Source organism: Haemaphysalis longicornis, unplaced genomic scaffold, assembly GCF_048455015.1.
Source record: "Haemaphysalis longicornis isolate Haplotype H1 unplaced genomic scaffold, Haemaphysalis longicornis Haplotype H1 scaffold_10, whole genome shotgun sequence".
Lineage (NCBI taxonomy): Eukaryota > Metazoa > Arthropoda > Arachnida > Ixodida > Ixodidae > Haemaphysalis > Haemaphysalis longicornis.
The window spans coordinates 124,996,106-125,067,744 of NW_027526204.1; the positions used below are offsets into that span (position 1 = coordinate 124,996,106).

The window sequence follows — 71,639 nt, forward strand, 5'->3', positions numbered from 1 at the left end:
TATCTCGATTCAACCATGTCTCCGTTAGCACAACTATGTCCGAATCGCTATCATCAAGAAATGAACAAAACGTGTCACGTTTGGGTAACAGGCTTCGAATGTTTGTGTATGCGACTGAGAGCGAAAAGGCTGCGTGGGGCGCAAGAGGCGGCGCTTGCGAGTTTAAGCTTGCAACTAGCTATCTGGTAGATTGTGCAACGTTGTCATTAACGGCATTATACACATATACCTTCTTATCTAAGTGAAGCTTGTCAAGGAACAACTTGAACGGTTTGTCAAATGTTTTGGCAAAAGCGACCAGCTTTCTTCTAGCCACACGTGTTGATGGCGCAAAGTCTTCCCCAATCGAAAACGTTGTCCCCTTAAGTTTCTTGGCTGCGGACAAGATGCTCTGTTTGTCCTTGAATGAAGATAATTTTGCTATAATGGGCCGGTTCTTTTCACTGGAAAATTTGCCAAGGCGGTGTACACGTTCATACTGCACACCGGTAGTGGCAAGTTCGAGTTTTTCTGTGCAAAATTTGATGACCTTTTCTTCAGACGTGGCCCAATCCTCTTTTTCGTCGTCCTCTAAACCGAAAAATATCACGTTGGAACGCCTTAACCTGTTCTCTGCATCGTCGCATCTGTAAGTTATTTGTTTCAGCTGACTTGAGATATCATGCAAGGCATTTTGAGAAGGAACAGCTTCAGGGGAAGGGGAATCGGTTACGCCGGCTTCAAGAGCAGTGACTTGCGCTATAAGTTTCTTGATTTCACCATTAGTAGTAGCTTGTTCTGCCTTAATACCTTGAAGTTCAAGCAAAACAGACTTCAGTTCAGTTTGCAGTTTCTCAATTGCCTCCAAAGCCGAATCGAAGGCAACGCCCTCAGCCTTGCTCATCGGGCCGGGGTTCAATTCTACATCGCCCGCCAGCATGAGCAGCAAGTTGACAAGGGAAGAAGATAAGCACAATGAACAATTCAAAACATGTTTTTTAACGCAGGACAACTCCAATGGGCACGACACCGCTATAAGGCAGTAATTGCTAGTTTTGTAACACACGGCATGGTTCAAGTAACTAACCTGGAAGAAGAGCATTCGTGAGCAGCGCATGGTTGCAGCAGTGTCGTGCCCGATGGTGTTGACGGCTGGCTCCAATTTGTGCTTCGCTCCGCTTGCGTCACCGGTAAACGTGCCCAATCGGGGTTGCCAGGCGTTGGAAGCGGTTGCTTCCAGACACCGCGGGGATCCGAGCAGAACCGGAATAAGCGGTGGTGGGTCATCGAAGTGCAGCGGGAAAAAGCCAGTCAGCCAGGAATGGACGGTCCATAGCAGTGTGGCCTGGAAGAAGAGCATTCGTGAGCAGCGCATGGTTACAGCAGTGTCGTGCCCCCGGAGAGGAGTTTCAAGCTGGAGAGGAGAGGAGTTTTCAAGCTGGGAGGAGTTTCAAGCTGGGTGGTTCAGGCGGGCTTCGAAATTGCATTGCTGTCCTTTTCTGGCTGTCTATTCCGAAGGTGCATGGTGATCGACAGTGGCTATAGACATGTGTGCTGGCCCGGCGTCGTGACGTAGGACAACTTTTTCGCATGCTCCGAACGCGGCGACAGAACATTTTCAGCAGAGTTTCGCTTTCACAGAGCTCAGCTGTTGCACAATGCAACTACTTACACTTTCGGTTGCAAACGATTTAGGATAAGTTATTCTGGCTTGGTCGTGGGTAAATTCCGGATCCGTATTGCCCGTTCGCAGGACTTCAGGAAGGCGGTGAGCCCACGTGACAGCTGGGGTCCAAAGCGCTTAGAGGAACGTCGGCGCTACAGGCTGTTCATGGTCGAGAAGGGCTACATGACAGCCGAAGACGCCGAACGACTAAACGAGGAGGAGAGGCCCATGCGTGAGCTCGAGATCAAGCTCATGGCCCTCGAAGAGGCCAAGGAAGCTGGCGCCGAAGGAGACAAGGCGGAGAAGGATCCCGGGGCAGGGGGAGAGAAAGTTGAATCCAAGGGCGATTTTCCGGCACAGCCTAAAGAAAAGGTGGTCTAGACGGATGTGCAACAGAGCCATGGTACCTGGTGGGATGTCTTGCGCCGCAATAAATGAGAACAAAAAAACGGCGACTACAAGTTGGTCGCTACAGCATTCGTATGTAACACGTTTTTCTTCTGCAAGCGTTGCCAATTCTTCAATAACCTTAAAGGGAGTTACACTTAGAAGTACTTTTTCGCATTTCATAAATTGGCAAAAGTGTGGACAATTGTTTGATGTTGCAGAATTTATTACAGACTCAAAGGTTAATGGAATAGATGTCTTCGATCTTTTAACAAGTTGAAAAACTTAGCAAGGTGGCAATGTTTATGGCTACGGAGGTGGTTAGTGTTATTTTTTCGCTGTAGAGAGAGAGAAAGAGATACATACGTTTACTGTTGACCGATTTTTGCCAGATTTTTCGGACATTTTCACGGTAATCATGAGGAGGAATCCTTTCTTCGGAGTACCTCCTCAGAAAGGAAGAGGGCTTCTTTCTAGGAAGTCCTCCCCCTGAAACGTCAATAAACTTTTATTTGTCAAATGTTTTTCTGGTTTGTATCTCTCTACTTCCCGTAATTTCCCGCGCCCTGTGCGAGGTTTTGTACACCAGCGGTAGTACACGGCGGTGCCCGGGTGGGCCATTATATTAAGACAGCAATGGGTATAACACAAGTTTTTCTATATGTTAGTCGTCATATTATGCTACTTCATTGGGAAGTGTTACACACTCGGGAGCGCATGCCTGTGTCAGTACATGGGCTCCAACTGCAGGCGCGTCGTGGTAATTTGAAACGACTGGCACTCGTGTTTTACCCCAACTCTCGCTAAATAAACTGCACCAAGATGGTGCATTCGAGCGAGTGAGTCAGTGAGTGAGAGAGAGAGAAAACTTTATTTAGAACCAGAGGCGGTGAAAACAACCCAATTAAGGTCGTCTTCATTGAATGCTGAACACAGCTCTAGTGCGTTTTTGATGTACTGCACTAGAGCTATCTGCTCCTCGAAAGTGGAGGCGAGAGTCAGCCAGGTTGGGTCAATGGGATATGACAGCTGTAGAAGTATTGCGAAGCTTTAATGAGCCGTAAAGTAGGAGTGGTTCCCTAGTCCGGGAATCCAAGCGATGACCGGGCGACCAATGCCATAGACGCCAGACGTTTCTGGACGTCGAGGTGGTCGCTCGTAACCAGGTTCCCTCATAGCTCAGGGAGGGGAAGGGACAATAAAAGGGTGGGAGGTCGGGCTATGCGTACACTGTAACGAAATGTGCGCTAGTGTGCCAGGCTTAGAGAAAAAAGTGAAGTGTGTCGGAAATTGAGTGGGTAACATGTGATGTGAGCGAATTGGACGGACGAAGGTGTTTGTTAATGCTTTCGCACTAAAAATATTTGCACATTGCGTGTAGCTCGTATCACACCTCTGCGAATCCCTGGTTTGGGTGTGTCCATGCAGACATTTTCTGGATTAATCCCTAGAGGCGCCATTCATTGCTGGCGAAGTGTTAGGCGCAACAGCAAAAGCAGAGGAAAGGAAAATTCACCTAACTGCTCCCTTCGAAATTCTTCGCCTTTAAAATTTCTTCGCCTGTATTTCTCATTCAGCGCTAGCAGACTAGGCACAGAAAGGAAAACGTTACTCTCTTCTTCATGAAATCATCACGGCAACCGGAAGACTCCTGGGCTGGTCTGCACTATCATTTGACCTCCCCCGCCCCTACGGATAGATAGATATAGATAGATAGATAGATAGATAGATAGATAGATAGATAGATAGATAGATAGATAGATGGATAGATAGATGGATAGATGGATAGATAGATGGATAGATAGATAGATAGATAGATAGATAGATAGATAGATAGATAGATAGATAGATAGATGGATAGATAGATAGATGGATAGATTGGATAGATAGATAGATAGATAGAGAGAGAGAGAGAGAGAGAGAGAGAGAGAGAGAGAGAGAGAGAGAGAGAGAGAGAGAGAGAGAGAGAGAGAGAGAGAGAGAGAGAGAGAGCGCTTGCGGGAGTGTGCGCATGTGCGTGTGTGCCTGCGTGCGCGTGCGCGTGTCACAAATGATTGTTTTCCCATTCAAAAGAGTGAGTTACAAATGATTGTTTTTCCATTCAAAAGCACGCATTTTAACTAACTACACCACTGGCAAGTCTTGGCCAATCCCCCTCAATGGATATGCGTCCTTATCATAAATAAGAACAAGAAAAGGAAGAAGATGAAGAAGCACCGCTCTAAATTTCCTTTATACGGGGCCCTGTAGTTAAATAAGATCTTTCCTTAGACTGATGTTTAGCCAGTGTCATGTTTGGGCATGAGCGAAGAAACATTAATGCTTTCATCATCACGATCATAATAGCCATCATCATAATCATAATAAAAATAATAACCATCACCGCCATTATCGTAAGAAGAAGAAGATGAAGAAGAAGAAGAAGAAGAGAAGAAGAAGCCAAGATGGCCGCCCTGCTGGGCTGGACGTTAGCACTGCTCGCCGCCGTCTGCGTCTCCAGCAGCCGCGGGGCCGCTTTTCCTTGGCGCGGGCAGCAACTGTCCCGACAGAGGGCGGCACGCGATTACGGCCGCTGCTTGCCCGATCCTCAGGCCACAGACATCGGAGACCGCGCCAGCTGCCCTTTCGACGTCGTCCTTAACGTGGACCCCCAGCGCATACCGGTCGAGATTCCCATGGCTAGCTGCCGGTAAGCCGATCAATAATTCTCCATCCTAGAAGCAGGTGCTAATAGTCTATCGCGGAACAAAATAAAATGGAGCAAAATGGAGAGACGAGCTACTTAATGAACATCCATGAGCGAAACTTAAGCGCAAACTGACACAAGGACGAGAAAGGTGAACGCCAACGGCGCTCACTATCAACTGAAATTAAACACGGAGACCGTGCTACCTGGGAACCAGGGAAATTGCTGAAGCCACTAATATCCGGATTAGGAGGACCTAATGTATAAGTCACCCATCACTGAGCATCACAGATAAAGAAGTGTTACTTCTTAAGGAAAGGGGTTAGAAGAAGAAAGAACGAAAAAGAAGAGAAGGAAAGCGGGCGGTTGTCGTCATGTACGGCCGTACGCATGTGCGACGGTCACACCTGCCTGTTTGTTGGGTCTTGGTATGATATATATGTGCTTTCGATTTTATAAATCTTTCAGTTGATAGTAAGCGCCGTTGCCGTTTCTCTTTCTCGTCCTTGTGTCAGTTTGCGCTTAAGTTTCACTCATAAAATAAGATGGGTCACGTTTAGCCCATTACCATTATACTAGTGTATATATTTCATATTGTACCCCTGCGTAAGTCCCATAAGCCATCCAAGCAGCAGCTTTGTTAGGCTGGGCTACACCTGTTCACCCGTTATGTATGCAGTGGAGTGTTCGACGGAAGTCCGTCTGGTCTGGTTGTAAGTTCATAGCGATGTGGCGGTCACTGACCAAGTGAAATGAACATTTTTTACGTTTGGGATCCCAGACGGGATTCTTGAGCAGAATCTGGGGCATCAAAAATGGCTGTCCAAGAAAGAACGAAATGCTATTGCTAAAATGGCACCAGAAATAACAATCACGGCAGTATAATTGTCGAGGCTGGTCCCTGAGACACCTATATAAGGTAGCGTAGTAACTTCTCTTCTTAACAATAGTTCTTCTCTTAGCAATAATACGCACGCGCATTTACCCGCGCATTGCGATGATTGCAGGCCTGTCAGTCCTTTAGAAAAATGCAGACCTTTCTTTGAGCAGATTGAAATTCTCGGCAGGAGTTATAATACAGTGGCGAGGGAGCTCTTGGAAGCGTTTTATATAAAGCAGAAAGGGGACTAGTGCGTCAGCGATACATCTGTGCTTTTGCGTGCCAGCGAGTTTGAGTTTTTGAAAACGTCACTTTGGTCGTGTCCATCTGTTTGATGGTCTCCATTTAGTGTACCCTAGTGCGCATGCTCATAATGATACATGTGTAAATATGAGACGATGCCTAAATAAATGTTAGTTGCAAGTGAGCGCTTGTCCCGTCGTTCTTCGTTAGTGGCGTTGTCCAAGTTGCGCTCTATTTTTCAATCATAATGCACAAACTTGCCCAACAGCTATGTTTAAAGAACTCAGAGAGCTATTATATTGACCAGACTTCAATTTTTTCGCCTTCAATACCTTCGCTGCGCCTGTCCACAACTCGAACCTGGCATTCCTTGTGCGCGAATGATTTGATCTTGTCGCTCTCACCAGTCTTCGGTCCCCTCGCTTTTAGGGCCACCGCTCGGCATGTTGCAATTGATGTGCACTTTTCTCGTTGAACATCACAACTGCATTTAATCTTCCCCACAGTTTGAGTTAAAGCGCGTGTCAGGTTTAGTTTTAGTTCATGTGGACTGAACTGTCTTACACACAGTTCTTTCATAAAATTCTTTCTTCTTTTTTTTTATTCAGAATTGTTTCCACGGATGGTATCCGTGAGGGGGCAGAGATATATTTGGAATGCCTAACAATGTACGGTGGCTTAAGAAGGCCATGAAAACGCAATAGAAGCTTTGCAGATTGAAAAAAAAAACACACTTTTCGTCTCAATAACAAATTTTATCGCGAACTTTAAGCACTGTAGATAATAAGGGAAACAGGCGAAGGGATGGCGACTCAGCAGCTGCTTTCTCGTCTTTTCTCCGGGCACTTTCTCGGCCTCCGATAGCGAAAGCCGCTACCAAAAAACACGGCTGTGGGATTGTAGTGGTGCATGTAGTTTCGTTGGATCGGACCATGCACTGAAACGCTAACACGGAATTAAAACACCGATGTTAACACAGTTTTACCACACCTGGATTTTACACTATCAGTTAACACACATGAAGTTTACCCTATGCTTCAGTGTTCCTCTCCACTGCGTAGGTGCTGGCATTTGTTAATGCGAAGTACTAAAATGTTATCGTTTCTTGAGCGAAACAACGTCTTTAGGAGCAGCAGCGAAGTTGAGCGAGTTACCAAAAAATCTGCAGAAATTAAGAGAACTGCGCCTTAGCATTCTTATGCGTTCGTAGCATTCTTATGCCGCTCGTCTTGAGTTTGATCTCTTTACAGCGAAATATGGCTGTGATTAGCGCAAGACGTCGAGATATGTTGATCTTTTTAAGTTTTATTCTGTTTCTTTTCGGCAATGATGTAAATATATACCATTATAGCGATGAAGTGCCTTCAGTGAGCTAATTAGGCATTTTTTCTGAAGAAGCCAGGCGTACTACAGAGTTGGTTCATTTTTGCCATTTTTATTCGTATTTTCGACGTTGTCTTTCTTTCCGACTTTTTTTTTATTAGCTCTTCGGTTTTTGGGGGAGATGTATATATAAGATGAATATGCTTGATTTTGTGCAATAGTTTTCGTGAAAATTTTCTTTTCTATTTCTCTGATTCTTTGGTTTTTCAAAATTATGTTCGACCAATTATCTCTATTTACACTATTATCATGGTTACAGGAGTTAATTAAACCAAGTGTGGATTTTTGTGAAAATGCAGGGCGTCACACGCTTTCCTGGCTGTCGGATACTCGGCAAAAAAAATGCTGCGAATTAAAGCCTAGTTCTTTTAATTAAAACAAAACAGGTTGCTATTTTGTCACGATTGTTCCAGCAATGAGCAATTATATGCTATGGAAAAACATATCGTTAACGTGCGCTCCCATGTTCCGCAGCTGTCCCAAGTACGGGTGCGGACAGGACCAAACGTGCGTGACGCTTTCGTACATGCTGGAGGTGACGTACAACGTGAGCGGCGTACTCAAGCCCAAGAAGATCGAGGCCTCGTCCGGGTGCGTTTGTGCCATGCCGCAGCTTGTGGCGATCAGGCAGTCGTCGCTACCTGAAAGCAGCCGGAATCTCAAGGCTGACTACGGACCCGGCTACTACCTTGTGCAGTGAAGCCGACGCTGTTAACTCGGTGTCCAAGCCTGTTGCGCATGCGCAACGCTTCCCGCTATTTCGTCTATTAGAAGTTATGATATAAATCTTTGCTTTGGCACTACGTGTGGTTTCTGGTCTTGAATTGAGGATAAATTTACTCTTCTTGCGTATTGTGGGTCTTGCTTTTTCACCGCGGCACGAAAATTGCAACGCCAGCGAAAATTGCGTCTACCATATGCCTTAGGTGTCAAAACCATATGCGGGAAGGTCAAAACTATACTATATATTGTCACGTAGCAAGAGACAGCGCAACTGTCTTGAATGACAAGCGAGTTTATTGAAGCAAACTTGTGCTCCCCTAACAACTCAAACAATACACGGGGGGCGAACAGCAGTCAACAAAGGGACGTGCGCAGGCGAGTGTCGGCGAATCAAATGCCCCGGCGTGTGCTCGATGAACATTCGTCGTTCGGCGCGATTGTATCTCGAACCATCAAATTGCATGAGAACACTGGAGATCACAGAAGATTATTCTAGTTGAGTAACGACGAGGCAAAACACTCTCCCCATGAGATAATATAACTCGTGCGGAATATAAAGATGTGGTTTACACTTCTTTCATAGGAATCTGTAAAACACGAAAGTGAAATGTGCCTTCACAGCAGAATTTCAATGTTTATTGTGCCTCGATATGAACATGCACATCGCTATTTTATATTTCGTCGGTATGGCACCGTTAGACGCATCAATATTAGACACTGGATTACACGCGTTGTACCATGGCGTAAATTTTATTGAAACCCCAGGCGTTCGCAAACCGTGCGAAGGAAACCGAACGGGTCGTCAGCGAATCATTTGGAGAGGCCACAGTACAGTACCCCTGAAGAGGCTAAACAGGATTGTATGGGCTCCGGCACATCCCGGTATCTCTGGAAACGAGGCGGCGGACGCCAATGCTCGAGAATTGACCCACCGAGCGGGCGCTAAGAGCAGCGTTGCCGAACCTGAGCACATGCAGCGCTTGACCTCTTACGCAGAGATCACACAGCACTACAGGCTGTCGCGTCAGACACTCGCTCGCTCCCCCAAATCTCTACCCCGAAAGCACGAACGACATTTACGTGCTTCCAGACGAATACATTCCCCCATCCTATCCAGCTTCACCTTTTCAACCGCCAGAACTCCCCGCTTTGCCGATTTTGCGGAAAACCCGGAACGCTACGCCATATGGTCGGAGGGTGTGACCAATCCCCACTGATTCCTCCCAACCTGCAACTTTCCACTGTCGAGCTTTGTTGGGAGAGCGCCTTGGCGAGCACCAGCCTGGACGACCAGCTTCGGCTGGCTCAAAGGGCTGTCGATGCTGCCCGCGCTCAAGGCATCCCGGACTGAGGACGGCTCCATCAAGCTTCAGTACAATCCCCCCTGTTGATTTAAATAAACGTTTATTCTCTCTTTCTCTAAGGATGCTTTTCTTTGATGTGTCTTCATCTTTGAGGATTGCCTGAGGGAGTTGGAGACCATTCACGAAGCAAAACCTTTCGCAGCCCGAGACTCAGGGCGGGGAACCTAGACGAAAATATGAGAGAAGGTAGGTTGAAACAGCTCTTCGACCAGTACAAGCGTATTTCCGACATTTTCGAGTACTACAGAAGGGCTCCCCAGTCCATTACGAGGAGCTCCAACGCTCCACTTTTCCTTTAGTACGCACAGTCGGTTGCCGAATCCCGCTTGGTTATCTCATAAAGCAATACTTTAATGTATCTCTCATCGAAGACCAGGAAGGCATGAGGCGAATCCAAGGGGACGTCGCCATCCAAAGGGTTGACCCCTTCGTGGTTCTCTTCGCCATTCACGCCAAACACGCGGAGACAAGGACGACGACGTCAGGGTTCCTCTGTGTGCAGATGCTCGCCCAGCACAGCAGCGTCGTCCTTCTCTCCAGCTTGCACTGGAGCCGAGAGGCCGCTACCACCTACATTCGCAAGAAGTGCTTCAGCGAGGCGTACAGCTTCTGCCGGGACACCATCAATGCTGCCTTCCACCACCCCCCGTACAAGGTTGTTGCCGACTTGCGGAGCGTGGCTACCGACGTCCCAAAAGCGTTCGTGGTAAATTAACACGGCGAGGGAACGGGCAACGACACCGCGGTGAACAGCACCTCCCCCTCGCGGCCGTGGCTGGTCCTAGCCCGTACATCGATCTCGCCATGCCCAGGTTAAGCGGCCTGGACCCAAAGGCGTCCTCCACGACGTGATACTAGTGGCCCAGGACTCACCTGGAACGCCCTGACCAACAGGATGCAGAATGTGGTGTTTGTGTCATACTCTGCTCAGGCCAGCATCTCGGAATCAGCGTTCCTCGCAAGACTTAGCGACGAACCGTGGCCCGAATCTGGCTGATTCAGAAATTTCCAGCTGGGCCTTCTGCACAAGGAGGAGGAGCCTTTCTACGTGCAGAAGTCCAATGTCGTGGCTCGGATGGCGGGGGTCCGAACACGTGTAGCGGCGGCGCTCTTCTACGACAATATCGGAGGCTGGGCTGACAGCCGGTCAGCCGCTGTTTACGCAAAAAATCAGGAGTGCGTCTTTCCCACAACTAGTGGTGCTTCCCTGGATCTTGAGATGCAAGGCGCGCTGTATTCCATCAGTGTTACCTGGTCCGCACAGAGGGCCTTCCCCTCGAGGACAAAAACGTAACCAGGTGGCTTCAGCGGCTGCCAGTGCCGAGAGTGTCGGCGTCTTATGGGAGGCCAATTTTTGAAGGTTAAATTGAAGAGGAAGCCCTTCATAAGACCTAACGTTTGGTTGAAGAGATGCTCGAAGATAGGAGGCACGTTGACGCGACCCTGCTTTGAACAAAGTGATGCCAATCGGCAAGTCCAAGACGCACCGTCGATCTGAATGCGTAACTTCGGAATGTAGTGATGTCCTAAAAGTGACGTGCCTTTGTCGGTTACGTAGAAGATGATGGAGCAATAACATTGCGAAACTTAAACTGGAGCTTGGAAAGAGCCGATTAGGCCTATACGTTGCTTGGAGAATTTCGGCAAGTCGACGGCGGCTTTGGACAAGACGTGCTCTTTAATGAGGTGACGCTTGCAGTCTTTGTCAGTCATCAATGACACTGATGTTCCGGTATCAACCAAGAGTTGCATGGTAACACCGCTGACTACAGCTAGGACTACTACGTCTTTTTAGATGCGAAGTACCTTAGGACCGCGCAATGTCCGTCCGCGTCTGCGCGCATAGCATTTACAATAGCAAAAACTCACACATGCACCAGCAGGATTCAAGCCTGTGTCTAGCTGACCAGACAGAGTGAGTGCCAGTCGTCTTACCCATTGGGCTACGACCTTGACTTTGTACCAGACAGTCAAACGGATTACATCCTCGCCTGTAACGGTGCGGAGTACCTTAGGACCTCCCAATGTCCGTCCGCGTCCATCATGCGCACACCACCATCAAGCTAAATTCAAGTGAAATTCGATTTAAGCTGTGAGTTGCAATTTCATTTAGGGAAGAGTCAAGGTGCAACTCACAGCTCAAATGGAATGATGGTCGGGCCGCAATCAGCTGTCACTCGGGGCGCAACTTGGATGTCATTTGGAGTCCCCGTACTCCACACCTCGCCATCATCCACGGAGTGTAGATGCTGCCAATTTTTTATTGAAGCTGGCTGAAGCAAAGTAGCCACTGATTGCAAATTGCGATAAATTATGTAGAAAAATTTTAAATGCATGCAAAAATTGCACATATCACATTAAAAATGTTCACATTTCAACATTAACATAAGACAGCAGGATATCAGGCCATATTCTGTTTTTCCGAGGCCCAACACGGGGGATTGAAGCGATAACAACAAAGAAGAAGAAATAACGCCTCAGGTCCAGTTGGGTGTTCCACACAGCATTTCTTGAAGCGCTCGCATAATACCTGCTACTAAGTTACCAGGTAAGCTTGCTGCCAGCATCGTTAAGTACAGTCGAAAGCTTTATGACAGTAAACACGAGAGCGCGTGCCGCTCAGTACATGCACAGCGCTCTGGCAGTTTGTGAGTTTAGCGGCCGCACTCCCTGAAACCGCTTTATCGCGCGGCTGGCTGCTGCATTAGTTAGGTGGAAGATTACACATTTTTTATCACCCTATCGGGCAGCGAAAAGGAAACGTTCTAATACGTTAGCTTGGTTCCGCGCTTGATAAAAGCCCCTCATCGGCACAAGTATTCTCTGGAATCGTTTCCAGGTATCTAACGTGGCTACTGCAGCAGACAGCAGCGCAATCAACCGATTTTCGGGGAATGGATCTGCCGAATGTACGAACTACGAAAGTTCGTCATCTCATCGCTAGACCACTGTGCATGTACTGAGAGGCACGCTCTCCCGTATTTACTATCATAAAGCTTTTGACTGTAGAAATACTGAACTCTATTTCAGAGTGCAATGAACCCTTGAGACAAACACCAGGAAGATTGTTGGTGGCCTAGCTTTCTTGCCCCGGCATCATGGATTAAAAATGCGCCTGCACGTGACGCCCTGTTCACACCACCCAGAAAGTCTAGTTGGTGTTGCGTATTCGTAGCCTCAACAAATGTGCCCGTTCTTTATATAGCTTCACCATAACCTTGAAAAAACTCGCATTGTAATAACGAATTTGCATCCCGGAGCCGACAATGGGCACCACTGTTGAGAATTAGTAGTAGAGATCTCTAGGGAGTAAAAAAATGGGTAGTGTTTATTATTACGGCAACCGTGAGAAGTACCGTCAACTTTCCCACGCAAGTCGCCTCTAATTGGCTAAGAACGCCACCCCGAGGTTGTATGGGATAAATATTCCCTAAAAGCCATGTTTGCAGCTGCCCCTGCAGCACTGTGGTGTAGTACTTGGTTTAAAATGCGAAGGCAGAGGTTGTAGTCCGACACTGCGATGTTTTCTTTTTTTTTACTTTCGCAAGTTTTCGGTCATCGTGATTTTGTGAATGCTTTTTTTACTCTGGTTTTAATATATCAAGAGATCGACGCACAGGACTTCTAGAATGGTTTGAGTTATGTTTAATATAAGTTGTGTTCTGTGTCGTTGGTCCGGGTTAGATTAGGTTTGTTGCAGTTTGGCTGTATTTAGGTAGGTTAGGGCGCGTCCGGTTAGGCTACATAAGGTTCGGTGAGGTTATGTCAGGTCGTAATATTATTCAGCAAATTTTGGGCCCGCCAGCTTGAAACTGCCGTGAGAAATTCCCGGAGGTGATTCTCCCGGCTGCCGTGAGATTAGGCGCCGGCAAAAAAATGTAATAGTTATCGAACCAACGACAAAAACAGAACATTTGCAATTCTTTTATGCGTACCTTTGCATTGGGTAGAAGTCGGTGATGCTAGTTTGTTTCTTGGTGAATAGCTGGGCGAAAAGAATAAGTTTTCGGACGTGCAACAACCGCTCAAGAGCAAGAGTATCGAATGGAGCGTCATATCAGAATTCTTGCAGAACATCGCGAGCATCCGCAGTTTCTTTTGGGTGCCACTGGCTGTTTACTGACCGCGATGTATGCTCGTATTCTCCCCACCGTCAACATAAGAGACCGGGTGAGCCAAGGAAGACGCGTTAAATCTCAAGATTCGAGAAGGCGTTGGTCCGAATTAAGCGTTGCGCGTGTAAATTTGCACTTTCTTGTACTGGCGTTACGAGGGTGATAATGCGGGTGTAGCGCTAGCGATTCGTTTTAGGGATAGGTGTTGAATGAGATAAGGGTAGGGAGAAAGGGTGAAATAAGGTTAGCAACCTCACAGCCCAGGTTTCTGTACAACGTGTACAGCCCCTTGTAACAGGAATGTTTAGAGCGATTAAGGCATAAAGTTGGGCTAGTTGGTTATCTGACTGCATTTTACTAGCGAAACATAGACGCGGACGAAGAAGAAGTACACAGGACACTCGCTAGACTCGCTAGTGTCCTGTGTACTTCTTCTTCGTCCGCGTCTATGTTTCGCTAGTAAAATGCAGTTTAGAGCGAACATGCATATGATTCGGTTTCCACATCGAGCACGCATGGACTATTTTTCGCATCCAAGAACTAGTGTTTTATGTTTCGTGCTAGTTGGGGTCTAGGTGTGACGTTATGGCAGGTGTTTTTCCCGCCCCGCTTGAAGGGTTTCCGGCGTGACACTTTGGCTAGTGTCTTTCACAACTAAGCGCGCGCACATCACCGGTTGCTCGGTCATGCATGCGTGGGCTAAGGTGGGATGCAGGGGGGCGTGCACGCGAAGTTAAGCTTCATTCGCTTACAGCCGTTGTACTCGCAGGACATTTAAACGCGGCCGTCTCCACGGCCCGTTGCGACCTAACTGTAGCCCTCCGTGGTCGAGCGGTTTGTGTTCGTCTATTAGAGAGACAGACATTCCAACTTAAAATCAGATAATTTAGTTCAGTATAATTCAGCTTGGAAGTATGCTCAACTGCAAAAGAACTAACAAGCGTGTTTTGTTTTGAGCATTCTTTAGAGTACGACCTCATTCGCTGGTAATCCTTGTTTGCACGAGGGAGGGCAGTGAATTTTTTTTAATTTTACCCGCACAGTTTTAGAGGGCTCTACGCCATCAGTGCAATACAAGTGGGCAAATGCCCGAAAGCTTATGCTGTCTAAGCCTAGTAACACTGTTCTAAACCACCTCCATTCTTATGCTTCCAGAATGGAGGTTCCCCGCCAGAAGTGGGCTAGCCATGTGGAGTTTCTTCTGGCCAGCATTGGGATCGTCGTCGGACTGGGAAACATTTGGAGGTTTCCATACGTTGCCTACAGCAATGGCGGCGGTGAGTAAGCGTTGTTTTTAAACCGCCTAGCTTTTGTATTGTGTCTTGGGGGCCTCTGCTGGAGGCTTTCATTATGTGTGCGTGTATGTCTGTCAATTTTCCCTTTTTGGTCTGTTATTCGAATCAGTTTTGCGCGATTGGAACGCATATTTCATCTTATGTGAAGATACATCTGTGGCTCCATTTTTTCCTGTCCCGGGGCGTGTGAAAGAGGGAAAGCGAACATTACCTAAGAGGAAGGTGCGCGTGCGCTATTTGTGCACTCTGTTTCTTGCACCAGGTTCTGGTGGCCTGATCGGGCGACTTATTACACATAGGGTTTATGAGTGTGTCCTTATGGCTGCCTTCCTGAAAAAAGAAACTCGGATGCCTGTCACGTGGCGGGTATGCAGAAGCAGAAAATATTGGTTGGACAAGCATTTCCTCCTGTAAGGCATACTATCACGACACGTACGTATGTGCGTACGCACGTACATATGCATGCATGTATGTATTTATGTATGTATGTATGTATGTATGTATGTATGTATGTATGTATGTATGTATGGATGGATGGATGGATGTATGTATGTATGTATGTATATATGTACGTATGTATTTATGTATGTATGTATGTACGCACGTACATATGTATGTATGTATGTATGTATGTATGCATGCACGCATGTATGTATGGATGTATGTATGTATGTATGTATGTATATATGTACGTATGTATTTATGTATGTATGTATGTACGCACGTACATATGTATGTATGTATGTATGTATGTATGCATGCACGCATGTATGTATGGATGTATGTATGTATGTATGTATGTATGTATGTATATATGTACGTATGTATTTATGTATGTATGTATGTATGTACGCACGTACATATGTATGTATGTATGTATGTATGTATGCATGCACGCATGTATGTATGGATGTATGTATGTATATATGTATGTATGTATATATGTACGTATGTATTTATGTATGTATGTATGTACGCACGTACATATGTATGTATGTATGTATGTATGTATGTATGTATGTATGTATGCATGCACGCATGTATGTATGGATGTATGTATGTATATATGTATGTATGTATTTATGTATGTATGTATGTATGTATGTATGTATGTATGTATGTATGTATGTATGTATGTATGTATGTATGTATGCAAAGCATGCTTTCCGCACTGGGCGAACAGAGTAGGACCGTGGGCCTGAAAATTAATATGCAGAAAACTAAGGTAATGATCAATAACCTCGGGACAGCACAGCAGTTTGAGATAGGTGGCGAGGCAGTGGAAGTGGTAAGCGAATATATCTACTTAGATCAAGTTGTGACCCCGGATCCCAACCATGAGGCATAGATAATTAGAAGGATCAGAATGGGGTGGGGTGCATATGGCAGACATTCTCAGATAATGAATAGCAGCCTACCATTGTCGCTGAAGAAGAAAGTGTATGACAGCTGCATCTTACCGGTACTCACCTACGGGGCAGAAACTTGGAGGCTCACTAAGAGGGTTCAACTTAAATTGAGAACGACTCAGCGGGCAATGGAGCGGAAAATGATAGGTGTAACATTAAGGGACAAGAAGAGAGCGGAGTGGGTCAGAGAGCAAACTGGTGTTAAAGACATATTAGTAGAAATTAAGAAGAAGAAATGGACGTGGGCAGGGCATGTAATGCGAAGGCAAGATAACCGCTGGTCATTAAGGGTAACAGAGTGGATCCCTAGAGAAGGCAAGCGTTGCAGGGGGCGGCAGAAAGTTAGATGGGCAGATGAGATCAAGAAGTTTGCGGGGATAAATTGGTCACATTTGGCACAGGACCGAGGTAATTGGAGAATAATGGGAGAGGCCTTTGCCCTGCAGTGGGCGTAGATAGGGTGATGATGATGATGACATGGCTTCCCTTTCTGAAATCCCAAAGGAATGACATAGGGGTCGCTTCGTACTTGCGCAGGGGCGTTCCTGCTTCCATATCTGATCATCATGACGGTGTTTGGCCGCTCCATGTTCTACATGGAGATGCTGATGGGACAGTTCCGCAGTGCTGGCGCCACCCAGGTCTTCGACTGCGTCCCTATGGCCAGGGGTGAGCACCAGTGGCGCACGCCGGACGTGCTGCACGTCGCTTTCACCGGTCTCCGTCTTTTTAGTTCATTGTTTGTGCAGGAATAAATTCAGAGGCACCGAAATACTACGTATGAAACTTGATTAGGAAATTGCCGACGAAGTGTGGGCAGTTGTAAGAGCCCTAAAATATTTTTAATGGAAAAACTGGCGGCGGGAACAAAACGGTGCTATCAAGCGTTTTATTTGATGCTGGTGAAGGTGTACAAGACAGTGGCAGTGGATGCTTATTTTACATGCTATCAGTGAAAAGGTAATGCGTTTGGAAAGGCGTTGTATACCTTATCAGGTAGATAGTAATTGGCGGTGAGCGCGACCACGGGCGGCGCTGCGGAGCGCGCCTCCGTGACGTCGGCTTAGGGATTCTCGCATTTGTCGTCTGCTTCACTCGGGCTCGCTCTCTATGCTGTTCCTTTGCGCGCGGTTGAGATTTTGTGCTTGTCCGCAGCAGATCTCGCGAATGCGCAACTTTTTTTTCGTAACAAAATACTTAAAATAGCGTAAACTAGCCCACGGCGTTATTTTAAGTATAGTTTTTGATACCGCTCCGGAAAAAAACATTGCCGGCGTCGCCCATGCATTGCTGCGAAGCTGGTCCTGTGCGGAGCGCGAAGAGTGGGAGCTAGGCGTCAGCCTCTGTGTTCAGCAGTCTTTCGAACAAAGGTAACAGCCGCAGGCTGACAACCGACAACAGCGAAAATGGAAGACCAAAACAAATTCCAGGCCTTCGGGGCTGTCGGCTTTGGCAGAAGGCATTACGATTCCAGCTAATCGCATGTAAGGTAAAACAGATTTGGCAACCTTGCCTAACACTCGAAACTATTGTATCAAGTCACTTTACGTTGTCACGGCATGAAAGTGTGCCGACATGCACTATGGGGCACAAATAATGTAGGTTGATTTCCAAATAACCTGCTGTGTGTATAGGCGCGTGCTGGTTTTCTACCTGGCTTCTAACCAGTATGCAGGCTTATTGAGCAAAACGAGTAACCTGTAAGGCAAACATACACTAAGACTATGTTTTTTTCATATTTGGAGGGATATTTCGGTACATTTGCCACAACCATATCATCCCAATATTCAGACAGGCATTATAGTAAAACTGCACTGAAGAGGGGGAGGACCAGAAGGAGGAGAAAACAGTAAACTCGAGCTGGTTAGTGAGCAGGCTCCTCAGTCCAAGACGAGAGAGTAAGATTCATTCTTCAATTCACCGAACGTCATCCCGAGTAGGCCAGGACTTGTTCTTTGCGACTGAAGGGGTTGGAAAACAATAAAGAGCTGTCTGGACATATTCATTGGTTTCGAATTGTGTTATACTGAAAATTGGCATGTATACTATTTATTGCGTTAGTTAGCAAGTATATCAAGTTTTCAACACCGTAATCATGTCAGAACTTTTCGGGTTGAGATTGAGTTCGTTACGATATCGATGGTTGGATAGAAATAAGGTGCACAAAAGCCGCCTTCGAGTACTGTGGACAACGTTATCTGCGCCGTAGCACAGATCTTATTGCATTGAATATTCACACGAACTTTGTGAGCCTCGCAAACATCCCCAAACCTCCTAGGACGTTTAGGACGGTGCAGAAAATGAATGCGTTGGGCACAGAAAAAAAAAAAAAAAACGTTCATCTAACAACGAAAGAAAGAGAAAACACCCGTTTTATTTCCTGCTGTGCGACCCGCTGCTTGATGCGTAGCATTAGACTCTTGAGTCTTCATAAGAGCATCTCAGAAATAGTTAAGGGAAGCCTACGCATTTTGATTACTTATCGAGGAGCTCTGAGCGCTGAAACTCGCAAATACGCTAGATAGGACGAGGGCGAGTTACGTCTGAGCGATGCTCTCTGAAAGTCGTTCTCTCTCTCCTCGTGTGTTGTAAAATTGTGCGGGAAAAAGCTTGAAATTATTCAGAGCCGTCAGAATATGATTGAAAACACGCTTTTTAAAGCACCAAAGCATCAAATCGGGCGATTTCTAGCAAAGGCACTGCTGCCAGTCAGAACCGGACGACCGCGGCGCGGGTGTAGCAGCGCGGCGAATGTAGCAGACGACAGCGGAGCGGGTCCCTAAGCTGACGTCAGATCCAGGGGGCGCCACTCAAACATCTCACCGCCAATAGGGATGGGGAACTACATTTTTCAACCACTGCTGGAGAGACAGCCAACAACAAGAACCATATTTACACTACTGCCAACATATTCGGAGCAACAGTAAGGCAGCTTTGAGCACATGACTGGTGAAAGGAGATATAATACCTAAGCAAATAACATGCCGTGTTATAATATTACCGGAACAAAAATTAACCGCAAATGAGTTCCGGGAATAATAACGGTAGGAAGGAATAAATATATTATGCAAGGAAAGAAGGAAGCAAGGAGTGGTACGTTGTTCGTACAAGTAACTGTAACATACTTTGCTTTGCAGGACCAAATAGTTGCATACCCCATGTGTATTTGAACTTGTATGCTGGAACTTCTTTTACCTATGCACATTCTGTGCCCGTGCAAGCCAGATTTCTATACATTGGCGATGCAAGCAATCATAATCCCAGCAAGAGGTGGAAGATGAAGAAGAAGCAGTGGGAGGGACTGAAAAAATGAATGTCTCGAAATGGAAAACTTCAGAGTAGAAAAAAACTTTTGAGAGCAATTTCAACGGTATTTAACGCAACGTAGTGATGACGGTGCACTCAGAAACATCGTTCACAGACAAAATTGTTCCCGTACATTTCGGTTCATCAAGGAAGACTATGCCTTCCTCCCAAGAATATGCTTAGGTGAAAAGAATGGGAATATGAATACGCTCCCACTCCTCAATCTACTCCGAGACTTCCTATCTCAACAGCTGTGACATCTTTTCTTTAGTGACTTCCTCCACCCCCTTCCCATATCACAAATACAATTAAATGACAGCCGACACCCTTAGTGCCTTTTGAGCGAAGTTGTTGGGCTCAAAAGGCCATCATTTCTTTCCTGTTTTTTCCTCCGGAAAGTTCTCGCATCGAGTAACTAGACAATCGAAAATGACGCTGAAATCGCTTAATAAAGGACAATGAAGAAAACTAGGGAATACACTACGAGCGCTAGGGATCACTTGTTTCGTGTTCGTTCTTGTCGTTTGATAAGCGCTTTTTGTGTCGTTGGTACATCAGCAACAGGGCCTCGCCTCAATCTTTTTTGAGAATTGGAACTTCGAAATTGAAAGAGTCACCTTTGAGCTACTCTTGGTCTGGGCCGTACCCCTTACGTTCTCTTCCAAGGCGTGGGCTGGGCCATGGTTTACACGTGCTTCATGATCGGCCTCTACTACAACGTGCTGCTGTCCTACGCCCTGAACTTCGCATGGCACTCCTTCAAGTCGGTCCTGCCCTGGACGTTCTGCGACCCCGAGTGGGCGGACGAGAACTGCGTCGACAGCTCTACCTCCTTGGCGAGTACACTGCTGACCGATGAAAGCTGCAGCCATGTTCCCCGATCAATGACCCTGCCCCTTTCAGGCTCACTGGGGCTCGGCAAGGGGGGCCGTGCAGACCAAATGCTATTTTGTCCAGTTTCATAGAGCTGGAATTTTTTAACTCGCCCACTTCCATTAAAGCCCCGAAGGACGTGTCTTAACTAAAAAGACGCTAGAGATACCAAAATTTTGCGACGCCTTCCTATATATTTCTTAGTATCTGGATTATTCGTTGAAGCTTGCGATGAAATTGATAAAATTGTTATCGGGCTAAAGGGGTCTTTTTTTAATAAAGGAAACCTAGAATCTATCTTCATGGCCCTTTTAAGTGAAAATGTGGCCACTGGGTGACTAACCAGAAGCGTACACCTAAAGCCATTCATTGACACAATGTACAATTTAGCCGGATTGCATGCCCTCGTTTGGGTTGGTACTACGCGAATCTTAAACCGCAGCGATGGCTCAGAGGTACAGCACTCGCTTCGTATGCGGGAGGTGCCGGGTTCGAATCCGCGTACCACCGGGCACCTACCGGTTTCTTTAATCGGTACAGGCGTCCCTGGTCGTGTGCGGGCCCTTGAAAGGGGAATCCAGGCCTGAAAAGCTGCCTTTAGGAGCCCCTGACCTTTGCCACCTGACGGGGCACCCGTAATTTATACCGTGTTTTCGCATTACTGGAGCGAAAGGGTATGGCGTGATGTCTTGCCACGGGCGGTTACCAACTTGAGAGCCCACCGTGGCTGTGGATATTACCATGTGCATTTGTGGGCCTTTGTGGCGCCGAGCACCTACCAGTAAAATACGTACAAGAGACTCCTCGGTATGGCACTCGGCCTTTGTGTGGGTCTACAACGCTTGGGAAATTCACCCGGCTTGTATGGAAAATCGCAAATGTGGAATGGGGCGGCTGCAAAAATTAGCTATTACTAGTGTACAGAGCCCTGTCCGTTACGGAAAGGGATTCAGCTCTTTCGACTGAAATTTGCCCATTTGTTGAGCGTAGATTAACCGGCAGGCTTCACCAACATTCGCTAGAATACGACTATATTGAACATTCTGGAGAACAGCTCAAAGACTGGTCTGGAAAGAGGGTGTGGAAATGTGTGGAATGTGGCTAAACATGATAGTGCGGCGCGCAAGCATACACGTAGCCTTGAAGGCGGATTTGGCAGTATTGCGCAATCCATAGACACATTAATCGGCTTGGGAAACAGCCCTACATCAACCGTAGAAGGTCCTACATACAGGTAGCTTGATGTTTTTACGTGAAAATTTATAGAAGAAAAGCGACCCTTGGCGGTAAAAACTAAGTGCAGCATTGAACTTCGCGGGTGCCACTGTTACGTTCGATGCTGAATTCTATTGTCAAAGCTGCCAGCGTTACCCCACCTGGAAAGTGCCACATGGAAAGACACACTTATTTTGAGTTTTCAAAATCTGAAAAAAAAAAACCGAATTTTTTGAAAGAAAAGCCGTCGTAATGCTTTTTGCAACGATGTAAGTTACTGATATTTAATTAGTGCTTTATATAAAAAAAAATGTTCAAGCTTTAATTCCTTTCTGTGCATTGTCGTGAGGACGAGGAGGAATAACTTTATTTTACACTGGTTAAGAAAGGGTGTCGTTTGCTTGAGGAGGGGAGGGTGCCCCTATTTCAGGGCCTCTGGGGCTCTGGCTGCACTCGTGGTCCGTCGTACCAGCTGTCACTGATATTGCGGGCCCGAGCTGAGCAACGCAGCGTCCCACTACCCAAGAGTTGGGTTTGTAATTCGGGGAATGTTTGGAATGTCGGGGCAGGCCCACGTGACGTGGTAAAGCGAGGCGTACTCAGCTGTGCAGGGAGGGCATTTGTTTGAAGAGTGAATAGTAGGGTACATGGAGTGGAGCCTTCCTAGGTGCGGGAAGTTGGTTGTTTGTTGTTGACGCCAGAATGTCGTTTCCTCTCTCGTTAAGGATATGTGCAGAGGAAAAAAAGGCTTGTCGGTGAGTCGTTGGTTCTGTAAAATTGCGTAGTATTGCAGGATTGTGGGCTCCGGGTAATAATCCTCCAGTGGCGCCTGGGAGGCATGGGCTCGGGCGACAGCGTTCGGCCAGCGATGGCAATTTCCGTCATCGACCGAGACCTGCAGGAGATAGCTTCTGCAAAATCGCGAAATAAAACATTGCACGGGGTTGGCTGCATTCCTTAGTGCAAGTATGGGAAAAAAGACGCTTGTGCACGCGTTCTAAAGGACTGAAATCTTCTGAGCATTCAATTGATTGGTTGTTGGGGGTAGGGGGGGATTAATTTTGAGCACCTGGGGATCTTTAAAGGAGCCATGAAGACAAACTACAAGTTTTTTTTTTATTCGAAAGATTTGATGTTTTATATGGTCCCCAGCGCTTGTCCGGCAGCAAACGATAGTTTATTCACTACGAAATTAATCAATTCATGTTAAAATTTTGCATCTCCCGCCAAATCCTGTGTTTCGTGAGGTCGTCTGCGATGACGTCAGAAAAGCAGGCCTTGAAGTGAACGCGAACACGGCACTAGGCATACAGCGAACTACAGAGCCTTGTTTGTTTACCGCCAGTCCTCCCAAATTGCGCTATCATACCGTGGCTTACATTTGCCCGCCTTTGCTTTGTTTTTGGCCATATTTGCTCCTGGCTTGTTTTTATTACGGTACAAAGTACTCCTGTTGTGAAACTTGGGGTATACTCGGCAAACAGGGTCACCTAAGCCAATGTCGCTTACGCTAATCTTCCTGTGTCGTGTCAGACAACTCGAAAGCACCATACTGCTGTGCAGCAATGACAAGCCAAGGGTGTGCAGTACCAACAACAGCACGCTCTGGTACTTCAATGTTTACGTGTACTTTCGTAGCTTCCATGCTCACCCCACCATTCTTACTTCTATAAAATGAATATATGTTTTACATTTAAGCAAACATATCTCGTGAAGGAAGATTTTAAGCCCTGCATAACTTGCATTTGCTTTTGCTGGCCTCCGATAATCGCACAGCTGATTTGATTGATTGTAGGATTTAACGCGCCGATGCAACGGAGGCGATGAGGCGCGCCGTAGTGGATGGCTCCGAATTAATTTTGTCCACCTGGGGATCTGTAACGTGCGCCGAAATCTCGTACACAGGAGCGTTTTTGCTTTTCGCCTACATCAGAAAAGCGACCGCCGCGGCCTTGGAATCGAACCCCCGTCTTCGTGCTCGACAGCACAATGCCTTAGCCACTGAGCCACCGCGGCGGGTAATCGCACAGCCGTCTGATATGACATCATAGGTTCTGTTGCGGGAAATGAGCTAGTGAGTCACATGGCCATTGCAGTTTTTCCTAATTATGAAGCTAATTTGGGCGAAGTGTGCGTTAAAAGTGGTGTCAGTATGATTCTAACGAGGCAATCTTTCGCATCAACCAAAGTCGTGTTTTGTTTTCATGGCACCTTTAAGGTGCGCCGAAATCTCGACACACGGGCGGTATCGCTATCCGCCTTTAAGGCACATTCCCACTGGCGATTCGCCTCGTCGCGCGACGAAACGCCACATCGCAATGCGGTGAGCCGGCCGTCGCTTTTCGTCGCTTTGCGACGGCGGAGAAGATCGCCCTCAGTCCGAATTCCCTTGTCGCGCGACGGGCCCGCAAAACTGGACAGCCAATCATTGCCGCAGTGTAGGCTGACGTAGCCGAAAACGAAACATTTGTTTACATCCAGCAATGCAAACGGCTGCGGCGGGCGAGCCGCCGCCGTTGGGCTCGCTCGGCCAGCGCTTGGCCCGCTAACGCTGTACCCGCCGGGTCGGGCCGGCAAGCAACTTCCCGTGCGCTTCGGTTCTTTGGTCAGTGGCTTCAGCGTACGCGTGGACTAATCAACGAACAGCGTGGAACTTATCAGTGTGGAGAAACTTGCATGAACTGTACAAGCAAGTAATCATCGTATATAGGTGGATAGCGAGACAGTAGATTGACTTGCAGCCTCTTCGTACTTCTATCGGCGACTGGTAAACACGCGTACAGTTCGGAGGCGTCAGAACCTTGGGCCTGTGAAAAGAAGCGACATTTGTGAGCCGTGATGCGGGTGTTGTGGCGTGAAAGCAAGCGTGTGCATTTCTTCGTGCAATAATATGTTGAAAAGAGCCTTCTTGAGTTTGTTATTTTCTGCTCCTCCCGCAATGCTTTCGGCATTATTCCAGGTTAGTAGCATGTGTTTTAGTTTGATTTCTACCAGCTTTTGTCGCGCTCGTGTAACATAATTTTCTTTGACTGCGAATGGTTGACGCACCAAGGAGGTCGTACAAGTCGGGAAGCAGCTGCACTGAACGCAGTCGCATCACCGCTCATCGCAAGTGCGAACACCGCCTCATGGCCTCATCGCGCGACGAGGCAAATCGCCAGTGGGAATGAGCCTTCACAGAAAAAAGCAAATGGCATCGGCGGCTGCAAATAGATCCCGAGTTCTTGACCTCAGCAGCCCAACGAGTTAGCCACTGAGAAACCCCAACGGTTTACGGAAATTGAAGTCGTCCGCGCTTTCTCGTATCGTTTTTTTTACGGGGACCTTCACGTCATGTGTTTCGATGGTTTATAAAAGCTAAAAGGTCACAACAAACGCACAAGTATGCCCAGACGTGTGTTTTAAAATTTTCACTGGTGGAAGCGGGCTGTGGAGCGTAAATTCCGGCTCAAACTAAAGCAACCGAAATGACGCAAGTCAGAGCGTGTGATATGCGATGTGGAGGGTGGCTGCGTAACCTGAAAACGAAGACCTTACCCGAATAAAATGGTAGAATGAGACAAGGACAAGCGATGAGGTGGCTTAAATTTAAAAAAAAGAACAACGTTCAGGAGGAAATATGCCATTGTGGTTTAATTCAAGCTAATTTGAAAGGTGGAAAGTTGCCAAAAAGAGTCGTTTACCTTCCGTTCGCAAGCATGGGGGTGCAATGTAAGAAGTCCTCGAAGTCGTCTTCACCCAAGCGCTTCAGAATGATCACTTGAACGGACACAGAATGGAAATGCGCCGAATGACGAAGTCCAACATTGGATTTGACTAAAAAGTGCACGCGTGCAGGGACAACACCCAAGGCATGCAAGGAGTTTTGCACTGCGCAATGTACCTGCGAAGATGCCCCTTTCCACTCAAATTGAATGCTCGGCCACACCATTTGCCGTATTTGCACACTAGGCCTCTTCGACTGGTCACTCTGGAGCATTGCGGTGAAGACAACCGACGAGGAGTTCTTATAGCGTATGATGAAAATTGTGATTATTGTGAAAATTGTGTGAAAATTGTGTAATTAACCTCAATGGGCCAATCATGAGTGATTTTCTCTGTGCTCGGCTTCATGCGAACGCAGAGGGCGTGCAAGAACGTGAACAAGACTCTGTACGGCTTGTACGGGGGAAAGAACGACACGGACGTGAGTACCAGTGTGGTGTTGGAAGGCAAGAGTGGGTCGGTGTTGGTGCCTTGGGACGCCTACAACGGCAGCTTCTCCAACTGCAGTCACTTCGTCGTAAGTTCGCCCGAGGAGTTCTACGAGTGAGTTCAGCCGCTATTTCGTGTGTGTACCCAATGGTCCTTCAGCCGCATATTATAGCGAGGCTGTGTTGCGCCGCCAGGTTCTGACAAAAATTGCGTGCGTTTACCGTGTCGCGTCGACCAAGAATCGCACGCGCTCGCTGCAGAGCTAGGGTCAAATGCTTTGTTGCCCTCAATGAAAGTAGGCATATCAGAAAAATATCATTCCGAAATTGGCCGCTAAGACGACTAATTTACTGCTAATAATTATTTATTCACAGTGAAGGTATATATACGTTGCGGAGTTCCCATTTGCGGCTTGTGCACGCCACAAAGGGAAGGGCATAGTTACAGTAAACGGCTGTAACTCTCGTTTTATATAAACTATCGCAAATTAAACTATATAAAAATGGTTTATACTTACTTATGAGGAGGTTTTGTGTGTCTTTAATCGGCCATAATAGGAAGTCACCATACGTAACTCAGTGTAGTCATCCACCAATACAGATTCCCTGGTCCTCTATCTCACAGTAAAGAAAGTGCTCTAAATTTGTGAGCGGTAATGGGGTCACCTATAAAAGCGCAACCCTGCTTAATACAGATGGCTTAGGATATAAATGCGTCCGTGCAAAACACTGGTTGCTACGTACAGTGCACGCGCGCACGTGCACTGTACTGTACTGTACTGAAGTGTGCGTGCTTACGCACTGTGTGTGTGTGTGTGTGTGTGTGTGTGCGTGCATGTGGCCGTGCACACGCACGCATGCACGCACCCACACACACACACAGAAGCACGCGCACACGTACACACACACACGCACGCGCCCAGGCGCACGAACGTACACACACGAACGCACACAGAAAACCATGTATCCAAGTAGCATTATTGGGCCTGGTCTAACGTTTCTGCACTTCATTTTTATCCTGCTTGAAAATTTTATGTGGAATTATCTGCATTTTAGACAGGCTGCAGTTGAATTTTTGACGGTCAAAGTATGGTGGTCGGTCATGGGCCATTAGTAACTGCAGATGAACTTGCAAAGGCTTCTATAGTCACGACGGTATAACCATAGATATTTTGAAGGAGGAAGGAGGTATTGTTCTGCAAAAACTCGCTGTACTATTGTCGGAATGCGTGAACTCTCAAAAAGTGCCCATAGCCTGGAAAAAACGCCGAAAGTATTCTGGCATAAATTAATGAGAAGGGAGATCCATACGACCACAAGAATGACATAACCATCAGCCTATTACCGGTTGTGTACGGTTCTTTACCGATGTTTCAGTTGGCCCCACAGGTGACAGTGTGGATTTCCAACAACACAAAGGCAGGCTCGGTTTAAGAAAGGTTACTCAATCATGGATCACATCGATGGCATCAACCAAATGGTAGAAAAATCCGCAGAGTTCACTAAAACTCTTTACACGGCATTTATAGATTACGAGAAAGCGTTTGATTCCGTACTGACCGCAGCTGTGCTAGAAGCATTAAAAGGCCATGGAATAGAGGAGACCGACATAAGTGTTCTAGACGACATATACAGGGTGTCCCAGCTATCATGCACCAAGATTTAAAAAAAGAGTAAAAGCGTAACTCGAAAAAAACCAGGTGCATAATGTTTGCAGTACTGTGAAGAAGCGGACAGTATTTTTTTCTTCAATGAGACCTAATTAACTAATTGTAATTAATTATCTAACTCGAGAAATACTGTCCTAATCACTAAAGTGTCAATGAGGCACTTGTAGGTAACCACGATGGGCATCTAACTGCGGTATTTTCTGCGATGAACTAATTGCGTACACATTTATTCTGACTGATAAAGGAAACCCGCGAAATATGAAAAATACCACGTCACGGTGCCTCCGCGCGCACCGTAAAGCAACGCCCTCAAACAGGCTGCCTCTGAGTTATCTAGAATGAAATAAAGAAAAGAAAGTAAGGAGAAATCGCGACCGAGTTTGTTCCTTATCTGCACACACGTCCCGAGAATCTTGCTGCTGCTGCTCCTTCCATGCATGCTATTATCAAGGGGATGCGCTGTCTCTTCGGGCGGGTAACAGGCGAAGCAGTTGCTTTCAATCAGCTTTGTTTGGGGGCGCTGCTTTACAATGCGCGCGTAAGCGTCGTCACGTGATATTTTCATATTTCGCGGGTTTCCTTTATCAGTCAGAATAAATAAGTACGTGATTAGTTCGTCGCTGAAAATAGCGCAATTAGATGCCCCTCGTGGTTACCTACAAGTGGCTCATTGACACTTTAGTGATTCGGACAGTATTTCTCGAGTTAGATAATTAATTACAATTAATTAAATGTCTCATTAACGAAAATATTACTCTCCGCTTCTTCACAGTACTGCAAACATTATGCACTAGGTTTTCTTCGAGTTACGCAATTTCTCTTTTTTTAAACCTTGATGCATGATAGCTGGGAAACCCTGTATAAGGAATGCGCGAAGAAGATAACCCTGAACAAGCAAAGTGATAAGCTCCCGACCAGGAAGGGAAGTAAGACAGAGAAGTACGACCTCGCCCAAACTATTTCCAGTATGTCTGGAGGGGTTGTTTAGAAAGCTTGACTAGGAAAGCATAGGATGAAGGATGAAGGTAGTACCTGAGCCACTTGAGCGTTGCGGACGACATAGTATTGCTCAGCGAGACCGCAGAATACCTGCAAACAATGCTTAAAAAACTAAAATCTGAAAGCATGGCCGTGGGGCTAAGAATAAATACGAATAAATCTAAAGTAATGAAAAATCAGCATGCCAAGAACGTCATCGTCAGCTTAGTAAACGAAATGCTAGGAGAAGGAGAAGAATATAACAACCCTGGACAGATGGTTACTGCTGACCCCAACGATGAGAGAGAATTCCGGTGGAGGATAGGTATAGGTTGGAGAGCGGTCAGCAAGCACTCCAAAATAATGTAAAGTAAGGCACCTCTGTCAATCAAAACAAAAATCTGCAACCATTGCATGCTGCCGAAAATGGCACACGGAATGTAAACTTGGCGCATTACTATACAAGTAGAATTCAAACTTAGGTCTGCTCAACGGGCCATGGAACAAAAATATTTGGAATAACACTGACGGACAGGAAACGAGCTATCTGGATCAGAGAACAAACTACACTACAAGGTATTATAGTTGAAATATAACAAAAATTGTGGTCGACTCCTCTGTCATAGGAATCGGTAAAATACGGAAGCGACGTGTGCAGCGAAATCTGCAGCTGAGCATAATTTGCGGCTCGGTGGCTGTCTTGTGGGTGTGCTTGGCAAGTGACGTCCTGCTGGCGGGTCGCTTCAGCAAAGGTATACTGGCGTCATTTCCGTGAGGGATAATATGACGTCAGTGAAACCTTGGGGTATCCCGGGATAAAACACTTTCGTGTTAAAATACAAAACCCGAAAACGAACAACCCTAACGTTCTCTTTGGTTCTAAAGGTTGCTTCCCCGCAGGAAGACCCTGTGTGCAGGGGTGCACCCTTTACAGGCCGCTTGCTTCTTTGCACTGGCGTCACTTCCGTGACGGATATGACGTCACTCAAATGTTTGTGTACCCCGGAATAAAACACTTTCGTGTTAAGAGAATTGTAATTGGGCTGGCCATGTAGTGAAGCGAACTGACAACCTTTGGCCAATTAGGGTAGTAGAGTGGATACCAAGAAATTGGTCTCGAAGGAGGCAATGCCAATAACACGATGGAGGGATGAGATAGGGAAATTCGGTTGGCAAAAGTGGACTCGAGGGCCGGGCGCAGGACCGGAGTGGTTGAAGGTCAATGGGAGAGACCTTCGTCCTGGAGTGAACTTTAGTAGGCTGATGGTGTTGGCGATGATGAAATTGCGTTCACGACCATAGATTTACCATTGAAAAGGTATATACAAATAGTAGACTAGCGTAGCATGATTTATTTGCCACAAGCTTATGTTCGTCTCGGTTTCTACCGTGATCCTTTTGTTGCGTATGTTAGATCATTTGCCACGACGATACGGCGACAGGGAATCGGCTGATGAAGTATTTTCCTCTGTAAAGGGTGCACTGCCTCAATGACCCTAGTAGCGCGGCGAAAGACAACTATGGGTGTAGCCCGTGCGGATTCATTTTCGGTACGTGCTTTGTCGCAGAAAGTACGTGCTAGGCGTCAGTAGTGGGGTGCACGATCTCGGCAGAGTCCAGCCAGGGCTCGCGGTCGGCCTTGCCGCCGCCTGGGTGTCCGTGTTCATCTGCATTTTCAAGGGAGTCCGCTCTTCCGGAAAGGTAAGGGCCGCTCGCCATTCGTTTGCTTCTCAAGTTCGCAGCCCTCCGTGACACCTGGCGCTAATTTTTCGAACATCGCAGTGGCGCTCGAATGAGGTAGTTTTACTTGATTTTAGATGGCGCCGTAGGGACTGTCAGCGGGCATCGTTGTGGAGCGCGGAAAGTTTGAAGACGAGGAGACGCAAAGTGTGGTTTTTAAAAGATGACGGGAGTGGAGTGGCGGTGAATTTTGAGCAGCTTATTTAAAATAATGATAGGAGATGGAAGCACCCAGTAAAAGCACAAAAGGCTGATTGTTTCAGAGTTTGTGGCAGGTCGAAAAGCAAACGTCTTCTTTGAATTTGCGCTGTTTCTGTGCCTTTCACGCTGCATTTTGTTTTTGTGCTCGGTAAAGTAGTCACGACAGAACCGGGTAACAGCGAAAACACACAATAACTGACTAATGAATGCCATGTATTAAGCTTTATTTGATTTTCTGGGTAGACAGGTCACTTTTACGTATTCGCTACAACACTATGAGCTGTCAAATCCCCCGAGCACGTTCTGGCTGGTGTCCGTTTTGCCCTGGCGGGAAGACGCAGCTAAATGCTTTGCTTTTGGTTTCGTGTGACCAACAGAACCATGTATGGCTGGCAGTTTTACGTGTGGGTTTTCTTTGGTGGAATAAAGGCGTGGTTTAATGGTAGAGACGCAGAGGTTTTTACCTATTGATCATTGGAGTGTGAAATGGCCTGCTGTGTAAATTATCCACGATTTCGAATTATTCAAACTAAAACTAGAGCTTTCATTGCATTGACGAAGACATTTGCTGCGAAAAAGGCGAGATATTCTTATCGCCAGCCATGCAGTTACGGCATTAAAGTTGACTTAATGTTCTTTTTGCACCATAGCTGAGGTTTGCATTGCACCAGGTTTGAATCCTGCCTGGTGAGGCTATTTCACTATCCATGCGCCTGCGCACACCGCGTTTATTTGCTGAATAATTTCATCTAACATCAAGGCAAGGCACAATGATCTCAGTACGGCATCGTTTCCCAATTTTGAATTCGGTATAAGTTGACTCTGTCACTACCCTTTGTCAATTGCGCATGCTCGGTTCTTGCCAACTCCACGCACTTACCTTTTTCCCGGTGCTATTCTTCGTAGGTGATGGACACGTACATGCCTGAAAAAAAATGGCCGCGTATCTGCTCCTTTCGTTGCAAATGTCGTCAAAAGACGATAGTCTTTATCGGATATTGCGAAGTAAATGCCTCCCTTCGCTTTGCCGCTCACGTCTCATGTTGTTCCTCCTGCGTCGCGCTCCTCCCAAGGTAAAGACGCCAAAGGTTTGCTTAAATCATTTTAAATTTCCCGCGTTCCACTGCTCTAAACCGGGTGTCTCGATGCGAACGCTGCTGTACGGCGGAGACGCGCGTTAATCGAGGCGCCGTACTTCAACGTTTATAGAACCGCGTTTCCCTACTCCACGTGCGTTGCAAGCAGAACGTGGAACCTATCTAGTGGAACCTTGCGTAACTGTTGCCGGTTGATTTCTTAAAATGGCGCAAGAAGCTATAGTGGCGCGGGCGACAGCAGGCGACGGCGGAGTGAATTCTTTTTCTGCAGTTGATGAAGTATTTAATTTCGCAAAAGCAAGCATGTTTGATTTTTTTCTAAAGGAACACTGCAAATATCACTTCTGTATTGATTTGCTGTCTCATATTTGCGTAATGTCTTGTTCTTCTTCAACAATGTTGATAAGTATGAACCTTACACCGGACATAGACGGGTAGATTTAGCTGTGACTATATAAGACTAATGGGCAGGCATTGTTTTGCTTTGGCCGGGTGGCTGAATCGAGTCACAGACAGACAGACGGACAGACATACATACATGCAGACAGACCAAAATTTCTGGGTTTAAGGAGCGCAAGAAAGACTATCGTCTTTAAAACTGATGGCTGAGCCTTTGGGAGGCCCCGAAAATCTCCCTGTATTGAAAGCAAACCACTCAACAGAAGTCATTTCATTTTGCTTGAGGTCTCAGTTGAGAGTTCACGATGCTGCGCTCCTAACCCCATTCTGTGCTTAATTAAAGCAATAATGCGCAATCACGCAGGTGTCTTACTTCACGGCAGTGACACCATTCTTCATTCTCGGAGTTCTTCTGGTCCGAGGCATCACCCTGGAAGGAGCCTTTGACGGCCTCTCCTACTACTTCTACCCCCAGTGGGAAAAGCTGAAACTTTTTAAGGTGAGCACCGCAGTCAATGTGGCGCGTCAAGCCACTCAAGTTCTCGACCAGCGTGCGGGTTCTAAGAGATCTAACAGATCCTTTCCTCGGATTGATTTGAAGATGTATTTATTAAAATTTCGATAAGATTGCCTTGTGCTATCGCAGACCGTTTAGGTTGGGCAAATAGTATTTGTCTTCTTGTCTCGTGGAGTGGATCAAAGAAGTTGATATTTATTACGCCTATTGAACTAGTGTACGTTCTAGGCCGGACGTCTTGTTTGAAAGCGAGGTGATAACCTCCGCCGCTTGAAAATTGAATGCCCTTTTAGAATAGATGGTGAGCTACGCCAGGGACTGGGCTGGATGTTTGCCGGGTGGCTGTCACAAACTGCAGGCCAGACCCTCCATTTTTTTATTTTCGGACGGCCTCCCGGACGGAGTCGGCCATTTTGCGCCGCGCGAGGGAATTCGGGGTACCCCCTTCAGCTTTGTGCGCACCTCCTTTGTTTCGTCCTGCCTGCTACCAGGACAATGCGAGCTGCCGCATTCCAGCGCTGTTGTCCAAGGGTGACGTCACGGTCGCTGGCGTGGACGCGCGCTTGCGATCGTAGCGAAGGAAGCAAGGGCCCCCAGGAGGGGGAAAAGAGGAACAATGGGAATACTTCGAAGTGGGGCTACGGGACGGCCGGCGGAGGTTATTTAAGCGGTCGCAAGCGATTGCTTGGGGCAGTCGGCGGGGATTTCAGTACGTGCTACGCGGGGAAAGGCCCGGGGGTGACGCGCTTTAGCAGAAGCACATCGGTAGGCTCGCGACGGACCGGTCCACGCCTCGGCTCAGCGCTCGAGTTCGCCCGTCACCGCGAGTCCCATGGCCGACCAGCTTCTGCACCCCGGAGCCCCGAAACACGTGAGCTGCTGCCCGGCGAGGCCATCTCCACCTCGTCGTGACTTTCTGCCGTTCAGCCGGCGGGTTCTACTTGCCTCGTAGAGACTTTCTCTTCCCGCGCCCCTCCTTCGTAATTGTTTGTCGTATCGGGTTAAAATATCCGCCTTCAGTTTTTTTTTCTAGCGTCACTCGTAACTAACAATGTTTGTCCCCTAGAGGGTTTTGCGTGTTGTATAATTGTTAGTATTTTTTTGGTAGTTACGTTGTTGAGGGCTAAACAAGTGTTTGCCTCTAGAGTGTTTTGCGTACTTGTTAGTACTTTTGTTGTAGTTGCGTTGTCGAGGTTAAAACCAGTGTTTGCCTCTAGAGTGTGTCGCGTACGGCTGTCTAAGTATGTTTTCGAGATAGAAGGTTAAGTCGTAGGCCACGGCGGATTAGTGCCTGCGCGCACAGGCCGATGGCAGTGTGAAGGTTTTTTTTTTCCCTTCTTGTGTCGGGCGTTGCCCTGTACTTTTTTTTGTTTGTGTGTACAGTAAACCTATATAGTTCAAAACGTAGCCGAGCCTCTCCGTTGTGATTTCCTTCACCCCAGCAATCTCGGCACACGTGAAAACTCACGGGCCGGCCACCCTGCTAAAATATAAATAACTGTTGTCTCGCGCCCCTCCTTTGGTATTTGCAAGCGGACGCAATTACTCGGGGGAGGAGTTTGTGACAATAAGTGGCGTCCACGACAGGACCGGTCGGCCACGTGCTGAGGTTGCTGGAATCGGAGAGGCTCACGTGTAGTAACGCTAGCCGCTGGCTCGCGCATTTGTTCTTTGAGGCTCCACAGTAGCTTAACTGGCCGCCGCGAACAGGGTGCTTCTAGCAGATATTTTTTTTGTGTGTGTGTTCTCCCTGCGCTCGAGATGGCGGAGACTGACAAGTTGATCGAACAGGGCCGAATTTTCAGACTTGAAGGAAGTAAGCTGATGGAGTTCGTCCAGCAGGAGAGAGCAAGGCTTAAAGATGAGCGTAATGAAGAACGGCAAAGAGAGAAGGAGGCGTTCGAACAGGAAGTCAAGAGGAAGGAGCTCGACTCGCAGTTGCGTATTCGAGAGATGGAAAAGGAGCAGGAGCTGCTGTTGCAACGCCGGGAACGCGAGAGCCCAGGTTCGGATGCACCGTCGGACGGGTCTACTGCTTCAAGGGCGAGCAGGATAAGCCCGCATAAATTCATGCCGCCCTTTAACGAAGAGCGTGACGACCTGGACGCATATCTGCGACGGTTCGAACGTGTGGCCGAGGGCCAGAACTGGCCTCGGGAACAGTGGGCCACGGCCCTGAGCCTTTGCCTGAGTGGCGAGGCTCTATGTGTCTTTAGCCGCATGCCGGCAACCGAGTGTGCGGATTATGACAAGTTGCGGCAGGCGTTAATGCTAAGGTTCCGCATGACCGAGGAAGGATTTCGCGAGAGGTTCCGTGATAGCGCGCCTTTGAACGGCGAGACATGCACGCAGTTTGTTACGCGCTTGCGAAATTTCCTGGAGCGTTGGGTTGAGCTCTCGGGGGGGGAGAAGAGCTACCAGGCCCTGTTCGAGTTGTTTTTGAGGGAGCAGTTCCTGGCCAATTGCTCCCCGAGTTTGCAACTTTTCTTGAAGGAAAGGAAGGACTCCGGTCTGACAGACCTCGTGGCCCGGGCGGAGCAGTATGTCGAGGCTCACGGGTGGAGCAACTTTGCGGGACGCACAGCGCTTAAACCGAGGCCAGGGGGAGACGCAACCGGAACCAATGGGAAAACGGGGCCCCCGCCTCCATCTCTCCCCGCCAAGGGCTTGAGGGTAAAGCAATGTTTTCTCTGTTCCCGTGTGGGACACCTGGCGCCGGACTGTCGAGGTGAGCAGCTTGGTCGGGGTGGGGCTCCCGTGAGATGTTTCAAGTGCGGAAAAGTTGGCCACGTTGGCCGGGACTGCAGATTAGTGTCACCGCAGCAGACCCCAGGGTTCCGGGGAGAAGCCGCAGCCGCAGGCGTCGAGGGCCACTCCGTAGAGTTCGGAGATGGAGAAGAGGTGCCGATTGTTGGCGCGGCACTCAGTCAGAAGGCGCCAGGAACGGACGCGGGGCTGCCTATCGTAGAGGGTCTGATCGGTGGCGAGAGGGTTCGTGTACTTCGCGACACGGGTTGCAACACGGCCATCGTGAAACGCTGTCTAGTTCGGGACAGAGACCTAACAGGAACGCGCTCCCGTCTGCCTCCTAGACCGGTCGGTCTTAATGCTCCCCGAGGCCTCGATAGTTGTTGACACACCTTACTTCACTGGTCGCTTGAGGGTCAAGTGCCTAGACAGCCCGCTGTATGACTTGGTTTTGGGAAACGTTGACGGCGTCCGGCCGGTCGACTGTCCGGACCCCGACTGGGGGGAGAGAACCCGCTCTCACTCGACAACAGACAACAGTCGAGGGGGGTCGGAGGAAAAACTGTCAAAGCGGGCCGCGGGTGCGCGTGTGCAGGATCGCATGGGCACCCAGACGCCAGACCTCTACGGCGCGACTGCAAGCCCCGTGGTTACCCAAACCCAGAGTCGCGACGCGGCGCCGTTCCGCAAGCTTAAGGTGGCTGAAGACTTCCCGGAAGTTGCGCGCGGTGAGCTCGTCCGGGAGCAAAGGGGTGACCCCACCCTGAAGGGATGTTACGAGCGTGTCGGAAAAATTTTCAACAACAAGAAAGGGGAAGGCCACCACTTTTTTATCAGTGACGAAGTTCTGAAGCGAAAGTACACCACCAGGTTTGGCGGCGAAGTTATGCAGGTAGTCGTTCCGAGGAAATACCGGACTGCGGTCTTGGAGCTCGCGCATGATGGGGTGATGGGAGGACACCAGGGAGCAAAGAGGACGCTACTGAAGATGCGGGCGGAGTTCTTTTGGCCGGCGATGCAAGCAGATGTCAGACGATACGTGGCCTCGTGCGACGTGTGTCAGCGTACGACTCCGAAGGGGCACACTCGGAGGGCGCCGATGATGCGGGTGCCCATAATCGACGCCCCTTTTCAGAGGGTGGCCATCGACATTGGGGGCCGTGGTTTTGCAGGAGCACGACGGAAAGCTGCATCCCGTAGCCTACGCCAGTCGGAGGTTGCTCCCCCGGGAGACCGCTTATTCCACTATCGAAAAGGAGGCGTTGGCTCTGGTTTGGGGAATAGAAAAAATTCCAATCGTTCCTGTATGGCCGGAGATTCCTCGTTCAAACCGATCATCAACCCCTGGGGTTTATCCAGGAGGCCAGGTCCGCCCACAGCCGGGTCCTTCACTGGAGTATTAAACTCCAACAGTACAGCTTCAGGGTAGCGTACATCAAGGGAAGCGAGAACGTGGGGGCTGACTACCTGAGCCGTATGGACTGAGGGAGCAACCTGCCAAAGCGAGTGAAAAAAAAAAAAAAAAAAACACACACACGCACACATCGCGGTTGGATTGCTCCGGATATACATTTTTTTTTTTTCATATGTGTTCATTTTGTACAGTCTCTTTGTTGAGTGTGCCGTGCGGCGTGCATCTTCTCCGCACGTGGATAGAGTGTTGGTGTAGGATTGAAGAGTTTTATTTTCATTCACCTTATGAGATTTGTGCGTTGAGTTCTCCCTGTTTAAGACTAGTGTGGGAGTGCAAGAGAGAGACTTGAACAGTTGTGTGCGCGATGTGGTGGCGTATGAACTTGCGCAGTGCAGTCGCCCAAAAGTGCTCTGCAGGTGAGCGCGGGCTCAGATTCGTGAGTGCGCGTTTCCACGATTCCTCGGAGCTGGGCGACCAAAAGGGACACTGACTCGCCACGAACTTTTTTCTTGCTTTTTCTCATTGCCTGTATAGAGCAGTGTGCATGTGTGGTGGCCTGTTCTTTGTGTGTGTTTGAATATTCTGGGATAATATTCTTTAGGAGGGGGCAAGTGTCACAAACTGCAGGCCAGACCCTCCATTTTTTTATTTTCGGACGGCCTCCCGGACGGAGTCGGCCATTTTGCGCCGCGCGAGGGAATTCGGGGTACCCCCTTCAGCTTTGTGCGCACCTCCTTTGTTTCGTCCTGCCTGCTACCAGGACAATGCGAGCTGCCGCATTCCAGCGCTGTTGTCCGAGGGTGACGTCACGGTCGCTGGCGTGGACGCGCGCTTGCGATCGTAGCGAAGGAAGCAAGGGCCCCCAGGAGGGGGAAAAGAGGAACAATGGGAATACTTCGAAGTGGGGCTACGGGACGGCCGGCGGAGGTTATTTAAGCGGACGCAAGCGATTGCTTGGGGCAGTCGGCGGGGATTTCAGTACGTGCTACGCGGGGAAAGGCCCGGGGGTGACGCGCTTTAGCAGAAGCACATCGGTAGGCTCGCGACGGACCGGTCCACGCCTCGGCTCAGCGCTCGAGTTCGCCCGTCACCGCGAGTCCCATGGCCGACCAGCTTCTGCACCCCGGAGCCCCGAAACACGTGAGCTGCTGCCCGGCGAGGCCATCTCCACCTCGTCGTGACTTTCTGCCGTTCAGCCGGCGGGTTCTACTTGCCTCGTAGAGACTTTCTCTTCCCGCGCCCCTCCTTCGTAATTGTTTGTCGTATCGGGTTAAAATATCCGCCTTCAGTTTTTTTTTCTAGCGTCACTCGTAACTAACAATGTTTGTCCCCTAGAGGGTTTTGCGTGTTGTATAATTGTTAGTATTTTTTTGGTAGTTACGTTGTTGAGGGCTAAACAAGTGTTTGCCTCTAGAGTGTTTTGCGTACTTGTTAGTACTTTTGTTGTAGTTGCGTTGTCGAGGTTAAAACCAGTGTTTGCCTCTAGAGTGTGTCGCGTACGGCTGTCTAAGTATGTTTTCGAGATAGAAGGTTAAGTCGTAGGCCACGGCGGATTAGTGCCTGCGCGCACAGGCCGATGGCAGTGTGAAGGTTTTTTTTTTCCCTTCTTGTGTCGGGCGTTGCCCTGTACTTTTTTTTGTTTGTGTGTACAGTAAACCTATATAGTTCAAAACGTAGCCGAGCCTCTCCGTTGTGATTTCCTTCACCCCAGCAATCTCGGCACACGTGAAAACTCACGGGCCGGCCACCCTGCTAAAATATAAATAACTGTTGTCTCGCGCCCCTCCTTTGGTATTTGCAAGCGGACGCAATTACTCGGGGGAGGAGTTTGTGACAGTGGCTGACAGCTTCCAGATATAACACGTTACTCCACCGGCCTGCGCCCATCCGTGCACTGTCATTTACCTCCACGATGCCGTTATAGCCTGTATATGTGTGGTGATCCATAGTTCAACAATAGATAATCCCATAGCATGATTTAGAAAGCCATGGCGCAAGTGTTAAGCATCAGCTCCTCGCATATTTGTTCGTTTCCGCCATTTGTCGGAAGCCTGCGCTGGCCCCACGACGTCTTGCGGAGCTTCACAGCGTAATCGTGTGGGGCCGGCGTTGAGAGTTTGAGTTAAGAACGTGTAATTTAAAAGAATGCAACAACGCCCACCACTCCGCACATACACATAATGAGCGAGCGAGCGGACTGATGGACAGACGAGGGTGCGAATGAGCGAAAGAACAGACAGACAGACAGACAGACAGACAGACAGACAGACAGACAGGCAGGCAGGCAGACAGACAGACAGACAGACAGACAGACAGACAGACAGACAGACGATGAGCAACAACATGGGCGTAATTACAAACCTGAGGAGGCTTAGCTATGTTCGTTGATCAGCGAAAAATAAATAAATAAATAAATAAATAAATAAATAAATAAATAAATAAATAAATAAATAAATTTTTAGGTAAGACACCGCAAGGCAGCGCTGAGGTATTGACGCGACGTGAGGAATCGGTTCACAGTTTGGACATGCCTTCCGAACACAAAGCCTTGGTCGCGGGCTTGGCTCTGCAGGACCTAAACGGTAATAGTATTCTCTTGAAGAGCAGGTGCCCGCAGAAGTAACTGGAACACGGGAGCTGCAGCGGAACAGCATAGGAGCGCCGTGTAGCGACCCCGATGGTAAATCAAACTAGCAGAACACGCATACGCGTCGGCCAACGGTGATAGCCGATCTATACCTCTCAACCCGCTTCGTTTAACATGTCCAAGAGCATGTTTCGCCGCATACTGGCCTCGGCGATGGCGCTCATATCAGAGACCCATCTGGCAGCGCCTCTCGCACTCTTTCAGTGCACGTGAACTGCTGGGGAAGCGTCGGAATCACAGGGGTCTGCAGTGGCAATTTTATGTGAAATTTCTAGGTATGTGCGCTATTAGCGCCATCGCCGAGAGCCGTATGCTGCGAAAAATGCTCTTCGACACGTCAAAAACTGCCATAGATAGGCTATAACCGTCGGCAGGCGCGCATGCGTGTTCTGCTACGTTCGTAAAATGTGCTGTTGGGCTAGTTGGTGCATTATGAATTACGAATATTGCGCTAAATAAACAGAGACATCTCTTTGGATATCTGTGTTTGTTCATTTAGCGCAATGTTCGTAATTCGTATCTGCTACTTTCGTTTACCGCCTGCGCAGCGACACGGCGCTCCTATGTGGTTCGGCCACAGCACCCGTGTTCCCACTACTTCTGGCGGCAGCTGTATCAGTCGAAAGCGCTGATGGAAGAGGGCGTCTAAAAGGAGCTGTCTCATTCTTCATCCACACGCAGACCTGGAGGGCGGCCGCGGTGCAGATTTTCTTTTCCACTAGCCTTGCCCAGGGCCTCAACATGATGATGGCCAGCTACAACGACTTCAGCCACAACATTGTCAGGTCAGTAACTACTCTGAATGGATAGCGAAGGGTCCGTAGGGGAGCCAACCTTTCGCCGGGTAGCCCGCGATATGGGATGCTGAGAGTTTGTCTAGTGCTGAGGCCTGATCGCGGCGGCCGCCTCTTGCAGGGACGGGTACGTCATCGCCATCACGGACTCGTGCGTCAGCATCACCGGCGGCGTCGTCATCTTCTCAGTGCTGGGCAACATGGCCTTCCAGCTTCAGGTTCCCGTGCCCGAAGTGGTGCAGTCCGGTGAGAAGAGAGAGAGAGAGAGAGAGAGAGAGAGAGAGAGAGACAGAGAGAGAGAGAGAGAGAGAGAGAGAGAGAGAACCAACTTTTATTTTCCGCAGGAAAATAAAAGTCCAGGTCCTAATTTGAAAGTGCAATTCACCGGATCCCCGTAGTACTGCAGAATTCCCGTGCGGATCCGGTGGACGTGTTTGTAGAGAGCCTCCTGGGCAGCCTGGGTGTTTACTGTCGGCGGGGGAGGCAGCCAGAACTCCAAGGAGGTGATGGAGGCGAGGGATGGGGCAAGAGATGGCGGGGTGCAGTCCGAATAAGAATGAGGGATGAATTGGAGGAAGAACAGGTGGGACAGAGAGGATGGCCAGGGCAGCGATGGATGCGGTGAAGAATATGATGGGAGGGGGGCGCTCTTCTAGCGCAAATGGCGCGGCGACCGGGGCCGCGACAGAACAGCACGTGTCCCTGAGAACAAAATCTGCTGCACTGGAGGCGGTGTGATGCACAACAAGGGGTCGGGACCCGCTGTGAATCACAACCCTGCCTTGTCATCCCTATTTCATATTTGCCGCGCTTTCGAGGCGCTTTTTCAAAGAAAGTGCTACGAGTTGTGCCGCGCCTCTGCCAGATGGCGCCACGGGTCCCGCGACCGAGAGAAGACGCAGTGAAACATCCCCCTCTCGAGGGGCACGATCAAATGCAGAGCATTTACGGGGGCGCACGACGTTAAGTAGTTTGCGTTACGTTAATGTTGTTGCACTTGTGGCAACTGCTGACGAGAGAGCGCTCGTCAGCAGTAATTTGAATGAGTCAACAATATAAGGCGCGTTCGTAGCGTCCCATTCTGTGTCGGCTTTGTGGCGCAGTGGGTAGAGCATCATGTACATTGCGTTCTGCCCGCAGGGGCGAGGGATCGATACCGGGCGCCGGATAGTATTTTTTTTTATATAGTAGGGAGGGGTGCGGTGCGGACTACGGACGTCAACGCGGGTGACATCGTGAGTTACTGAAATGCTCTGGATTTAAAACACTTGGCGTAGCTTGATCAAGTAGTGGAAGGCTGGAGAAACAGGGCAGCTGGCGGCCTCTCTCTCTTCCTCGGAGATCAGGCTGTTGCACCCCACATGGATTTCCGAACTTGTAGCTGAACGTTCTCCATGACTGGCAGGCCCGGATCGTTCTGTCCGCAGCCTTTCACATCTGCCCCAAAGTGGATCGCGTTAGCAAGGGCAAGAACCCGCGGCAACCCGCCTGGCCAATTCTGTTCGTGCACTGCGAACTCGGCGTCTGTGCGTCCTGCCGCCCCCTTCAGGTGCGGACACACGTAACTGCAGAGGCAGAGAGAGAGAGAATTGCTTTATTTAGGTAACGAGGACAGATGCCAGGGCGGAGAGAGGTAAAAAGGCAGGGGAAAGAGCAGTTCAGCCGATCTCACTGCTCACACAGTTCTCTGTATATTCACGTAAAGGCTCGCTGTTCATATGGGGTTCGCAGTTCACTCGCAAATATTTCGTGAATATTTCCCCCACTGTGAAAGAGGCTTCAGAAGGTCGAGGTCTCCGTCCGGCGTCGCATCTTGCATGCGTTGTCTGCTTAGGTTTTTCAGATGCACCCGCCGCGGTGGCTCAGTGGCTAAGACGTTGCGCTGCTGAGCACGAGGCCGCTGGTTCGATTCCCGGCCGTTGCGGCCGCTTTTCTGGTGGAGGCGAAAAGTAAAAACGCGCGTGTGTACGAAATTTCGGCACACGTTAAGATCCCCAGGTGGTCAAAACTAATCCGGAGCCCTCCACTACGGAGCACCTCATCACCTGCACTGCGTCGGCGCGTTAAACCCTACAATCAATCAATCATCAGTTTCTTCAGATGCCGAAGCCCAAGTTGCCAATCCAACTGAAGGGAGGGGGTTGGTGCCACGCCACGAACGCTGGGCAGTGTTCTCTAGGTTGAGTGGGCCGACGCCAGGCAAACGTCACGCAGAGCACGCTCGCGTGCTCTTGACATTTAAAAGACGATAGTCTTTCTTGGGCTACTTAAAGGCAAAAGTTTTGGTCTGTCTCTCTGTCTCTGACTCACTTCAGCCACCCTTCCAAAGTGAAGCAGAAGCTGCGCAATAGTCTTATATACGCACAGCCAACTCTAAATGTATAAGTCCGGTGTCAATGTTCGTACTTTTCAACATTGTTGAACAAGAACAAGACATTACGCAAATATAAGGCAGAAAATCATTACATAAGCGATATTTGAAGTGTTCCTTTATTCAGAATTTCATGGATGCATGTTTTAGCGATAGCAAATGAAATACTACATCAACTGCAGCAAACCTCCGCCTGCTGTTGCCCGTGCTACTGTAGCTACGGCGGCATTTTAAGGAATAAAACAGAAACAGCAATGAAAGGTTCGACTAGATTGGCTCCACGTTCCGCTTAGAACGCTCGTGATGTAGGGCAAGGTCGTTCTATATACGTTGTAGTAGGGCGCCTGGATTCCCGCGCGTCTCCGCCGTACGGGAGCGCTGGCATCAAGGCACCATAGTTGAGCTATGGAACGCCGTAAATTTAAATTGACTTGAGCAAACATCTAGCATGTTCATCTTGGGAGGAACGAGACGGGAGAGGAACAGCAGAGGGGTGATCGGGAAAGAGGTGGGAGGCATTTACTTGGCAGGGGTGCCAGTCGACTATCGTCTTTCAGCGACATTTACAACGAAAGGAGCAGATACGCAGCCATTTTGTATTTGTATTTTTGTAGCACAAGCTACACTACACAACCTCGGGCAGTCTTCGCGAAGTGACGAGTTTTGCCCTTGAGCGCTAGAGGTCAAACCGCACCCCCTTCCCAAGCCCCCGGCACAGAGCAGCCGCCCTATAACACGGAGAGATAGGCGGCAGGGGAGAGATAGGAGAGGAGGAACAGGAGAGACCCGTGCACGGGACGTGGCGGATGAAGGCGAGGAGGCGGCCGCCGCAGCGATAAGCGCGCTCCATGAAGGAAGGTCACGAGGCCACGTGCGGCGCAGAACCGTGTGCGATAGAGGAAGGCGAACATCCAGCTGTGGTCCCTCGTACGGCGGTGAGGCTTAAGCAACGCCGTGAGGCGAAAAAGAGAGAAAACGCTACTGTTGCGTACAGCTTCGCGACCTTCAAGTCTTACGCATTAGTGTGAGCTTCCTTCATTTTTTCGGGAGCTAGTGGCGCAAGCCTGGCCGGCGCAGGGTGCTTCTCATGAGGTGCTCGCTCATGTGGGCTCGGTCTTTATTCTTGGTATTTTTGTTTTAGTAATGCCAAACGGCGGAACTGAAAGGTTAAAGAGCTTTGCTGTTAAACACGATGGAGTTTAATCTAACCCACTCGCAGCAACATGTTGCTGAACACGACAGATTAAAAAAAATAGGGGAGAAATGGGTTCCGAGTTTTAAGGGCGGCGGTGTATCGCCCTGGCCGTGTAATTTTCTTTGTGGTTCCCGCAAACACGCAGGCACGAATACAGGCTGGAATAAATAGGAGAATACACCGAAAAAGTGACCTGTTTTGACGCATACTTACTGCGCTCTAATTCCTACTCTTGTCTCTAGCTTCCATAGACTTTGTTTTGTAGATGTCCTTTCAAACTAACAGCATACAGATGCATTTTGGCTAGAGTTGGTATATGTGGTTAATAATAGAGCTTTAAAGGTTTGCTTCCGTAATGATAATTTACATAGAAATAAAACGTAAATACGCCAGGATATAAAACAAGTTTTCTTTCGATGTCTAGCTTTCAGAACACACGCGGCAGACAGCTGCCAGAGTTGACTCTCCTCACCAAGAATGAAAAAAAAATCAGGATTTCAAATTTGAAATGCGTAAAACCAGGTACAAAGTGCTTCCAATTAATGCAGCCAGAATTCGTAGGCTACTCATAGCTAGTTGATGTTGCTAAGTGTGTAAAAATTATCACGTAAAACGCTCTGTCTGGTTTCGGCATTTTTTAATCGGGTTGTTTTTACGTGTTTTCTTGTTTTGTCTTGGCGTGCAGCGTTTGGCTTAGCGTTCGTGGTATACCCTCAGGCGCTGAGCCTGATTAATTGGCCCAACCTCTGGGCGGTGACATTTTTCGCCATGCTCTTCCTAGTGGCCATTGACTCCGAGGTGAGTGAGTGCAAATCAATCAATCAATCAATCAATCAATCAATCAATCAATCAATCAATCAATCAATCAATCAATCAATCAATCAATCAATCAATCAATCAATCAATCAATCAATCAATCAATCAATCAATCAATCAATCAATCAATCAATCAATCAATAAGTCAGTCAGTCAGTCAATCAAACATCTATCAATAAATCAATTCTCGCGACAATGACTCAGAGGTAAGTGCAACAAAGAAGTTGCTCTCATCTGAGGCATCTGCACCTGAAGCCCCAAAGGAGACGCTTACAGTCGTGTATAGTATAGGATGAAAGGATGGAGCGTGGACTAAAAGAGACGGGGATATATCTAAGATACCGGACCGCGAAGAATAATCAGGTCGACGAGAGCTCTGGCCTCTGATGCAACCAGAATTGTCTGGCTCCAAGGCAGTGTTACGGGAGCGAGTTTCAGGTGGGGTAACTTAGCAACTTTTGATTAGCCTTGTTTGTAATGAAATACAACCCACCCCTCTCTTCGTTCTCAGTTCGGTTTCGTGGAATCGGCGCTTACGCCGCTTAAGGACGAGAGCGAGGCCTGCCGCGCCCACGAGACGTACGTGGCGACCATCTGCTGCGTCTGCTTCTTCATCGCGGGCCTGCCCATCGCCTCTCAGGTGCAAAAACGTTACCATATATTAACAGCGGAGTTGTTGAAGGTCGGGCTTTTTCGTCCATCTGCTGTAGGCCGTCCGGCACGCATGGGCAGGAGCAGGTAACCAGACTCGGTGGTGGCCTCGCAGAAACCGGTTCCCAGACCCACCGACAGAGGGCGTTGGGGTCTCGCAGGAACGGGCGCCTCTCCCTCCCAGAAAGAGAGGGGCGGTAGCGTCCGCTACCGCTGTTTAGCGCCCGATTCCTCCGCGCGAACTGGAGAATTTGCGCGGTGACGGTGCTGCCGTTATCGGGCGCGCGCACGTTGACGTTCGAGCCCACACAAGGGAACCACAGCTCAATAGTTTCACGAGATGTCACGCGAAGTGTAACTGGGTTTAATATTTTTTACTGTAGTAGTTCCGAAGCTCGGTTAGGGCTTGTCGGCTTGAGTGTCAGCGGAGTTGAATCAACGCCCTCTCTTGATTAGTTGGTGCTGGAGGCATCGTTGTGGTGATGTGCAGAGAGAACCGCTATGTAAAATATTGAATTAAAGTATCCGAGTTTTAAACGTGTAACTTGTACCGAAGGTAGAAGGTGCGCCGTCGTTGAAGAATACGAATTTATTTAATCCATCAGGATTCTTAACGTGCACCTAAATTTTCATTCCCTAGTGTTTTTCTTGTTCACCTTCATCATAAAAAGGGAAGCTGTGGCGGGGATGGAACCCGCATCCTTAGGTTCAGTAACAAAAGCGTGATCAGGGCTAGTTGGTTGAACATACTGAATAAATTTGGGGCGCTAAACAACGGGGGAACAATGGTCGCTGAAATGGACTGCATGCCTTCTCTATGGATGTTGTGGACCTATATTACCCCATGATGGGTTGTTCAGTGCCTTGAGAGACAAATTAGAGGATTTAGGTGAACTAAAATTTAACGGAAAAACCGGTGTTAGCAGTGACAGTTTTTTATAACTTGTTCATTTTTACCTTCAGAGTACTGTTGTCGAATTTGAAGACAGGTTTTATGTTCAAGAGCGTGGAATTTGTATCGGTTTGTCGCCAGCCCCCATTCTTTCCGATATTTATTTGAGTGCCTTTGATAAGAGCGTAAAGAAGAAATTGGCAGATTCGTATCACCTCTCCAAACTTAGATATGTGGATGACTATCTTGTTGTGGTTAATAAAGTGGCCGGAACCAGCTTGAATAACGTAGTAAATGGAGTCATTGAAACGTTTGTCAGCTCTTCGAAATCGCTTAAGTTTACGTGGGAGCTGCCAAGCAATAACTGTCTGCGGTTCCTAGATTTGAACCTCACTTTTGAGAACACGCATGTGTGTTGGCAATACAAGCCGCACGCTAACAAGCAGCTGATTCCACTTGATAGCGCTCACTCGAAATTAATCAAAAGAGGTGTGGCCATGACATGCATCAAGGCAGCCTTAAACAAGACGTGCGCGCACAAGATACAAGACGAATTTAATGAACAGATTGATTTATTGTAGGCTTTAACGCGCCGACGCAGCGCGGCGATGAGGCGCGCCGTGGTGGAGGGCTCCGGATTAATTTTGACCACCTGGGGATCTTTAACGTGCGCCGAAATGTCGTACACACGGGTGTTTTTGCTTTCCGCCTCCATCAGAAAAGCAGCCGCCGTGGCCGGGAGTCGAACCCGCGACCTTTATGAACAGATTGCTCGGCTGAGCAATGCGGGATTGTCTTCTGCAATTGTTTCTGCAGGTGTTTGCGAAGCACTTCTGCAAAAATTTGAACGATAACCGAAGGAAGGTGACATGCAAAAGAAAATAGTAAAAAAGAAAGTTTACGTTATCCCGTATTGACACAGTATCTCGCACAACCTCAGAAAAGTAGCTCATGTATGAAGTCAATATCGTGTTTAGCGCGCCCTGCAAATTGGAGAAGGTTTGTCCTATGATGACGCAAAGGAAGCGGCAATCGTGCTCCAAGAAGCACGGCGAATTATGCACTGAATGTCCCATGGGAGTTCATTACGAGATTCCCATGAGTTGTAACAAGTGCCCTATTGGCCAAACAGGCAGGTGTTTCAACGAGAGAGCGCGCGAGCACTGTTGGGGAATAAAGTACAACGCGGGAGGCCACATGGCTGAGCACTGCAAAAGGTGCACTCTGCAGGGTACAAACTGCACTCCGCTCTTCAAACAGGCCACGTTTTTAAAATGGGTCAGAAATATGCAAGAAAGGGAGATTGTGGAGGCATACTTCATTCACAAAACGGGAAAGAAGTGCATCAGTACACCGTCGGTCGCATTATCACTCAAAGAACTCGAGTTCTTAGATGCACACGTGTAGGTTGGCACACGTTGTTTGGTGCGACATTTTTATGACGTCAGAACAGTGTTTTTAACCTAGGGTTTTTCACTAATAAAGTTTAGTTGGAAGTGGCGCCTTGTCTGTGTCTACATGTTTCTTCTGGTACCCGCTGTCTACCACCTCAAATTTATTCATTAGGTTCAGTAGAAACTTACATAGAATTTTGAAAATATCAGATAAGTTATTTCTAACATTGCGCATTTATTTTATTATTTGGCTTTTTTATGATTTAATGTTAATATTTGTACTAAGATAGTGTATTGATCTTAAGATTCTCTCATCTCTTGCTCTGTGTATTCTCTGTTGAAGTGGTATGTATACGTGGGAGCCTCGTTCGCATTTTTACTATTTGATTGATTAACTAATACGTTAGCCTTAATGATAGTGTAAAGACAATAGACTTTATTAAAGATCTAGACTTTACTAAAAGTCATTTCCTTTTCGCTCCAAACATTTAGCAAAGATGTGCTTTTTGGTAAACGGAAAAAGCTGGCATTACGCTTTAAAAGGAACGATGAACACACGGAGGTTTAAAGCGAAGCTTTCTGTGCCTAACTGATGGAATTTGATGTCGCGCCAGAACGTACTGCAGGAAAGCCAACTTTGCATAATGGTTTTCACGAAACGATGATGATAAGCGAAGACACATCATGCGCCTCCAGACAAAGAAGTGTTTTCGTGGTCGTTGTCGAACTTGGGTGCCTCGTGTCGTGAAGCCGACGTTTATCCGATTGCGTCGTTTCGACACTGTCGAAACAGTTTGGATTTTGGACTGCGACTGTGACTTAGGTTGCATGGGAGAAAACTCCGTGTTTTTCTTTCTCCTAGGGAACGGACTGTGATTTTTCCCCATATAGATTCAGCTAGTAGAGGGGCGTTAGGGAATCGGATGGTGTCGGGGGCAATCGTAAGTGAAGGCCAGTGCCAAACTCTAAAACTGCTTGAGTGATGTTGACACGGTTATGCTTGTTCTGTGACTAGGTTATAAGCCAAATTTAGGGCGATCAAATGCGGATGCGCAGAGTTCATTAGATTTCGCAACTCTCGTGCAGGGAGGTGTCTACATCTTGACCCTAATGGACGAGTTTGTTGCTAGTCACTTGATTCCGTGGATTGGCGTGGCGGAGATGGTGACTCTCGTCTTTGGCTATGGTAAGTGCATTAGGCGACTGGTGTTATAAAAGCGAAACACACGTGCACGAAATGACACGTATGCGTACAGCTCGGGTGTGGAGTGCATAAAGTTTTGTCTGCAGCAACAGGGACCAGGAAGACAACGAAACAGGACGAAGCACAACTAACAGCTGGTTTATTTAGACGCATTTAACATATACACCAGGTCCCAGCGAATATGCAGCGAGATTTTAAAAAATAGCAATGGCGTTACTCGACGAAAACCTAGTGCATAATGCTTCAAGTAAATCAGACTATCGGTCAGTAATTTGGTTCGTTATGAGATTGAATAATTATAATAATTATTATCTAACTCGAGAAATACTGTCCTAATCATTAAGGTATCAATGAGGCACTTGTAGGTACCCACGAGACGCATCTAACTGCGGTATTTTGGGGGGCCAACTAGTTGCGTGGTCATTTATTTGAACTTATAAAGAAACCCAGCGAAATAGCAAGGACACCACGGGATCGCGCTTCCACCCGCATCACAAACCAGAGTCCTCAAATAAGCTGATTGAAAAGCGACTGCTTTGCCTGTCACACGCCCGTTGAGACAGTTCATCACGTTAATAGTGGCATTCAAGGAGCACTAAGAGCCAGTTTCGCAAATTGCCTATGGCAGATAGTCACAAACTCGGTTACGATTTCTTCTTTCTTTGTTCTCTTTATTGCATTCTGTTTAACTGACAGGCAACCTGTTAGAGCTCACTGCTTTATGATACGGGTAGGAGCGCCGTCGCGTGGTAGTTTTCATATTTCGCGGGGTTTCTTTATCAGTCAGAATAAATGAGTAAAAATTTCTTCGCTGAAAATACCGCAGTTAGAGGCGTCCCGTGGCTACCTACAAATGAAACATTGACATTTTAATTATAAGGACAGTACCTCTAGAGTTTAGAGCTCAACAACGAAAAAATAACGGGCCGCTACTCCCCTTCAGCGGCAAGTATATAGCGCAAACCGAAGGGGCGGGAAACACTTTTTACGCTGGGTGAACTAAAACAACGGTCAGCAGCACGACCACACATGTGCGATTGCTTCTCTGCCCAAGGAATTAAGCCGCTAGAGACGAGATATTTGTGGGAGAATGGGAGACGCTTACTGCACAAGCGTTATTGAAGAAATAGTCATCTAAACTGTTAGGAATGCTAGAACTAAAGATGCTAACTGGCTATACATTGCACACTTTATATTTTCATCCCTCGCAGCGCTGGCTTATGGTCGAGTGATCTAAAGCACTAGGTATATTGTTTTGCAAGTGGCAAGTTCGAATCCCCGATACTGCATGTCTTCTTTTAAGTATACTTATTTGTTTTTGGGGTAATGTTTTCTGTACTAAAATCACCATGGTTGCGCTGTAACGTTCGCTGCTCGACGAGCGAATTCGCAGAACGCGTGCAGGCTTACACTGACGCGCTGGCGAGTTCTTGTTGGGAGGTGTTGCCATGAGCACCAACTGCTTCCGGCCACGGTGCCGAATCAGTCAACCCTGCTCCTGGTCCGAACACGCCTCGTACCATACAGGCACGAGCCAGGCAATCTCTGAAGGTGGTAGCAAGGCGCACCATATTTGAGCGTCTCCAGTGACGCGGAGGGCGTTTATCTAAAGAGTACACCTCGGCTAGTGGTCGCTACGATTCCAAGCCGCCTTGCAGGCTTGTCTGACATATTTTACATCCGACAACATGGTAGAAGAGCGGTATGCCGATGAATGAGATATCGAGAATGTTAAGCCAGCGATAACATGGGATGCCAAGCTCGTTGTTACAGAGAACCGAAACTGAAACTGGTTTGAATTCTAATCTTGCACATCGTCCAATCACATTGCGTCTCGTATACGCGTCACTGCTGTTAGTTGCTGCTGCCGCCCCAGACGTCGCATAGTATTATTTAGTCTTTCAGGCTCCATAAAAAAATACTCCTGCATCTACCATGTAAACAATGAAAGGTGTGTTCATTTAATCCAGTCTATGCAATACAAATAAAAACAGAAGTTTGGCAAATTCTTTTCAGCGTCCCGTTAAGCAGATTAGTTAATAATGGACATCATTTTTAAGGTCAATACGCGTCTTAAACCTCAGTCGTTTACGTCTTATTATTTGGATCTACATTTTAAGTAAAGTTATGAATAGGCAGGATTTACAAGATCAGTGCAGTGGAAATGACAGTGTTTGCGTACATGTCTTATTTAGTAATGGCCGCCTTCAACGCTCGAGGGAAATAAAATAGCTCAAACCTTTCTCCCAAATTCTGTCACCTCTATGTAGTGTAATAGCTCATGATTTTAAATCGAAGCTTTCAGCCTTTCCCTGATATTGTTCGTAGTCCACCAAAAATGCACTACAGGAAAGCTAACTATGTCTGATGATGATGATCGTTGTTGAAGTGAAGAAAAATTAAAACGCTGCCCGAGGTCAGAATCGAAGCTGGGGCCCGAACGTTATGAAGCAGAAATCTATCTAAGCGTGGTATTTGGGCACGAGGAAGCAGCTTGGATTCGGAGAGCGGTGCATGGACGGGCAAAATCAGGCAAAAAGAAAAACATTCAACCCTCCGTTTAACAACAGCGGCAGTTACACTCTAGGCAAAGCAATGGAATGCCCGTATTAGAAAATAACTTGAGAGCGCAATCATAGTGCAGTAAACGGTCGGCCCGCTTTTGGAGTGGTTTATTTGGGGTTGGACGTGATTTTGAAAAGCGCGTTCTTTCATCGTTCTTGTTTCGACAGAGGGGTAGTTTTTTTTTACTTTGGCTAGTCTGGGCATTAATTCTTTTGTAATACACCGTGTCATGTGCCCTCCGGAAATTTCTTCCGCAGGCATATCGCGCATGATGGCAGACGTGGAGTTCATGCTCGGCAGCCCACCTGGCATGTTTATGTACGTCACCTGGAAGTTCATGCTGCCGATTTTCGTGGTGGTAAGAGAACCGACAATGACACGTATACGCGGTCTCGTGGAACACTTTGACGGCGAGTAAGGCCCATTAACGCCGAGTCATGCCGAGTAGGCCACGCGCAGCAAAAATGGCACTTCGCAATTGCACGCACGCACGCACACACGCACGCACGCACGCACGCACGCACACACAGAGAGAGAGAGAGAGAGAGAGAGAGAGAGAGAGAGAGAGAGAGAGAGAGAGAGAGAGAGAGAGTGGTAAACGCGGCAAACCACTTGAAGTCCAGTGTGTGTCACGTCCATTTTTTGTGCACTGTGTCTTTCAAAGGGGACAACCATTTTTCTTAGAAGCAAAAATTGGTCTGTCTGTCATTCTGTCTGTCTGTCTGTCTGCCTTTTTTTTGGAGGCCCAGACTGGCCGTAACAAGTCTAACCAACAAAGCATTTGTGTTTAGTGGCCGAGCCGGCTTCAAGAAAATTGCCATGAGGCTGGGTACTGTAAGCTGGTTTTCCCGCATTGTTGTACGATGAAGAATAGCCATCTATGGTGGTTGTATGGTTACAACCCCACTTTGTGCATTTGTCAGTGTCAGCCAAAATGTGATTCCACATTAACTTGCAGCTGCGTTTCCCAGCCAGCGAGCTCAGACCTGGATATGCAGCTTCCTGGAGCACCCACCAATTCGATTCCACAGCAAGAGCTCCCTGTGTATACCTCAAACTTTGTTTCTTCATAGGGGAGTTTCTCAAGGATCAGTATTACGTCCACTTCTCTTCAACGTGGCCATAAACACAATTGCTCGCGTCCTAGGACGGAATACCTCAGCCCGTTTTGCTATTTACGCTGATGACATTGTCGTCTGGACGGAAGCGGCAGATAACATTCGCAAAGTGCGTATGCAAACTTAATTACAGGCAACAGTATTCAGCCTCTAAAATTCCCTCGCAGAACTTAGCTTGGCACTTTCGCCCAGCAGAACAGAATTTCTGAGTGTGGATGGACGGCGACTAACAAACCCGGCCGAACAACTGACACTCAAAATGCGCACAGAAACATTAACCTAAAAAACGGCAATATTCGACTACTCAGCGTCGGAGTTAGCAGTTGCACCAGTCCCAACGCGTGGATTCGTACCGCACGCGCAACCTGGCGACAGACGATTCACCTTATTTCCCGTATCTCAAGCAAATTCGGCGGATCCAGTCAACGGGCCTCTCTTATGCTTGCGCGAGCGGTGGTGGTCGGCAGAATCACTTATGCAATACCAGCATACATTTTGTCACAAAAACAGATACGGGACCTGAATGTCCTGTACCGTGCAGCAATCCGGACAATCACTGGGCTCCCTAAACATACCCGCATTGATATCCTCGAACAGGCCGTTCAACTGCCGCCGCTTACCAACATAGTGGAGGAAACGCAACTTAGGCACCAGCACCGGCTTGAACACACACCGCAAGGCCAAGCACTCAGACGACGGGATTTGGAAACAGCGAAGTCGACCCCACCCTAATACCACCTTCAGTGCCACCCTGGGAACGCCGAACAAACGGTATCGTACGTTGGAAACCAATCGCATGATGAAACACGGCCGTACGGGAACGATATATACGCAAGCTTAAGCAAGATAAAGGCCCTGATGAATGGGACATCTTTACAGATGCCTAATTTGATGGCGCGCAAGCGGCCATTGCTTGGGTATGCCCTGAACACCCTGTCCTCAATGGCCGTGCCCGAAATGCGCACACCTACGGCCTCGCCAAAGCGGAACTCCTTGGAATACTCAGGGTGCTTCAACAATTGAAACACACTGCACCAACTAACGTCACCAAGTTCAGACTAATTACGGACTCTCATACAGCGTTACACGAGTTCTACAACGCTAACACTCACAATGCAAAGGCGAATAACATCATAGCATTAATAAAGACCATACAACAACAAGGCACGATTGTTCGACTTGCGTGGACACCTGGTCACATGGTTGTAGCAGATGGAAATCAGCAAGCCCACGACGCTGCAAGGGAGTGCCTCCCTTGCAGCGTCGTGGGTGCAAGGGAGTGCCTCCCTTGCAACTTCCCGCCTGCACCTACTCAAGTGACATGGTATTTGCTGCGAGAGCGTTTGCAACAAGAAAGCCGTAAGCGAGTGCGAGACATTACCCCGCGGGGCTTCCTGCCTGCAGGAATCCCCCTCAGACAGCAAGAAGAATTTTACATGAAAAAGGCCTACACAAACACGGCATATACCTTGGACGTAACACGAAAATGGTACAACGGGGCAACTTCCCTCAGAACGGCACCCACGTGAACCTTTTGCGGGCAGGCTACAACGCCTAACCTATACCATTTATTCTGACACTGTCCGACATTTGACGAGGGCAGAGCCGCCCTGCTTGACGAATGGCCATCGCCATCTGACACTCACCCGCACATACAGCTACTCTGGAGTAACGCACGCTTAGTCGGAGCAATAGGCCAATACGCACTAGAGAGTGGGCTCTACAAAGCAGTATAGAGCGGGCTTGACCATGTTTTACAGGCGGCACACAAGAACGAAGACGCCCGCGAAAGGACCTATGATTCCACAATTAACTTTAGTGGTATCCCTTTTAATCGCCTCTCTACTTACATCCTTCCCCCGAAAGGGCTTCGTGCCTCTTTAGGAAGCTCTCTACAAACACGTGCACCGGATCCGCACGGGCATTCTGGAGTACTATGTGAATCCGGTGAATTTAACTTTCAAATAAGGACCTGGACTTAGGTCCTGCGGAAAATAAAAGTTAGTTCTTTCTCTCTCTCTTTTATAAAAAAGCATATTAATTCATTAATTTATTCAATTATACTCCTTTCCACCGCTGCTGTCTCTTTACCGTCTCCCTTACTATGCGAAATGCCGCCCGCTCTCCGGCGGCCACCTGGGCGGCGCACTAGGGACGTCATTGCCTCTGCCCACCAATCCAATGCCCTTTGTGGCGTAGATATGGCGCCACTCTCCTTATAATTAAACATAGAAAATACCCACTATAGGTAAGCCCAAGCACAAAAAATCTCACCAGAGCGGGGGGCTTCACTGGACTTTCCTCAAAACAAATTGTGCTGACGGCATTTGCAGTGCTTACGTTGTGTTAAGAAATGTCATAACGTGTAAAAATGTCATAATTCCCAGCCAGGTACATTAGCACAAGAACAGAGAAAATATTTTGCCTTTCTACTTGTGATTTCCTCCATTTACATTGTCGTTAAACCGCGAGCCATGTTTACTCGAGCAACGATCTCGGAGTGGTCCTGTTGGCGTTTTCACTCTTACTCGGCCCATAAGGTACTTAAACTGACATTTGAGTATCCCTCATTTATACGAACAGGTCCTGGCCATCACGTCGCTGACGAACTTCGAGTCGCTGACCATGAAGCGCCATGGCGAAGTGTACCATTTCCCGGCTTGGGCTCAGATCATCATGGGCCTGTTTATTGCTGGCGTGGGCCTGGCGATGATTCCCATCATTGCCATCAAGGAGCTCTGGTACAATAACTGGGTGAGTGCTCGGCTGGAGGCAGCAGGCGAAACGTGGCGAATATTCCAATATCATCGATTGTACTGACAAGGGTATTGATTGGTACCTGAAAATCGTCGTGGCGGTACTCGTGATTTTTGATAAACAATGTTTAGAAGCAGGTTAATTAACGTTCAACGAAACCGTAGTGAATGTGAATACGAGTCACTTAACTTTCCTCCCCTCACATTGGCTGAAAGATTTTCAGGGGACAGACAACAGCTTTCGGTGGAGTGCATGTGCTCTAGCTCATACGACAGTCAGCGTTTTATGTAATGGGGTAACCACAAGGTATTTTCAATAAATTAGAGGAAATGTTTTGGCACTGAATTATCTGAAACCTAAAAGGTGCTGCCACATGTTGTGCCTAAATGTGGCACTAGTGTTCGGATACACAGAGCTCAGTTTCGGTTTCAATGTGGCCACATTACAAGGTAGGAAAGACTTCACATATTTTTTTAGTGGGGTACAAGTTTTTTAAATATCTTTGTTCATCTCACGTACAGTCATGGCACCTTGAAAAACAGCGCACAAAACACGGACGTAGAGAGGTTACACAGACACGAGCGCTGACGAGCAACTGGTGAAATTTTATTAAATTTGGCAATAAATAGAAGAAAAGAAAGCAATCATACGCCAGTACAAACGAGATAAATAAACAGCTTAAAAGCGGCGTCGGGAGTAAAAGTTGATAAAACACACAAATTTCTTTTTATCCGGCCAGATAAGCAAACGCGCGCTCAAAGAGTGCCACGGAAGGCGAACTGACGCAATCCTTCCCCTTAGTGGGTATAGCCTTAAAGATTTCGCGGGATCGGGCATCACGATACCGTTTTAAAATGCGGGTTTCGTTGAGCTTGGGCTAGCAATCATTGCGATTCTTGCAGTGTAAGGCCAGATTGCTACCAGTTCCTGTGCGCATGTTATTTGAATGCTCACGAAGACGTGTTTTTTGCGCTGTTTTTCAAGGTGTCATGCATACCCAACTAGCCCAAAGTCAAGCTTTATTGCGGTACAGTCATGGACACAAGAAATGCGAACACGAGAATACGAACCAGAACTCGAAAACTGCAAAATACTGTTTGCGGAAGTCCCAGAACGGCGCAGTATTGGTATATTTGGAAAGACAAATTTTCGAACTTTGTTACTAGAAGTCGCGGGCCACTTTCACTTGCATAAAAAGACAGCACGCTATTGGTGCGTTCTGGTCCATATTTCCATGATCGCATTTAATTTGCCCATGACTGCACAATTGAAAGTATGTTGCTGCGCGGATCACGGTCATGGCTTTCAGCATTCCTTTTGGAAGCACGCATAATACGCCTGGTAGACCTCAAAATTCCGCTTGCAAATGTTCTACGGCGGTGGAAGGGAAATCGTGTACCTTCAAGGTGTTTAAATCATGCCCGTTCAGTTCGGATAGACAGCATACACCCCAAAAAATCGGTTCGCTGTCTATTTATTGAGTGTGTAACGAACAAAACCTATGACTGCGCGTCAGTGCTGGTGTGGCGCCACTCACGGTGGCTTCAATTCACTGCTTGTGTAACCGGTTCAGTGAGCGGAAGTTCCTCCTCGTTACGCTGCTGAACCGCTTCCCGCATCTGAGCTCGAGTAAGCGGCTGTACTGCCGACGGTCTTTCTGAAGTCATTGTGTGGTACTGTCAAGGATTATCGGCGGTTCACAATACTGCAGCCTAGCAGCGTCTGGGCCTGTTGCCTCGGCGGGCAGCTTTAATTGAGGCTAAGCTCCTGCAGTGTGTGCCATCACAACCAAAGTGTCGCTCTACAAGGTATGCGCACCTCTCCTCAGTCTTCCTTCACCCAGGCCCGCACGACGTGGAACTGGGCTCGCCTATGGTGTGACCTCGAGCTTTTAACCAAACGCAAGAAGCCTGAATGACCTTTCGCGAGATTCTTTCGCTGCACGGATTAGGCGTAGAATAGACGCTTATTTCACGCTTCTGAAAAAAAAAAGATCTGCCGGCTTCAGAACATAATGTCGGATAAACACAATGGCGGTGAATAGAAAAAAAAAAAACATTTTCCTCCAATTGTGGACTGCATTGTTGTAAACTCATATGGCGACCAACTAGGGCGGCTACCGCGCGGTTATTCACCGGAGAGGATATTCCAGCTGGATGCTTCACGAGGGCTTCAAAATTGCATGACTGACCTTTTCCGGCTGTCTTTTTATGAGGAAAGTGCGTGGTGATTGACTGCGGCTATAGACGTGTGTTCTGGCCCGGCGTCGTGACGTAGGATAAGTTTTCGGCATGCTCAGAACACCGTGGCAGAACGTTTTCAGCATAGTTTCGCTTTCACAGAGCTCGAGCTGCATTTCGGTTGCGAACAATTTAGGAGAAGTTATTCTGACTTGGTCGCGAGTGAATTCCGGATCCGTATTGCCCGTTCGCAGGACTTCAGGAAGGCGGTGAGCCCACGTGACAGCTGGGGTCCAAAGGGCTACGAGGACCGTAGGCGCTACAGGCTGTTCATGGTTGAGAAGGGCTACATGACAGCCGAAGACGCCGACCGACTAAACGAGGTCGAGAAGCCCATGCGTGAGCTCGAGATCAAGCTCAAGGCTCTCGAAGAGGCCAAGGAAGCTGGCGCAGAGGGTGACAAGGCCGAGAAGGATCCCGGGGCAGGGGGCGAGAAAAAGGAACCCAAGGCCGATTTACTGGCCGAAACCAAAGAAGAAATGAAATTGTAGAGTGATGTAAAATAAAGCCATGGTAACTCGTGTGGTTGTTTGTGCCGAAATAAATGACAAGAACAGAAAGGGTGACTGCCAATTTCTACAGCATGCGTATATAATACCTTTCCACCTTTTTCTTAAGTAAGCGTTGTAATTCCTCAATGAACTTGATGACTACAGTGATTTACACGTACAAGCAACTTTTTCGCATCTCTTAAATTCTTCAAAGTGTTTCCGATCGTTTTCTGTTGCAAAATTTAATACAAACTCAAACGTCATGCGGACATGTGTCTTCTATATTGTTATCAGTTCAACTTAGCAAGGGACAATCGAGTTTCCATTACAAGTATTGAAAGCGCGTAGTAACCACCAGCAATAAGATCTTCTATGACTTAAAGGGGCGCCATTGTAGTGACGTTCAGGGCATTGTTTTCATGTATGGTTTATGGCCAGCAACAATTTATAGCAGTGAGCATCCTGTTTTCATCCACTTGATACGTGGACGGCCAAACGTAGTTTATTTTATTGCTCATTGCGAGGCGTGTATTCGTACTTTATTTTGGATTTTACTATTTTCACAAAGGCACACTTACGCGCTACTGCTGAATGAACACGAAACGCCTTTGTCACGGCAGGAACCCTGTCTTTATCATAAAAACGGGCTAAATCTGAAATTTAGTTGCACATTCTTTATTTGTCGTCTAAGGGGAGGAACACTGGGAATAAAGTTACACACGGTCGAACAGACGTAATCAGCACCCTGCACACTGTTACAGCAGCACTGTAACGTCAGCAAATATTTCAGGTAATGTATGTCACAGTAGACCTGTCTATTTATACAATAGAGCAGAGCGATTGCTGTAATCATCAGAGGAGTAGGTAAAAGTGTGAGTCTAGCCAGAAGCAGAGTATAAGAAATGAGGTTAGCAAAAAGCAAATGATTAAAAAAACAGTTTAAAAAGACCTCAGAGTCATTAATAAAAACAAGAATAACAATAAATATCTATTTTCATATAAACATATATATACATTTGCACAAACTCGTTCAAACACTTATTCGCAGATATTTTTAGACAGAAAGAAACGCTCGCAACTACTGAGTGCCGTAAAAAGAATGAAAGTATTAAAAGATACAAGCCATATGCAGCATCCCTAATGTACAATAAAACGAGACGCCGCATATTTCTTCAAATAGCAAGGTAATAAAAAAACAGAGGAAGAATGCTCATTAGTATGCCTGTGGAAGTGTACACAATTAGAAAAAAAAACATAAGGAAAGTGGGGAAGCTATTTGAGAAACCACACATTGTAAGGGAGTAATGTTCTATACCCTGGCTATGAAATATTTTGCAGACTCCTTGAAACATAATTTCGGGCATATTGGTTAATGTTTCTGTCGGCTGAAAAAACAATGTTTGTTTTCATTATCATGTCTTTCTTTGTGGATGTAGGGTGTCATGTGGTTACGTATTGTAGGAAGTATTGCTGGTCACTATATTTTACCTCAATGCATTGTGTACATTGGCCCTATTACTGTTTGCTATACGTACCGACGCGCTCATTAACAACCAGAGAAAAAAACGTATTTGGTAAATGGGCACCTCAATGGAGCTGCGATGGTTGTTTTCTTTGGGTGTTGTTTACAGCCACAAGATTTGAGGCTCTCAACTTGCATTTTTTTCTTTTTGATACCTGTGCAGCAGACGATTGTTTATTTAAAAGCTCATTGCAGGTTATATTTACTTGTGTTATCTTGGCTTTCCTAAGTTGAAAGAAGCAGGCTCAGGAGCTAGAATTTTTGTTATGACGTCAACAGGCTCCACATGTTGTACTCCGCCTTAATCATATAAATGTGCTGAAAGTTTGGTTTCGATAGCGATGTCTTGTCCACCCCTCCTTTTGAACACACCTGCGAAGTTAACTTACAATCGAGTTTCTATTAGGCGTTTGGCAGCTGTAAAGCTCTTCCCCAGCAAAACTCTAGCATGCGACGCAGGGACGCCATTGTGGAGCATTGCAGGGCATTGTATTCTCCTATGGTCTATGGCTAGCCTCCAGATCGTATGACCGAGCGTCCTCTTGTTTTTCTTTATGACTTGGTCACAAAATATTTATCCCACCGTTCGTTGCGAGGCATATGTTCTTGCTTTATTTTCGCTTTTGGGAACTGAGAGAGGGAGGCCGGTGAGCAAGATATTTTGATGACGTTATCAGCACGGACTATGTTGCTCTCGGCAAGCACCATATTTTATTCATACACAGGTGCTGAACCAAAAGAAAGTAAGTGAATTTCTTGTCTATCCCGGTCCTTTCACGTCACCTGATTAGTTATCTTAAAATCCAGCTTTGATACTCTGTAGCGAAATTGTATAGCTACCCCACAGCAGTAAAGAGTTGTAAGCGGTCGAGGCGCGCCGCTCTGGCTTTACGCAGGACCTTTTTTCTGGTATGGTTTATGGTAGCTAAGAATTTATAGCAACAGACCTCTACTTTTACCCTGTTGATACATGCGTGGTAGATCGTTATTTATACGGATAGTTAGTCTGGTACATAGGTGCTTCCATTATTACCGCTTTTTAAATTCATAAATGTACTCTCGCGTGACAGATACTTCGATAATATTTTCAACATGATGTATGTCTGCTTCGACAAAGAGCTGGTTACAATCATACAGGAGCCAAAAATTAAGGTTCATATACCGATTTCGTTTCTACCGAAGACTGTTGTCCACATGTATCCCGCGAATTTATCAGGGTGTTTTGATCCTGGCTATCAGAACAGTATTGTTAGCCCAGAGCCATAAACTCTTTTATGAGCTACAGCCGCACTGTGGTGAAGCGGCGCCCGTGCGTTTTACTCTCGTATGGTTTATGATGGGCAAACATTTGTAACAGTAGTCCTCCTCTGTTTGACTGGTTGATACCTGGGTGGCGGATCGTTGTTTATACCTATACCTATAGTTATCCTGTAATACATGTGCTTGCTGTATTTTAGCGCATGTAAATTCACAGGGGTACTTTCGCCCGGCAGATATTTTGGTTCTAATATCAACCCGACGCTAATTCGCTTGACAAGTAACCGTAACAATTACATAAATATGAAATATTATTGGTGGACTAGCGATGTTTTCTCCACCGATGTATTTTGACCTTACATGATACGTTATGTTCATTAGGTTTGGATACTACAAATCGTACAAGTATAGATACCCGCTAGAAAAAAATTCTTGATCAGTCACAGCGCCACCGCAGCGGAGGGAGGCCGGGCGTTTGGTTCTCGTATGGCCTATGACTGGCAAAAATTTATAGCAGTGAGTCTCGAATTTTCCTGAGGTTAATATATGGATGCCATAACGTTTCATCCGGAAGGTGATTCTGACGGACACAAGTTTGTTTCCACTATATATAAAAATTGACGGAGATACTCTCGGGCGCATAATGTTCTTACGATACGGCCACGTAACAATATGAACATGAAGCAAGTTTGCTTTTTCAAGCAACTGGTGCAAATATAGAATCGTACATAATTTGGGCAAGTGTACCAATTTATTCGGCGCAGATGTCTTTTGGATACACGTGCCACGTTAAGTTACCTTCAATTTTTGATCCTGTGCATGAAAGAAGCATAACTGACTTGATCCATAAACGGTTCTATGAATTACACGGCCTCCGCGTGGGAGCGAATGCCGGGCGTTTTGTTCTTCGATTGCCTACATCAGTAAAAAATTTAAAGAACTGGGCATCTTTTATTTCTCAGGATGATATCTGGGTGGCGGTACGTTGTTTATTTGAATGATGATTCTTAGAGATATGTGCTTGCTTCAGTTTTGCCTTTAAATTGGCAGAAGCACGCTCGAGCTGGTATTTAGCTGATGATATCAACATTTGGCATGGCTGTTCGTATGGCCAGTATATATAGCACCTAAGTAGAGTTTGGACACGGATTTAGTTTACGTTGTGTGACCACACACGATAACTTTATTTAACATAGAGTTTCGATTCAGGGTAGCGGAAGCGTACACGTGACGTACAGAAATAAACTATTTTACGAGTAACAGGGATGCCATTGTGGAGCTGGGCAGAAAATTTGATGTGTAGCAGTGAGCTCGTGAATTTACTGTAGTAAACGTCCTTTTTTAGAGACAATAAAAGTCAAAATCTTGCTATGGACGTCTGTCGTTGTGTCTCTCGATTTATCTGTACTGCCGCTAGTCACTACGAAAAAGAGATATTGATGTAGGTAAATCATTGCTAAATCAAAAGCCTGGTGGCCACTCTTATACCTGTGCCAATTTCTAAGAATAAAGAGAACATTCGGCATATTTGAGGCGAGACGCCAGTTCAACAGGGGACATTAGCTTTATTGTGGTAGGTAAAAAAAACATACGGCCGCCTTAAATAAAAAGTACGCCCTGGAAAACAGATTTTAACCATAAAATATTAAAGCGCTCACTGTTTTCCTTTGTGATCGTGTTCGAAAGTTGAACATTATGAAGAGGTCGAGTAGATGGCGCGAGGAGTTCGACGCGGTTAAATAGAATTCACGCCAGAAAACCTCTACAGCGAATATCCTTGAAGACGACCAATGGAAACATGAAGGGCGTGAGTCGTGGGGGGAAAGACAAGAGAGGCATCTACGTGGTACGGGCGCAAGAAGACTATCGTATTTCGCCCTTTCCAGTATAACGACCGAATAGGCGGCCATTATTTTAATATGCAGAGGCACGCTCGCACACCACATATTTTTACGATACCAACAAAGGAGCATGCCTGCATAGACAAGCAATCTGTCGTAATCACAAAAATGTGCTTAAAGGGGCCAGGAAGACCAACAACAAGTTTGTTTTATTCGAGAGATTTCGTGTTGTGTAGTGGTCGGAGTGGTTGTCCGGGTGCAAACGATGCTTTATTCACTGAGAAAATAATCAAACTTAAGTTAAAATTTTGATTTTCCCGCTAAATGATGTGTTTTCGTCGTCTGCTTAGACATCACAGGGACCGGCCGCTCTGCCGCCAAATGCGACACCCTTTTTACTGTTAGTGAACCTAGATGGCGCCACCCAACAATGGCAAGCTATTTTGTGCCTTTGGTTTGTTGTTGGCTGTATTTAAACCTGGCCTGTTTTTGTTTCGGGAGAAAATATTCGTTTCATGAAACATAGTGCTCTCTCGACAAATATGGTCACGTGAAACACGGTTACTTGCGCCAATCGGCCAGCGTCTTCTGAGAAAACCCGAAAGCCCCGTAGTGCTGTGCAGCTAAACCAAGCATAGTGCGCGCAGTACCAACAGCAGTACGCATCAGTACTTCTATGTTTACGTGTGCTTTTGTAACATCCACTCTTGGTCCAACCATTCCTACTACTTTTAAAAGAATGCCCCATAAATGTATGCGCAAACAGCTCGTTCGGCAATCTTATAAGCTCTGCCTAATTTGCGTTTGCTTTCCCGGCCCCCGCAAATTGCAGAGCTGGCTGATATGGCATCATGGGTTCTGTTTCGGGAAATAAGCTAATGGATCGCATGGCCATTACCCTTTTCCCTAATTATATAGCTTATTTGAGTGAAGTTGCTGTTAAAAATTCTGTCAGTATGACTCCAACGAGGCAATTTGTTGAATGAACCAAACTTGTGTTTTCTCTCCATGGCCCTCTGAATGCCTATATAAAGGTATCAATACAATATTCATCTCCTCCTATGTGCTTTAACCACACAAGATGCGTTAATATTAGTATTGTGCTTCATTTATAGTTGTCGGAACCGTGCAGTACAGCATTCCTTCTGCCATAAACCCTTCAGTTAGTTACAGGGGCGGCACTGTGGAGATGCACAGGTATTCGGTTCTCGCATCATTTGTGACGTGTAGTTATTTATACCAGTTAGCCTTCTCTTCTTCACCGGTTGATAACTCGGCGGCAAAATGTTGTTTATTCGCATGCTGACTTCCTTGTGTATGTGTCTGCGCTATGCTAGCTTTTGTTAAATGGCCAAAGCACGATCGCAACTACATATTTTTGATGATAATATCATCAAGCACCTCGTTTGATTCGACAAGCACATCTTCATAACCATCGAAATGTGTTTATGTGTGGGATAAGGTACCCATTTTCTGTCAAACCATGTGCTGAAACCCCACCTGCTGAAATATTTTAGCATATATTTTTTATACTGCATAGTAGAACAATACAGCCAATCCCAGCAATAAACTCTCGTATGAGTAACTGAGGCGCCGTTGTAGAGCAGCGCCTGGTCACTTTGTTCTATTATGGTTTATCGTCAGCAAGGATTTATAGTGGTGGGCGTCCTATATTTTCCAGCGTGATACCTGGTCAGTGAAACATTGTTTTTACGGATTGTGATTCCATTGTATACATCTTGCTTTATATTCCATTTTGTAATTCCAACAAACTACGCGCGCGCGACAGATATTTCAATGTTGAGAATAACCAAATCAATGGTATATTTTAAAAATCTTGCATGTGCTAGAATTTCGCGAAAATTCTGGGCTAAGATATCCGTATCTTCTTCCCATAGGGTGGGACCAGAGATGATAATTATGTTACCATTTATTTTGGATTCACTGCAAGATGTCTTATTTCTTCTCTGTACGGGGATATGGGCGCCGCTCTGCAGCTTGTATCTGTGGGTGCCTTGAATAAGCCCTTTAATCATTTCCCTTTGTTTAGGTACGGCTTATACGCCGCCAGGATTTATAGTAGTCAGCGTCGATTTCTTTTGGGATTCTGTATGGGTGGCCTACGTCGTTTATTGTTAACGCCGTATCAAATATTGATATTGTTAGCTGCGAGAATTGAGTGGAGGATTGTTTCTTCACGGCTATAGAAAGCAAGCGTCAGTGTACAGGCGTTGATCGTCGACATCACCAGCTTTTGGCCGGATCTCGAACAACCCGTTCTCTCCAATCCAGTCAACAGCGGTGATATAGCGAGCTTTTACAGCTTGAAATTCGCCCATTTCATCTTTAAACAAGGATGTCGACCTTCAAACCCAGCACGCCGATGCCTACTGAGTTGATCAACATCAGAACCAGGGTCCTGAAAACAAGCGGCATACACTTGAGGTTTCCGGTGAGCGAATTTTACTGCCTCTCAGCATGGCAGCTGTGTACGCACTGAGGTTCCAGTCACGAAAAAACGCCACAACCTTTCTGTAATGCATTATTATCAGCACGCCCATGACGTATTTTCTTCCCGCAGAAAGTTTGTACTTGCAAATATCCAAAAAAACGTACGTCTGTAATTCGTACCTGTTAAGACAAATACACATCTTCTCAAGTGGGTTTTTACCATCCGAAGAAATTAGTCCGTTTATGAATTCCAGCAATAACAAATCTTTACCTTCATAGAATAAATGAACAATAACGTACAGACAGCCGCTATGAACGTAAGGCGTAAGAAACGAAAAAAGGTAATATAAGACGAGTACTTAGACTTCTTCACTTAGAAATTTCCGTTGTCTACAGAAGGGGAATACATTTTTTCGCAAATACAAGCCGAACAAAAGGAAGTACGGAGCAGACCCAGTCCGGGGCAGCCCTAATGTTTCTTTTCAAGTTTTGCTAGGTATCCTCGTCGACTCTGTTGACCTCCTGGCTATCAATGGCCTCCCTCACCCTTTGTCGAATCGGGATTTGGGATGCGGTGAGAAATCGTTAACTAGCTAGTCGTAATTTTGTTTGGACACTTTTGATTAATGGTAATAGAGCAGGACACCAGCCCATTGTAGGAAATGTTTACAGGAATTAGGGTCCTGAATACCAGCTTTAAAAACTCGCTGTTGACAAACTAGCGAGTCAACCATGCCTGGGACTCGCCGCGCCACCATGTGCGCCAAGTAGGGATTCCTCGTCACATCTACTACGCTGGTTTTGCGTTAAAACCATGGCCAGAACGAGAGTCCAAGCGTCCTTCTTTCCACTTCGCGTTCCAAGTCACTGGCCCCTTGCACGCCGTAACAACATCCCATCAATTAGATTTCGGGGTGCGCTCCGTACCGGGCGTTTTTAGGAGCACAAAAAGGCTTTCCGAGTTCTGGCTTTTTATAAGGTTTGATCTCCCCGCCAATGACACTGTGAACGAGTGGAAATTTTCCTCCCACGCCCTCTCGCAGGTGACAATATTAAAGGATTGTGTTTTCGTAATAAAAGTATTCGCACCACCATAATGACTTTGCATTGCGGTCTGCAGACACCAATAGCCATGAGCAAAGCAGTGTACAGAATTCTTGGCGTCATCATCACTTTAAATAATGATTTCCTGAATGAAGGCCACGTCACGGCTGAGGTCAATAAATAAATAATAAACGGCATGCATACCGCGAAAGTCATGCAAATGAGGTAAACAATATCAATTTCATGTAAAACCTTGCCTTTGACCACACCTACTAAGTAATTCACTGTCGAGTTTTGATTATGCATTTCGGAAGCGCATAGCTAAACCGCAGTAATAAACTTTTGTGTAAATACATGGGTGCCACTGAGGAGCTCCAGCTTTGGAATGTATATTTGTTTATTTGTATACTGGTTTCGATGTATATGTACTTGCTTCTCGAGTCTCCTGTGTTGGTCCTGTTGATACCTGGTTCTCAAACGCGTTTTTTTTCCGTTGTTGATTGAGGTATATATGTGCTTGTTTTTTGTGGCTTTTTCATCATACAGCGGCACGGCCGCGCGCTAGAATTTTTGGTAATGAGAAGTAGAAGCATATTTCGCCGGACAAGAACCCCTTCATAGTTACTCGAATGTGCTGAAATTTGTGATGGGTTTCCGATACCTTGTCCACCCATGTGCTTTGACCACTCCTCAGTGAATTCACAATCGAGTTTCCATTATACGTTTTGGAAGCGCGTAGCTAACGGCCGGCAATAGTATCTTTTATGACCTAAAGGGGTGCCATTGTAATGCCGCGCAGGGCATTGTTTTCCTGCATGGTTTATGGCCGGCAACAATTTATAGCAGTGAGCATCCTGTTTTCATCCACTTCATACGTGGACAGCCCAACGTAGTTTATTTTATTGCTTATTGCGAGGCGGATATTCTCAATTTTTTTTGGCTTTTCTATATTGACAAAGGCACACCGGCGCGCTACTATAATATGAACACTAATCGCCTTTGCCACGACAAGAACCCTGTCTTTATCATTAAAACGGGCTTAAGTATGAAAAGTAGTTGCACATTCTTTATTTCTCGTCTAAGCGGAGGAATTCTCGGAATAAGGTACGTATGGTCGGAGAGACATAATAAGCACCCTGTACACAATTACAGCAGCACTGTAAAGGCAGAAAATATTTCAGTTAATTTATTTCATAGCAGACCTGCCTATTTATACACTTTAGCAGAGGGATTGCTGCAATAATCAGAGGAATATGTAAAAGTGTGAGTGTAGCCAGAAACAGAGTATAAGAAATGAGGTTAACAAAATGCTAATGATTAAAACAAGAGCATTAAAAGACGTGAGAGTCATTAATAAAAACAAAAATAAAAATGAATATCTTTTTTCATATAAATATGCATATACATGTGCACACATGTACAAACACTTGTACACACATATTTTTAGACTCAAAGAAACGCTTGCAAGTACTAAGCCCGTAAAAAGTAGGAAAGTATGAAAAATTACGCCCATCTGCCCGCGAGGAAACCCTGATGTGATGCGACGCATCGGGGGGTTCAATTGGCGTTTCCATTGGGTTGATTCTCTAAATCGGGTGAAACGTGTTGTGAACGCGTATGATGCATTCCATCACATGCGGGTGTTCTCATACGCTTTATATTCACAGCGCGTGAAGGAGAGGAGACAGCGGAGGAGAGCCGCGCATGCGCGCACTTGCGCGCCGGAGCCGACGCGAGCGGAGCGAAGCGCGCGCGCGCAGGTGTTGTTGTTTATGATAATGAGAAGGAGTGAGAGTGTTGCGCCAGCTGTCGGAGAGAAGAACGGGGGAGAGTTGCACATGCGCAGGTGGTGTGCGGACGCCGACGACGCAGGAGGTACATTTCCCATAGCAAGAGATGCGTCGCATCTAAAAATACAAGGCATATGCAGCATCGCTAATTTACAATTAAAACGAATTGCCGCATATCTCTTCAAAAAGCAAGGTAATAAAAAAACCACAGAAACAATGCTCATTATATGCCCGTGTAAGTGTACACAGTTAGAAAAGAAACATAAAAAAGAGTGTAAGCTATTCAAGAAAACACACATTGTAAGTGAGTAATGTATACCCTGGCTGTGAAATAATTTTTCAGACACCTAGAAACAAAATTTCGGGCATAAGGATTAAGGTTTCTGTCGGCCGAACTAGCAATGTTTGCTTTGAATAATATGTGTTTCTTGGTGGGTGTCGGGTGTTATATAGATACGTGTCGTGGGAAATATTGCTGCTCAATATATTTTACCTCAATGAATTGCATACATTGGCCCCGATTTCTTTTTGCTATACGTACCGACGGGCACATTTAACACCCAGAAAAAAATAGTTATAAAGATAATGGGCACCTTATTGGTGCTGCGATGGTAGATTTCTTCGCGTGTTGTTTGTAACCACCAAATTTGAGACTGTCAATTTGCATATTTTCCCCTCTTCATACCTGCGCAGCCGACGGTTGTTTATTTAAAAGCTCGTTGCAGGGCATATATACTTGTGTTATTTTGGCTTTCGTAAGTTCAAAGAGGCAGGCTCTGGAGCTAGAATTTCCGTTACGAAATCAACAAGATCCACATTTTGTACACCACCTTAATCATAGAAATATGCTGAAAGATTGGTTACGATAGCGATGTCTTGTCCACCCCTGCTTTTGATCACACCTGTAAGTTAACTTACAATCGAGTTTCTAGCTATTAGGCGTATCGCAGCTGTATATTTCTTCCCCAGCAAAACTCTAGTATGAGATAGAGGGACGCGTCGTGGAGCGTTCCAGGGCATTTTTTCTCGTATGGTCTATGGCTATCCTTCAGCTCGTGTGGCTGAGCCTCCTCTGTTTTCTTCTTGACAACTTGGTCACAAAATATTTATCCCACCGTTCATTGCGAGGCATATGTGCTTGCTTTATTTTCGCTTTTGGGAACTGAAAAAGGGGGGCCGGTGAGCAAGATATTTTGATGAGGATATCTGCAAGGACTATGCTGCTCTCGGCAAGCACCATATTATATTTATATACACGTGCTGAACCAAAGGACAGTAAGTGAATTTCTTGTCTATCCCGGTCCTTTAACCACACTTGATTAGTTATTTTAACATCCAGCTTTGATACTTTGTAGCGGAATTGTGTAGCTACCCCGCCGCAGTAAAGAGTTGTATGTGTTCGAGGGGCGCCGCTCTGGCTTTGCACCGGGCATTTTTTTCTGGTATGGTTTATGGTAGGTAAGAATTTACAGCTACGGTCCTATACTTTTTACACTGTTGATATATGCGTGGCAGGTCGGTATTTATAGGTATATAAATGTCTGGTACATAGGTGCTTCCAATATTACCACTTTTTTAAATTCACATATGTACTCTCGCGTGACAGATACTTCGATAATATTGTCAACATGATGTATGTCTGCTTCGACAAGCAGCTGGTTACAATCATACAGGAGCGGTAAATTAAGGTTCATATACCGATTTTGTTTCTGTTGATGAATGTTCTCCCCATGTGTCCCGGGAATTTATCAGTGTGTTTTGATCCTGCCTATCGGAACAGTATAGCCGGTATTCATTAGCGTGGAATGCATGCAGGCAACCATGTGAGTGCGCCACCATATCTGTGGCCAAGCGTCTGTTGCCAAGGCGACGTTGTGCGCACGGCCCCCAGATCAGGCACCCCTCTTCTCCTCCATGCCTTCATGGCGGCCAGGCAGGCCGCGGGGAGCGATATGACCTCGTGTTTCCGTGCAAGGCGTGTGCTATTGATTTGATAGTCAGTTGTACCGTGATAGCATTGGTTACGCGAAAAGTCATCATTCCATTCATGAGTGTGACAACCTTATCTGCAATTCAACCCCAGCCTCGAGCCCGTGCGTTTTACTCGTATGGTTTATGATGGCCAAAAATTTGTAACTGTACTCCGCTTTTATTTGACTGGTTGATACCTGGGTGGCGGGTAGTTGTTTATACCTATACCTATAGTTATCCTGTACTACATGTGTTTGCTGTATTTTTGCGCTTGTAAATTTACAGAGGTACCTTAGCCCGGCAGACATTTTGATTCTAATATCAACGCGACGCTAATAAGCTTGACAAGTGACGTAACCATTACATAAATATGAAACATTAGAGAGTTTTAGCAGTCCATCCGTTCGGTCGCGTACGTTGCTAGCGTGCTGACCCGGACCCGTCTGGGCACTTGGGCATTCGTCACGGTAGAGGGATTAGTTCCGCCGGCCTGCCTTCGCCATGTCCGCGCGTCCTCGCCCTTCCTCTTCGCCCTTCCGCGCGCGCAGGCGCAGACCGGTCCCGGCTACCCGGTAACAACGTAAAGAACGGAACGGACCAACTGCTAAACTCTCTATTAACGGCGCAATAGTGATTTTTTCTCCACCGATATATTTTGACCCTACATGATAAGTAATTTACATTAGGTTTGGATACTACATATTGTAAAAGTATAGATAAGCGCTACAAAAATATTCTTGATCAGCCACAGGGGATCCGTAGCGGAGGGGGGCCGGGTGCGTGGTTCTCGTATGGTCTATGGCTTGCAATAATTTATAGCAGTGTTTCTCGAAATTTTCTGAGGTTAATATTTGGATGCCAGAACGTTGTTGACAAGGAAGGTGATTCTGAGGGATGGAAGTTTGTTTCCGCTTTATATAAATTGACCGAGATACTCTCGGGCGTTTAATGGTTTTACGATGCGGCCACGTAACAATATAAACATGAAGCATGTTTGCTTCTTCAAGCAACCGGGGAAAATATAAAATTGTGCAAAACTTGGGCTACTGTGTGAATTTATTTGGCGCAGATGTGTTTTGCCTACACGTGCAATGTTAACGTACCTTCAATTTTTGATTCTGTGCATGAAAGAAGTATCCGCCTCGAGCTTCGCGATCGCTGCTCCGCCTGCCACCGCTTCTCCGCGGCGTTGACGGTATGTGCGCTGCGTGGCTGATAGGGGCTCGTGCAGTGCTTTGGGTCTGTTTCGCTTCTTTTCGCCTTTCCGCGCTCTAAAAAAAACTTGTTATGGTGACGTGTATAATCAAAGAGTACGTTTTGGTCACTTAAAAAGCAGCTGCGTCTTCGTAGAGTACGCGATCGCCTGCAAGTCCTATCCGGGGACGTGGTTCTGCGGGCTTCGTCGCCGCTCTACCGGGTGTCGTTACTGTAGCAGTATACCACCCGTGTCACCCCCAAATACGCCAGGAACAAATGAATTCTACTGTAGCCTCGTTTAGACCTGACACTGGCACAGTGCGTGGTTGGCTTGGTTTTGTGCGTGTCCAACGAATGCGGCTTCGTTTCGAAAATATACGTCGCAAAAAAATTTTTGTGAGTATGTGATTACCCAATCTCGGACAATTACTCATGCCTGTATGAGAATATAAATCATTGGAAAATGTTAAGTATATTCGAAGGCTGTGCGTCATTAAATGTGTGCCCACACACGCCTATCAAGTGTAGGTAATGAAACACGGAAGAATTTGAGCGACGTTTGGGGTAAAAATTCTGTCAGTATGATTCTAACGAGGCAATTTTTTTTCATGAAAAAATCTTGTGTTTTGTGTTGTGGCCCTTTTAAATGACTTAATATAGTTATAAATACCATATTCATCTGCTTCTATGTGCTTAACCACACAAGATGCGGTAATATTACCATTGTGTTTCGTTTCTAGTTGTCGGAATCGCGTAGTACAGCATTCTCTCTGCCATATACCTTTCTGTTATTTAGAGGGGCGCCGCTGTGGAGGTGCTCAGGTATTTTTTTCTTGCATGGTTTGTGACGTGCAGTTATTTATAGCAGTGAGCCTTCTCTTCTTCACCGGTTGGTATTTCGGCGGCAAAATGTTGTTTATTCGGATGCTGACTGCCTCGTGTATGTGTCT

General features: G+C 46.9%; 3 protein-coding genes across 3 annotated transcripts in view; all 3 read left to right on the forward strand.

The window, feature by feature from the left end:
- Positions 1-2,080, forward strand: part of LOC144157949 (sodium- and chloride-dependent glycine transporter 1-like) — a 51,747-nt gene extending 49,667 nt beyond the window's left edge. The window contains exon 14 of the mRNA XM_077688659.1: positions 1,733-2,080. Within this exon, the coding sequence (XP_077544785.1) occupies positions 1,733-2,026 (294 nt within the window). The 3' untranslated portion in view covers positions 2,027-2,080. The remainder of the gene's footprint in view (positions 1-1,732) is intronic.
- A 2,396-nt stretch (positions 2,081-4,476) lies between these two features.
- Positions 4,477-7,924, forward strand: LOC144160079 (uncharacterized). The gene is made up of 2 exons (XM_077691687.1): positions 4,477-4,721; positions 7,699-7,924. Exons 1-2 carry the CDS (start codon positions 4,477-4,479, stop codon positions 7,922-7,924), a joined length of 471 nt encoding a protein of 156 aa, XP_077547813.1.
- A 6,658-nt stretch (positions 7,925-14,582) lies between these two features.
- LOC144160080 (sodium- and chloride-dependent glycine transporter 1-like) lies at positions 14,583-57,616 on the forward strand. The gene is made up of 14 exons (XM_077691688.1): positions 14,583-14,703; positions 16,668-16,799; positions 20,103-20,272; positions 25,648-25,832; positions 29,934-30,066; positions 32,167-32,301; positions 39,810-39,913; positions 40,044-40,168; positions 44,174-44,286; positions 44,816-44,944; positions 48,328-48,427; positions 51,268-51,368; positions 54,712-54,882; positions 57,320-57,616. The coding sequence occupies exons 1-14, from the start codon at positions 14,583-14,585 to the stop codon at positions 57,614-57,616; spliced, it is 2,016 nt and encodes a 671-aa protein (XP_077547814.1).
- The last annotated feature ends 14,023 nt before the right edge of the window (positions 57,617-71,639 follow it).

What these genes read in the sequence shown, in the direction of transcription:
- LOC144160079 (XM_077691687.1), top strand. Translation starts at nt 4,477, where the DNA reads ATGGCCGCCCTGCTGGGCTGGACGTTAGCACTGCTCGCCGCCGTCTGC. An exon ending in ATTCCCATGGCTAGCTGCCG is followed by an intron (nt 4,722 to 7,698) that starts GTAAGCCGATCA and finishes CATGTTCCGCAG; the next exon opens with CTGTCCCAAGTACGGGTGCG.
- LOC144160080 (XM_077691688.1), top strand. Translation starts at nt 14,583, where the DNA reads ATGGAGGTTCCCCGCCAGAAGTGGGCTAGCCATGTGGAGTTTCTTCTG. An exon ending in GAGTCCGCTCTTCCGGAAAG is followed by an intron (nt 30,067 to 32,166) that starts GTAAGGGCCGCT and finishes GCAATCACGCAG; the next exon opens with GTGTCTTACTTCACGGCAGT. An exon ending in AGCTCTGGTACAATAACTGG is followed by an intron (nt 54,883 to 57,319) that starts GTGAGTGCTCGG and finishes GCCCGTTCGCAG; the next exon opens with GACTTCAGGAAGGCGGTGAG.